We start from the raw sequence: 69,907 nt of genomic DNA on the forward strand, positions 1-69,907 counted from the left end.
AGGCACACATGAGAAAGCAATCAATGAACAACTAAGGTGTCGCAACAAAAAACTGATGATTAATGCTTCTCATCTCTCTCCGTTCCTATCTGTCTATCCCTCTCTCTGACTCTCTCTCTCTGTCCCTGTAAAGAACAAAAACAAAACAGAACAAACAAAAAGATTAAAGAGATACAACAACCAACTGCAATGTGTATAAACTCTGACTGGATACTGGACTTCTAAAAATTTTTAGTAACCTTAAAAGACAGGTGAGAACAATCAGGGGAAATTTAAATAAAGACTGTACATTAGATGAGTAAATGTTCCATTTCTTAGGTATGCTAACATATCGTGCTTATATAAGAGAATGTCCTTACAGTTGGGAGACAACTGCTGAAGTATTCAGGGTGAGTGCCATGAGATCTGTACCTTATTCCAAATTGCTCAGGAAAATGGAGACAAAACACAAATATGGCAGGGTGGTTAACAACCAAAGCAAAGGAATTATACACGTTTACTGGACTCTTCTCCCAACTTTCTGTAAATTTGTGAATTTTCCAAAAATAAAACCTTGGGGAAAACTAAAAGCTCTGATACTTCAGAACTTAACAGAAGAAATGTTTTGAAAAGTCCTCCATTGGCAAGAGTTTTGCAAATGCCTAGTTCACCATGCATGAAAGGAAGCGAGTGGCTTTGGTAGTAGGTCCAGTGTCCAGGTGCAGGGTGACTTCCAGGTCTCCAGCATGGGTAACAGGTAGTGACCGTATTGTCATATGCCGAGGTAGCAAACACAGGAGAAGGAGCCAGTGTTAGAGGGAAAAGGGAGTAAAACATTCAATTCGGGCATCCACAGACTCCCGAAGCCCACACCAGCCCTGGGTTATGAACCCCTGATGCAGAAGATAAACTAGAGAGTGTGAGACACAGCTAACACAGAGGAGCGATGGACAGAGGAAAAGAAGGCCATAAAAGAGACAGGAAAGAAACAGCTAGAGAGCGTAGGTGGAGTCATGGACACCAGTAAGAGGGGTCTAACAATGCAAATGCCACTAAGACAGCAAACATACCAAGGACACTTGCAATGGATAAGAATCATATCAAGTAATTGTATCATTCAGCAGAAGCCCCAGTGATCAACGATGATCAATGATCATGTAGACATGAAAGCAGGGCTAGGAGAAGGAAAAAAAAAAATCAAGTTGGCCATCTCAACAGGCACAATCAATTCATTGGAATGAGTGAGTCGCCTGTCACCAGTTTGAGAAACTGACCAAACTTAATCAACATTTTCAGTTTGCCATCCAATTGCCTGGAGTTGGACAGACCTGGTATGGCAGAAAATAAAATAGTTGTTCATGCGTCTTCTCCAATTACAGAGTACTGACCACTCAACTGGCAAAGCTGAGAACTTTCTCATCATCTAACACGTTTGTGAAATTCATTGGCTTTAACAAATTCTTCCCCAAACACCTGGCCTGTGCATTCTCCTCTAACCAGCATGTGCTGTGTCATATTCAGCAAGTGCTTATAAGCTCTCACTTGCCCTGAGAAATCCATCAGCTGTCAGAAAAGCTAAAGCCCATCTTGGCTCTGGTGAAACATTCATTTCAGGGAAACACACAAGCCAACATGGTCAGACTTAACAGGTTTTAACACAATCCAGGTGAAGAAATCTATCTGGAAAAAGCAGAAGACTCTTACAAGCAGCTCTGAGAAACGATTCTCTCAGGAGAAGGGGGGCAGGGGGAAGACGTGAAAGCAGTTATATCATGGCAGAAGGCAACCTGAAATTGAATTTCACAAATGGGAACTTTAGTGTAACCCTGATCTAACACAGTGGTTTCCAGATGTCCTGAGATTGTGTGGCCTTCTTGAATGTTTCCTCCATGTCTTAGAACCCTCAGGCTCTGTCCTAAAGGTAATCAAGTTTAAAACCCATCAAATCTGAGCCTTCCCCAAAGACCACAGACAACATCATAGAACCGACTTGAAACATTTCTAGTCTGTATCATTCTGATTGGGAGACATGAGGAACACTATCCCTCAAGTGTAAGAGAAATTGTTGCTTATTCTGGCAGGACCTGCTCTGTTTTATGTGCAGAGTGTACAGCCATACAGCCACATCTGCCGTTCAGAGAGCTCCGCTGAACACCTGGCAGTACTTAGGGACATGCAGCCGTGCTTCTTGGAGCCCTCGTGTTTCCACATTGGCTTTAGGTCTGAAACCCTAAGCTTCAGTATGACAAAAGAACAGGCGCTAGATATTTGCTAATAGGAACCACTTTCTTGAGGTTAGAGCTAGAGAGGGAGTGGTTTCTACTGCGCAAGTATCCAAAGAATGGAACAGGCCTGCAGCCTGATCAAACCTGCTGACCCGCTGCTTACCCATCCGGAAAGCCCTGCCACGCTCTTCCCGCTACCCTGACAGAGCTTCATCCCAACACACAACACGGCAGACACACATATGACTCTGAGAAGGCACTCGGGTGCTGCTGTTTAGAGCCTACTGCATGAGCTGAAGACACATATTAGCTCCTAAAAGGCAAATTCTAGAAGTTCAGTGCTAAAAATCCAACCTAATTGGAAAACGGTCCTCGAATAAGAGTAAGCTAATGGCTGCAGCTTTAAAGAATCTAAAGATGTTCTATTAAAAGCCTACCACCCAACAGCTGTGAAAATAACCAGCATTCCTGGATGGGTTTCCTCAGCGTGTAGGACCACCCCGTGGGGGCCCTGGGTGGACCCGCGCTTATCCCAGACTCATCAGTCAACCTCCCAGGGCAGACCCACCAGTGGGGCTCTCTGCTCCCGCTCCTCCCACCACTGAGATGAACAAATGTGACTTTTAACCTTCTGGGCAAGTGATTTAGGTACAGAAACAGGAAAGGGGGCATTTAAGTAGATCTGCATTTGGACTGAGTGCAGAATCTCTTAGTTACCAGCCTCACATCTCCCAAACAGAAATAACAAACCCCAAGAGAAGTTCGACACATCTTTTTTATGTACAAATGGTCAGTGGTACAGATGGAGTTACTTTTTATAAATATCTGCAGCAAATCCCCTAAAAAAGCTATGAATAAAAACTATCTCTCTACACAAAGGGCCTGTCCATCCTCAAAAGTGTGAACTGCAGGAGAGCCTATTCTTAGCCAAACACTTGTGGGGCCTCCCGGGAAGGACAGGAGCACTCTGGGACCAGGCAAGAGCCTTCCCACCTCCCCAGAGAGCTGAGGTGACTTGCAGGTCATCTGTTGCCCAGGACCTGGGAGTGATTAAACTCTTTCTTCCCAAGACTTCGGTCTTCTTTGTCAAGCTGCTGATTAAGCGGTCTCTGTTTCCTGGCAGTGGCCCAGTGGGAAGGAGGAAACTACAATAGTGTGAGGAAGTAAAAAACTCTGCATGTTTTGATAAAAAAAAAAAAAAACACGTGGTAATCAATGTAACCCTGTGAAACCTATGGATCAGATTTGCCAGAGGGAAAATTGCAATTTAGCATTCTGAGATCTACAGACAAGCTTTTTTTTTTTTTTTTTTAAGGAAGATAATTACTTAGCACCAATTTCTCGCGCTCTCTCTGGTAATTTTTCCTTTTCCTTCAAGCCCCTGGCTGTGATCAACGCTGTCAGAGCACAGCTCAGCGGTGCTTTAAACAGTAACACAGCCGGGTGGGACAGGAGTGCGGCCACACACCACAGAACAAACAGCGCTACACCAGAATACAACGCTCCTTGGGGCCATCTGATTCGGGAAGCACAAGCGCCCCGCAGTCTCCTCCTGGGGTTGTTACGTGGCTCTCCAGGCCCAAAGGCCTTCACTCAAAGCGACGAAGGTGGTTGTACAGCGACTGGACGTAAGTGAAGACACACATAGGGTCCGGCTTGCGGCCCATCACCATCATGTCCTCCACCTCGATGAGGCGCTCGCAGTTGGCCAGGTTCCTGAAACACAGAAGCGATAGTCCTCGCAATCAGCCAGTCCCATGGCCATCATCACCACGCCAAGAACAGAAGTTAGCCGGGAGCTGGAGGCTCCCAAGTGCCCCCCAAACAGAGAATTTGGATTACCCCAGGAGCACTTTTGGAGTCTCATAGTCTAACCCAGTGTTTCCCAAACTCCAATACCCAGGAAATACCTATGCAACTCATAGTTTGATTTAAATAGACTTACATTAATTTTTAGTCAAATTAAATTTCACTTTGAAATGTCACTAAATTAAATTCCACTATAAAGTAAATTTTATTGGTCTGGCCTGTGGTGGCATAGAGGATAAAGTGTCAATGTAGAACACTGAGGTCACTGGTTTGAAACCCTGGGCTTGCCTGCTCAAGGCACATATAGGAGTTGATGCTTCCTGCTCCTCTCTTTCCTCTCTAAAAACAAATAAATTAAGTTTTAAAACAAGAAAAAAGCAAATTTTATTAATTTAGTCTAATTTTCTTGTAGCAATATTTTTTCTGATACATCTCCTTAAGCAAGGGAAATAAAAGAAAAAATAAACAGAGGCTACTACATCAAATTAAAAAGTTTTTGCACAGCAAAGGAAACCATAAACAAAATGAAAAGACAACCCACTGAAGAGGAGAACATATCTGCCAATACATCTGATAAGCGGTTAATATCCAAAATTTATAAAGAACTTATAAAACTCAACATCATAAAAACAATCTAATTAAAAAATGGGCCAAGGTGGCCAACAGACATATGAAAAGATGCTCAACGTCACTAATCACTGGAGAAATGCAAATTACAACCACAATGAGATACCTCCTCACAATGACTATCATCAATAAATCAACAACAACTGTTGGCAAGGGTGTGGAGAAAAGAGAACCCTGTGCACTGTGGGTGGGAATGCAGATTGGTGCCGCCACCATGCAAAGCAGTATGGAGTTAACTCAAAAAATGAAAAAATGGAACTGCTTCATGACCTAGAGATTCCACTTCAGGGAATATATCCTAAGAAACCTGAAACACTAATTCAAAAGCACATATGCACCCTTATGTTCACTGCAGCATTATTTACAATAGCCAAGATTTAGAAGCAGCCCAAGTGCCCATCAGCAGATAAGTGGCTAAAAAAGCTGTGACACATTTACACAATGGAATACTACTTGGCTCTAAAAAAGGAGGAAATGTTACCATTTGCAACAGCAGGGATGGGCCCGGAGAGAATTATGCTAAGTCAAATAAGTCAGTTAGAGAAAGACAAGTACCATATGATTTCACTCATATGTGAAACATAACGAATAAAATGAAGTAACCAGCAAAATAGAGACAGACTCATAGAGAGCAGGCTGCCCAGCTGTGGGGGTGGGGGGAGCTGAGGGTGGTGTGGAGGGACTGAGCAAAAAAGAAAAAACTCATGGACACAGACAACAGTGTGGTGCTTGCCGGGTGAGGGAGGAGGGTGGAGAAAGGTATAGGGGGGTAAATGGAGATGGATGGAGACTTGACTTGGGGTGGTAAACACGCACTATAGTGTACAGATGATGTGTTGTAGAATTGTGACTTTAAACCTGCATAATTTTGTTAACCAATATGACCCTAATAAATTCAATTAAAAGGGGTGGGGGATAAAATAAATTTTAGTAATTTAGTCTAATTTTATTAAACATTTAAAAATTAAAATTTAACTAAAAAGATCCAATATACAGAAAATCAGCATAAACTATAAAAATAAATATATGGGAAGTCCTTATTTAACATCGTAAATAGGTTCTGTGACTTTAGCAAAATGATGTATAACAAAACCAGTTTTACCACAGGCTAATTGATATAAGCAAGAGTGAAGTCCCAGCCCTGGCTGGTTGGCTCAGTGGTAGAGCATTGGCCCAGCGTGTGGAAGTCCTGGGTTCAATTCCTGGTCAGGGCACACAGTAAAAGTGACCATCTCCTTCTCCACTCCTCCCCTCCTCTCTATGTCTCTCTCTCTCTCTTCTCCTCCCACAGCCATGGCTCGAATGGTTCAAGCAAAGTTGGCCCTGGGCACTGAGGATGGCTCCATGGCCTCGCCGCAGGCACTAAAATAGCTTGGTTGCCGAGCAACAGAGCAGCGGCCCAGACACGCAGAGCATCACTACATAGAGGGCTTGCCTCGTAGATCCCAGTCAGGGCACCTATGGGAGTCTGTCTCTGCCTCCCCGCCTCTCACTTAAAAAAAAGGGGGGGGGGTGAAGTCCCTACAGCATCTCATCAACATTAGAATGCAACAACATTGAATGAAACGTTATTCAAGGACCTGCTTGCTGTAAAAAGTATAAAGTAAAAATAAATTCACCCACGTGTCTCCTAAAACAGTGTTTCTAAACCTTTTTTTTACCATGACCTATGATTAGATTTTTCATCATGATTCAGCAAACACACACACACACACACACACACAGTTTCACAAAAATACCAACTGATATTTTCTCTATAATATTTCATCTTTATTTCTCTCCCCACCTCTCCTTTTTTTAAATGCTGGTTATGAGCCATTAAATTAAGTTTACTATCTATTGATGGGTTACAAGTCAATGTTTAAAACATTGCCTAAAATCAGGTCGTCCCTCCCCACTAGCCCCTGGGGCCCCCATGCAATGGGAAATACTGGTTAGCTTTGGGCCAGTGGTATGGGTGCATGTGGGAACTGGGGCCTTTCACTGGGCTGCAGAGAAAGCGGTCCCCTCTGCCATCCCAGCTCAGAGGCGACCAAGGGCCCTGGCTTCATGGAGGCAGGATGAGAGGTTTCCAGAGTTAAGGAATATCTCACTGTGCATCTCAGCACTGGTTTTGAAGTAACATCCAGCGTCCTCTGGAATACCGAGCCACGCTTCCCTGGGTACCAGATGCGACTAGCTGACGTTGCCAGGAGGAACCAAAAGGGCAAAAACAATTGCTCTTGGTCCAGTCATCAGTGTCCTTCCTTTGCCAGCTGTGTGTACTTCTGTAGTTTCAGGGGTCCCCAGGCCTTTTTACCCCACACCACCCCTGACAGTGCAGGGCTATCCGGGTTCCCATCTCCCCTCCATCCTTACTAGCTATATGACTTTGGGCAAGAGACTTAACTTCTCCGGACCCTAGTTTCCCTGTCTGGAATAAGAGCGACTTCCCAGGAGGTTGGGAGGATTAATGAGCTAATCCACGTAGACAAGCTGGAAGAGCGTCTGGCACATGGAAGGAACTCGATAAACACCAGAGACCACCACAGTTGCTGCCATTACCATGCCTCACTTGAAGAAGCAGAGGGGACCACTGGGGAAAAGAGGCCCAAATTTGAAATCGAGATAGCCGAGTTCAGATCCTGGCTCTACCTAGTTGCTTCACCTATCTGCATCATTTCCTCGGCAGATCATCAGCCTCTTGCCTCTGCTCCCCCTCTCAGCAGGCCCCCCCACCCCGTCCTGCTCCTTTCTGGAAGGTGGTGTGTCTTCGGGTGCCTGTACCCCAGAGGCTGTGAACCAGTCCACATGGTTCATGCAGTACTTTCTACCAGTCCCCTCTGACTCCTGGGCTTGTGTGCCCCAAAGACAAGGACCATGACATTAGACAGGGCCTTGCTTTGTGGTACTGGCCTAACGCCAGGCGTCCTATCAGAAACCAAATGTCAAGGCGAAATGGAGACATCTGTCCCAGATCCCATCGCCGCCTCCCCCTTGGTTTGGAGCGGGCAGCCTGTAAGAGAATCCAACCACTTTGTGGGGTGGCGAGTGGTTTGGCCCAATGAGCGGGCACCCTTGCTGCTCAGGTCGGGCCAACGCAGGGCTCGGTGTCAGAAAAGTCAGCGCTCTGACAAGCAAACAGGGAAAGGTGCTTTCTCAATGGTCAAGGTCTGAAAATCTGAGAGTCCTCTGGGGACCTGAGTTCACCTTCCTGAGCTATCACCACTTAGCATCTGGTGCCCTCCTCCTCACCTGCTGAGCAGAGAGATACCTCCCCTCCCTCCCCCCCACCGCCTCTCCCTTCCAGGGCTACTGTCAGAGACCTCAGGGGTGTGTGACCAGGCTATGCCTATGTGCTAGGGCAGTGGTCCCCAACCTTTTTTAGGCCACGGACGGGTTTAATGTCGAAAATATTTTCACGGACCGGCCTTTAGGGTGGGATGGATAAATGTATCACGTGACAGAGACAAGCATCAAGAGTGAGTCATAGACAGATGTAACAGAGGGAATCTGGTCATTTTTTAAAAATAAAACATCGTTCAGACTTAAATATAAATAAAACGGAAATAATGTAAGTTATTTATTCTTTCTCTGCAGACTGGTACCAAATGGCCCACGGACCGGTACCGGTCTGCGGCCCGGGGGTTGGGGACCACTGTGCTAGGGTATCCCCGCTGGCATCACGATCTCAGCAGTCCCCCTATTAAATGTGGGCAGCATTAGAACCTTGAACCTCAGCCTTAGAAAAGAAGTGAATACCCCCATCAGAAGCACCAACCCTCTCTGTGAAGGCCCCCCCTGGCTTGCTCACCTTCATATACTGGGGAGGGGCCCTTACTTCCTCCGAGAACAATTCAGATCCCTCTGCAGGTGGCACTGACCATGACAGTTTCCCTTAGTTTCTCATATCCTTTTCCCTCTTGATACTTTACACCTATTGGTCTTACAAGATTATTTTCAGGTTAATATCTTTCCCCACACAAGAGTCCTGCTGGGAGAGAATCTTCATATCCATTTTTTTCCCTAAATCTATATATTATTCTAGTTCCTCCACTGGCCCCAAAGGATACCTGGGACCCTGTCCACTGAGCTTGTTCTAATTCCTTTCTTGCCCCTCATGGAGAGCATCCAGAATTGCTGGCATGTCCAGGGGGCTGTCCAAGCTGCGCAGGGAGAGCGAGCTGACCCTTTCTTCACTGTAGAGGTCCATTTCCCCTCCGAGTAGTGGCCTCCCTGCCCAGGCAGCAAGTCTTTGCGATCAGCATGGCAGGCAGCACTGGTGCTAGGGCCTCACCCTGGTGTCACCCTCTACTGCCCAGATAGGAAGCAGTGGGCACGGTGCTGTCTTCCCCAGCAAACAACCAGGACACTGGCCCACATCCATCTAGTCCCCACCCAGCCAACCCACCACAACAGCAATGACAAGATCACCAGAAGCAGCAGACAGCTGTGAGACAGGATATAAGGAAAACAATGATCAGCGACTTCTGCATAGAATTCAAGTCTCAAATATTACAGGCTTCAATTGCCTCTTAAATTAAAAAAAAAAAAAAAAACCCACCTGATTTTGTATAAATAATATAAGCTTGTTTTAAATAATTCAAACAACATGGAATAGTTTAAAGGAGAAAATACAAATCACTTCAAATGTCACCGCACAGCAAGAGCCAGAGTTAACACCTGAGTACGAGCCATTTTAAATGGATGGCCTTAGCCCCACCTTGTTCGGGGTTTAAAAAGGTTTGGCGGGCTTTCCTCCTATTCCAGTCTATTGTGATCTTCAGGTACGATGGGGCCGGCCTGTAAGGGAGACGGGGGTGGGGGTGGAGGGGTTATTTTTATTTATTTAAGCCTTCTCTAAGACCAGGATGCCAGGGCCCGGACTGCCGCCTCCTATCTGGTTTTAGGCAGAGACACATGGACACTACAAATAGCCTGGAAGCCCCTTCTGCTCAGAGTAACCCGAGAGCAGGGCACATTCCCCACAGGGCAAGTGGGAGCCTCAGGCCACATGTCTGGCTCCACGGGAGAGGAGGGGAAACGGGTGCAGAGGGTCAAGTACCATAAAAGGGGCTGGACCTCCTGCTTTCCAAGTCCTGAACACCTGTCCAACAGAGGAGCTCATTTTGCTGTCAACACCACATCTGCTTACAGAGAAGGACACGGGGAATCTTTGGGACTGTAAATTATTGGGGGAAAGGGAAGCACAAACCCCTTCTTTTACTCCACGATTCCTGATGCGTCTCTGTGCTTTCAAGGCACTTGCTCACAGAAGGAGCTGGAAACTTTTCCTTCCTGATGTAACGTGGACCCAATGTTTGGAGGCTCCATCCGTGTCCTTCTTCCTTCTAAAGGTTGTGCCTTCAGCAGAGCCCAGGTTCCTCTCCCTCCCACAACGTCTGCTCCCAAATTGCCCCTCTTGGCTCCATCCTGCTGCCCGCATGGCTCTAGATGGCTTCCAACAGCCCCGGGTGTCTGCTTGGCTCTGGCTGGCAAACCTAAGGAATATCTGTTAAGACACTGGCAGACAGTATCCTCAAGCAGGTGTCCCTGTGCCTTCTTTCCAGCTTCTCTAACCAGACTACTGTCCAGGTAAACGGGGTGATTCTAAGCTGCGGACCAAGCTGCGGTCCTCCCAAGAAGCCCAAACAGGCGGGCCCACCTTCCCAGCCCTCTCCCCTAGTACCTTAGAGATAATCTCCCGGATGACTCATGAGGGGAGGCACCTTCCCAGACTCTGAGTGAGCTCCCCACACAGACTCGCTGTGGGCGCCCCTCCTGGCCCCCTCAAGGCAGCAGAAAAACAAGATTCCATTTCCAGGGCCTGGCAGACCATCCTCCCCTCCCCAGCTGGGAGCAGGCTCCGGCCACAGGGAGTCAGGGCCAAGTTTTTTACCCCCACTGTTTGCTCTGGGGAGGAGGCAGGCGAAACCTGGAGCAGCCTCCACCACCGCTCTCCCAGGCTGGGGACAGAAGAAACATCTGTTTGGCGTCTGGAGGCTCCAACGAGCTCAAAGCTCACGCTGGGAAAGCAGAGCCGAGACCCACTCTGGCTCCGGCTGCCAGGGGAAGCTGTGCTCCCCGTGAGCTGGGATGCAGGGCTGCCACCGTGGCCCAGGACCTCCCTCTCCTGGCCACAGGTCCAGGGCGGAGGGTGACCAAGGCAACCGGGGCATGAGCTAGCACCACCTGGCCCACTGGATCTGACGAAGAACTCTGTAAGCCAGGTGTGGCCGCACCCAGCTGGGCTGGGTCTTGGGGTGCCCATGTCAGAGACCTGGCCCTGCAGACTCTGACAGTCTGATTTTTGACTGTCCCCATTTCTAGGCCTCGGGCAGCTGGGCCTCATCCTGGGGAGGTGCCCCTCCCCAACATCATGCACTTGGCTCTACCTCACCATCGTCTGGATCCAGTTGCATAACACACTCAATCCAAAACTGTTTCTGCAATTAGGATGACAGCTAATCCCAAGCAGCCAAGAAAGAGAAGACTTTTAAAGTATACAAGGAGTTCTTATGACCCCAAGGGGGCCGAGAGTCCAAGCGCGTCATCCGAGACAACACAACAGGGGCAATACTCATGTTCCAACAACTCGGGCCAAGGAGCAGGGAGCCAGGTCTCCATTCTGACCCCAGAGCAAGAGTTTGCTACTCTGAGACGGGCGGCTGCCTCGGCTCAAGGCGAGCCCTCGATCTCAAGTACGGGTCTCATCACCTGCTGGCTCTGACTCCTTCCCTGGCCAGGCCAGTGGGGGCAGGGGGCTGGGAGGCTGGGCAGGGAACAGTGAGGAGGCTAGGCAAGGCTTGGGGTGAGGGCTCCTCCCCTCACAGGACAGCACCTCCTAGACATGGACCCTGGGCACAGAGACCAGAAACAAAGGTTGGCTGCAGACCTAATACAAAGGCTTAAGTCACCTGCACAAAGGCAGGTGGGTGGGCAGGAGGGAATGTTCCCCCAGGAAAGTCTGCCTTGGAGAGGCCTTCCTCCCCCTAACTCCACAAGGCTTAGCATCGGGTGACCTGAACACTGTCACCTGTGCCCCAGGATAATGCCCTGGTGCTTCAGTGGACTGCAGTGTGGGGCCCCGCCCTCTGCCAGAACTCTGCCTGTGTTCAGCCAACAAGAGGCCCTGGCCTGGAGTAGGAAGATGAGAAGAGAGTATGAATCTCCCAGGTCCTCCCCACCAGGTCACTAGGAGCTGGTTACCTCCACTGCCCAAAATCACAGCCCCAACAGCCAGACCTCTGCACACAGCTATGCTCCCAGTGCCCAGAACTTCAGGCTGATGAGCCCGAGGGTACTGCATCGCACCTGGCTCCACACCCTCACTCCTGCCAGCACCTCCGTAAGGAGTCTCAAGTTGACTCTGTGAATGCACCTCCGCCAAATACCGTGCTCCTGATGCTCAGGGGGGTGCCCCCAAACAGTAAATAAATCCCCACTGGCTTCCTAAGCACCTCCCGACCCCAGAATGGCCCATACCCGATCACCTCCCTATGAGCAGGTCTAAGAAGTTAGGCGATTTCATATGAAACACTAGCACAATGTTTAGGGAAGCAAAACCTACTTATTGGAGAAGTTTTTTTCAATGTCCCCCAGGCAGATATTACTCAATTTCCTGCTGATCAGCAGCTGTGGCTCCCCCAGGCAACTGCATCTTTCTAGCAGCCCAGGGAGGACTGACTGTGCGCTGGGGACCTTATCCCCTGCCCATCAGGCCCTGTCTGTCCCAGACCGTCCACCAGAGGCCAGCCACCCAGAAAAAAGGGTAGGTGCACCAAGAAGAAAGCCCAGCTCCACCACTAAGTGCTGGGGGCCCAGGCAGATGCCCCCCTCAAGGACTCAGCCTCCCCTCTACAGAGGAGACAGACAGACTAGATGGCCTCAAGGTCCTTGGCTCTGCAGATGGCCGCCCCATATTCCGCCCACCCCTGTGCTCCACCAGGCAGGAGTCAGGCTCGGGAACTGGGCCACAGCTAGTAGCCAGTGGGACTGCTGTATACTCACTCGGCCATGGTGAAGGCCAGCTCGAAGTTCTTCTGCCGCTGCGTGGGGCTCAGGGAGCTGTAGTCGAAGGCGTCTGGGAAGAACGAATGCACCAGGGCGCAGAAGGCCATGCCATCACTCCAGCTGGAGGAGAAGTTCTGCAGGTCCACGTGCTGCAAGCAAGGCAAGGTCCATGCAGGCAGGTGAGGGGTGTGGCCCCACCTCAGCTCCCTACCCAGTTCTAACCCACAGGCAGGTGAGGGGGTATGGCCCCACCTCAGCTCCCCTACCCAGTTCTAACCCACAGGCAGGTGAGGGGGTGTGGCCCCACCTCAGCTCCCCTACCCAGTTCTAACCCACAGGCAGATTCTCCCAGCCCTTCTCCGAGGTCCACCGTCCACCCAGCTCAGCCACAGCCGCAGTTGCCAGACCTCATTCCATAAGGAGCACTAGCCCAGCCCCCGTGGGTCTAGGCACAGGATTCCTGGCATCTGCTAGGGACTAACTGGGGAGGCACAGTATCTCTAGTCCCTGCCCTCTACCCCTGCCTAGAGTTCTTGTCCTGGCCAGGGGAACGAAAGCAGGGGGTGATGCTTAGTCAAGCCTCTGGCTGGGATCCTAGGGACCGGGTGGGACCCTCGGCTCACCTGGTAGCCGAGAGTCTTGTTGCGACACCACTCGAGCAGGATCTGCTTGATGCTGCTGGCACTGGCCACCCCAAAGCTCTGGGACCGCTTCAGCTTGGCTCTGGCCTCACCTCTGCCCCTGCGGAGAGAGTGCAGACCTGCGTGGGGGCCGCTGCTTGGCTGCCATCTCCTCTGAGAAGCAGGGGAGTCCCTAGCCATTCCAACTACGCCCCCCACCCCCGGGGCAGATGGGGCCACCAGCTCTCCACACCCAGGGGAGACACCCTGCCGGTATACAACCACCCCTCCTCCCCCACATCCACGTTCAGGTATGAGCCCCACATACCAGCTACACAGCAGCCCTTCGTGGTATCCACAGGACCATCCCCCATTCCAGCCTCCAGGTGCCCCTGGGAACCCCCTAACCCCTGTCACATCCTTCTTTCTAAACCTCCTTCTGAAGCCACCTGTACTAATGGCCTTTTCCTAGCCTAAAAGAATGGTTTCCCCTCTGGGCCCCAAGGACACTCCTTAACAACCAAGATGTGGTTGTCTGGATCACTGGGGACAGTCCCTGGGTCTGTCTCCTTCACTAGAGCTGGAGCCCCAGGAGCTAGCACTGGGGCCCTTTCCTCATCACAAGCCTGGGCTGTACCCTGTGACAGCAGTTGTCACTACCATGCACAGACAGGAGGAGGACCAGATAAATGTGCAATGTAGACCTCATCCCCAATGGGCAGGTTAGCATGACGGTGGGTCCCATGGGTCACCTTAGAGCTCCTGGTCTTTCAGTCATGACCAGAAACCAAACATGTTACAACTCACAAGGAACTTGGATATGAGGGCAGTCAGGGGGCCCTTCTAAAACCTGGGGAAAGAGGGGCGCTCTCATCAGGCCTTGCCTGGCTCCCTGTCCCCCAGCACACCCTGCTGCCCAGCCCTGACCTGTGTCTTGCTCAAGAGGTCACTTTAGGGAAGAACCCCTGGGGCATAGCACAGGGCCAGCATGCCTGTGCTGTGCCTTCTGGACCCCAGTCTGGGTCTGGGCCTGGGCCTACTCTGCAGGCCAGGGCCTGGTCTGAGGACTAGAGTCCATACTTGCCCACTGTATCCTGCTCCCACTTCTCAAACAAAGCCTTCCGGGCTTGCGCACTGGAGGTTCGGGGCAGCGTCTGCGACCTCACCAGCTCCCGACGACTCTCCCCCTGGCGATGGGCCTGAGTGGTGGCTGGCAGCTGCGGGGACAGGGGCGACTGGGGCGGGGTCGCCAGAGGTGGGCTGAGGAGAGAACCACTGAGTCAGGAACACAGGCCCGGCCATCAGGAGCCCACACCAGCCGCGGGCCCCTCCACCCCACTGAGTGGAGTGCGGCAGTGAAGGAGGCCATGGCGGCAGGCAGGAGGAAGAGAGCAGCCCTGGCTCTAGTATCTGACCGGTTAGGCAGGTTTTCTGACCGAGCTGCTGTCTGAAGCCCGCCTGGCCAGCGTGCCCAACTCAGGGAGGAGAACTGGGCCCCTCACTGGATGAGGCAGGCAGGGGGCATGCTCTCAGGCAGGAGATAGCCCCAAACCCGTCCCACCAGAACCAGTCCCACCAGAACCAGACACCCTTCCACCAGCACCACGAGATAAGACCCCCTTTGTTTTCCCCGCTGAAACCGTTTGCCAGAAAGTCACAATTCTTTTATTATTAAAGGAAAACCAAGCCAGTGTCCCGTACCCATCTCCAATCACAGACCAGCTGGCCTGGAGCACAGGGACACCCACAGGTCATGAGGGGGCCTGTACCACAGGGCAGCCCCTGCGGGCCTGTCCAGGTACCTCCCCCGTCCCTGGGCATGAAGCACCTGAGGGACACTAGCCAGGATGGACGGGTGGACGGGTGGGTAAGCAGAGTGGGAGGTCCTCCTACCCTCCCTCCGCCAGGGGGCTGAGACACCTCTCCAATCTTTTGACAGACTTGCTTTGAAGGGCCCCTAGAGAAACCAGCCTGCAGCCGTCTTTCTCCAAATAAAACTCGGCACCAAACCCCAGTGCCTCCTTCCCCCTGCTCCGCTCCTACCCAGCAACCCTGCTGCCTCAGTTCTCCAGAAGCCACGAGCCCAGGAGAGTCCTCCTCCTGGAGCCAGCACAGGCAGCCCCCTGCAGGCAGCCCGGGCACCTTTGGGACAAGGCAGAGTGCAGATGACACCGAGGGAGTGAGGACCTCACCCACCTGGAACACCGGCCCTGACTCACCTGTCATTGTTCCTGCCTGCTGTCACTGCCCCAGAGCCAGAGCCCAACAAAGACCGTGGGAGAGAAGAATTCTTCTCTGCAGGACAAAGGGAGAGAGAAATAACAAACCCCTCTCTCAGGGAGGGCCAGCCCCTGCCTGCCTCCCTCAGCTGACCCGGCCCTGCACTGTTTACCCAGCGTCACTCCGTGGACAGGCAGGACCCCTGGGCGAAGCTGGCCCCACCTTGGCCAACAGTTAAGGAGAAAGGAGGCTGGGAAAATAGAGCAATGACACAAAAGGTCTTTTAAAGTGTCCCCATCTGCTTTTGAGAGCACAGGGCCCAGGGCCTCCTGTGCTATGTATCCAGCAAACATTTTGCTCCCGAACCCTCACTTTGGAAGCCAATAAATATGACCTCACCCCAGTCCTACCACTGAGGCCTGACCAGAGGCCCAAGGCCCCTCGGGGGGGCCATGCCAAACTGTGCAGGGAAAAGGCCGCCTTCTAACCACAGCCTGAACCTGTAATAAAAGCCATGGTTGTCACCTGCAAAGGATGATGCTATGTCATGACCTCTCTGGGAAAGGAGTGTGGCAAGGCTGGGCCGGCCCACTGGAGGGTGCAGACGGACTCGAGAGAGGAGTCACAGAGACAAGGCCAGAGGCTGGGGCTCCGACTGAACACCCCCCGCCATGCCCACCCTCCCAGACCAGAGTTGTGATCTGCCCCCAAGCTCCTACTCCCCTGCTCCTACCACTGGGACTGGGAGTCCAGGGTGTGGTGGCCTCGCTCGGGCTCACGCCCCCCAGGATGGCAGCAGATACAGGTGACAGAGCCGTGGCTGAGGTCTCCCCAGAGAACCTCTCGGAGACCCGTGTGACGGCCGTGACTGGCTGATGGGGCAGCCGCAAGGAGAGGCTCGCGGGGCGGGGCTTGGAGAGCTCAGGTGCTGGGCAGGTCTGGGCGGCCGCAGGGGTCCCGTCACCCGGGCCTGGAACATAGGACAGGAGGAGGGCAGGAGGTGTCAGCCATGGCATCTGCAGTGACTTTGATGCCCCGGGAGGGCTCCAGCCTCCCTGAACCCCCTTCCTGCCTCCTCCAATAAGACTTCCCTGACCTCCCCGTATTGGGGACTTCTCACTGCTACAACCGGAGCTGACATCTGCTCCAATAACAGCCAGGTCAGTGAACACTAGCTGGCCTGTCGGTCCACTCCGCTCCGCTCAGGCTTGGACAGTTCCTCAGCCCCTGCTTACATTCCTCCAGAAACAGGAAAGCTCACCACCTCCCAAGATCTCCCATCTCCCTCTGTGTTGGAATCTCCTTCCCACTGAAAGAGGCCACTCTCCTGGCAGCCTCTCATCGTGCTGGGGTTTAGGCTCAAGTTTCCCCACTCCACCAAGGGATGGCCTGGCACAGATGCATGGCCACCAAGGCCCTGACCCCCAAAGCTACCCCATCCACCGTTCTGCTGCTGTCGGCCCTTACCTGCCCCTGGCTGGTGCCCGTTCTCAATGATGCACAGGTTTGAGGTCCTTCTCATCTCCATCTCACTGGCTTCATCATGATGATCCACACTCTATGGAGACACAAGCACCGTAAAGGCCCAGTGGGCCAAGACCAGCTTCCCACCCCCAACATCACTCCCCAAAGCCCCTCCTGGCTCTGGCAGGGCAAACGACATTCACGTGTGAGAGAGGCGGACCCCAGGGTATCCCATGATGGGTCAAAGATACACAGCAAGCTGAGGCAGCCCCAGCCCCAGCTCTTGAGCCCCAGGATCCTGCGAGGCAAATGCCTCCACCAGGTTCATCTCAGAACCCAAAACACCAGGGACCCAAGGTCAAGACGGAGGGCTCCGACTGTATAAGGTGGACCCCCCCCCCCCCCCGCCCTATCCTAGGCTAGACCAGAAGACTAAGGTCAGGAAAGCCTGGCTCCGGCCCATCCCCACTGGGAGGGCTCATGTGGTTGCCTGTGTGGGAGCAGCTGAAACTCAGAGACATATATGAGCTGCTTCTGGGCCCACGGCGGGCCCTGGGGCCCTCCCGCTGAGGCCTTCTCATTGGATGCAGAGTCACAAGATCTTCCCAGATGTCCAGAGCACAGGGCCCGACTGGCTCTACTGCAGCCCCTTCATCCACTCTGTGCTGCAGAAATGGGGGAGGGGTGCAGAGAGAGAGAGACAAGACCAACAGCCAGAGGGGGAGCGTGACATTCTGGCTGTGCCGTCAACCACCGGGTGACCTGGGAAAGGTCATGCCCCTTCTGGGTCCCAGTTTATTTTTTGAAATATGGGAGTAGGCTATGCAAGTGCCAGTTGAGCATCTACCAACTGGTGGGTCCTTTTTCTGGGCCTGCCACTTATACCAACTTGCCCCTGTCCTCCTGGTAGGGGCTACCAGCCCTATTTTACAGAGGGGACCCGAGGGCTCAGAGAGGGGATATGCACAGTACAAGATTACATAGTCAGAAACAGCCGAGATTTTTAGCCAAGAGGGACAGTCTCCTCAACTCTGGTCCTGACCTCCTCACAGTGAGCGAAGTGTGGGGGTTCAGAGCGTATGCAAGGCTGCTGGGGTCTGCTGGCAACAGGGGGACTCAGGCAGAGCCCTAGCAGGGTTCTACTAAGAATCCACAATGGATGGCTTGAAAGGTTGACTGTCTCTCTCCCTAGATGCCACCAGGCTGGGCCCCTTGCCTACAAGGTCCCCAGGTGACCAAAGCCCATCCCTGGGCTCCAGAAGGCTCAGCTATCCCTGCAACCAGTGCAAGAGGAGGCTACCCAGCCCCAGAGGAATCAGTCTGGTAGGGGAACCAGGACTGTGAGCAGGCAGTGCCAAGGCAGCATGAGGGCATGTACGTAAGGCAGACTTCTTCCATCCCAGCAGGTCAGGGAGGGCTTCCCAGAGGTAGGGGTGCCCGAGCCAGTTTCAGAGTAAGCCAGGTGGACAAGGAAGGAGAGCCCTTCCCAGCAGAGTGACTAGTGTCTACAAAAGCAGATAGATACCAGGGCACAAAGCACTCTGACCCAGTGACTGCAGAAGCACCACTCAGCCCAAGGTGCCAGCACCAAGAACTTGGACTCGACTCCTTGAACAGGAAGGAGCTAAAGGTCATCCGCTCTGGTTTTAGGAACATCCTTTGAAGCCAGAAAAAGAGTGGCATGGAAAGGGAAAACCAGATGGCCGGCCAGCCACCTCACTAGTGGGGAGGGGAGACGGGGCAGTGGGAGAATGAGGGACAAGAAGAACTCGGAGCTCTGGAGAGAGTGAGTGGATGTGGAGGGAGGAGGGGCCACCACTGCTCCTCCAAGCTGCCCTGGCTGGAAAGGGAGGGGGGGTCGGCGGAGAAACAAGAACTTCAGCTTTGGACACAGCTAAGGTACCCCGGGGCATCAGGGAGCTGAGCTCAGTGTAGGAGGAAGGATGGACAAAGGACAAAGAAGCAGAAGTCTCAAATCCAGAGCCCAGCAGAGGAGGAGCTGGCTGGCTAGGGGCTGATGGGGCCAGGGACGAGGCACCACATCTGAGGGGCAGCAGAGGCATCTGCAGATGAGAAGGAGAAGGAGCAGCAAGGCAGACAGGAGGAAAACCAGAAGGATGCTGAGAAAGGCGGCTGGAAGTGTGTCAGGAAGTCTGGCATGTCAGTCGTGCCCAAAGGTGGCCTCAGGTCAAGGGAAAAAAGGTGAAGATGAGATCTAAAAAGAGTCCATTGGGTTAAGCAAAAAAGAGGTCACTAGTCACAGTTCAGGAACTGAACCAGGGGGCGGGGAGGGGGGGCGCAGGAGATGGCCTGGGGGAGAAGCTAGGGAGAAATGGAGACCACACAGTAACTTCAGCCTTAAAGGGAGAGGGGCAAGGGGGCTTGAGGAAGGGACAGGACAACATTTACAGGTTGAGAAAAAGGCTCCAGCAGAGCGAGGGACTCTCTGTGGGTGGGCTCTCTGGGGGAGTGAGAGAGGACAGGACTCAGAGCCTAGACTTGAAAAGGAGGGGACCCCTCTACTTCTGATTCAAGAGGACAGAGGAGGGCAGGCCTTCTTCAAGGAACAATGGAGAAGGTTGGGGTAGATCTCCTGCCACCCCAGCACGGCAAGGGTACCCCTAGAGCCACTCTGCTGCTAACTTGAAGCCAACTCAGCAGGAGGCAGGGAAACAAACAGTCCACCCCATCCCTAAGGTTCCACCCATCTCTGGGGTCTCCATGTCCACCCACCCAGCCTGCTCTGGTCCAACCGGTTCCACAGGTCCAGGCAGGGACCTAGAGGGACAGGCTGACGACAAAATCATTTTCCCAGGAGTGTGGGTCTCTGTGGGGGGAAGGGTACCTCCACAGACTCCTGCCCCTTCCTATGTATTGCAGGCCCACACCCCCACATCCCCATGATGCCCCAGGGGGACCAGACACCATAGCCAGACAGGAAGGAGGGTCTGGACCAGCCAGATTCCTGCCAAGGGGAAGGGGACAGGGCCAAGTCATGCTGGGAGGACCCATGCAGCTGGGTGGGGGGTCAGCCTGGACCCCAGGTTCTCCTGCCCCTCCCACCCCCATCCCTGTGACTGGAGCCACTCCTCACCCAAGCAAAGGACTCTGCCCACACCTCAAGCCAAGGGGCTATTCAGAGACCACCCTCCCACCCATTACCACACAAACCCAGGGCGGAGAGGGCAGCCCCCACCCTCACACCGAGACTACAGGCACTAGCAGAGTCAGGGTTTGGGACTCGGCTCCGCTACCCCAAACCAGGGCTCTGCTCACAAAGTGCCCTCGTTTTCCAGAGGGCAGAGAGGACAACTCCAGACAAACTTGTCTCCCAAGACCTAGGGCAGGGTAAGCCATCTTAGTCAGATAATGGGGAAGAAAAGGCGTGGGTGGAGTAACCACCCTGGCAGGACCTGAGCCCTTAAGCCAAGGAGTCGAGCTGGGCTGGAGTGAACATTTCTACTAGTCCCCAAGTCCACCCATGGAGGCCTCTGCACATTCTCCCAATGGCCTTCCTTTGATGGGGGCAGCCTCCCTCGGCCGGAGGGAAGGGAGCCGCGGAGGGACTTCTGTGTGCTGGGCAGAAATCGCTGGGCAGCCCGGGGGACAGGAACTGGTCTGCTGGTTCTAGCACCCAGGTTCCCCATCTGGGCTTTGTTTTAAGAAGGGCTTGTTCCCTGGGAGGGGACCCAGGCCTGGGAATGTCAGGGAGATAAGCAGGGATGCGATTAAGTCTGATTTTGGAGACCGACCCTCTCACTGGGGAAATTTTTAAACACTTTTGTGAGGTCAGGAATAATATTTCAGACCCTCTCAGGGCTACCTGATCCCACGCAGGCTCATGTGTGGACATGGGAGCCCATGAATATGGCCAGCACAGACTACATACAGCCAGAAGCCCCATTCTAAGCCAGTTAACACAACTGCCCCACCCTCCTCCTTGCTTACACCCTGGTTCTAAAGACTCAATTCAAACCTCTCCCCAAAGTATTTAACTCCCTTATCACACAGTGTGTCTGGGAAAGGAAGGCAGATAAGGCGAGTCTGGTTTCTTTCATGGTCGGGCTTGACACCTCACTCCTGGCAGTGGTTCCTAAGGGACTCCAGTACCTCGACCATGGGGACTTAGTGGCTCCGGCTCAGCCGAGAGGATACTTCCAGGAAACAACTATGGCCCAGCCTCCAGAGCCTGGCCTGGCCTCAGGCTGCTGCCATCCACCACAGACCCCCAGCCATCTCCCTCCATCTACCAGCTGTGGTTCAATAGACATTTCTGTGAATAGTTTGGGCTGATGTCACTGTTGTAACTACCCACCCAGCTCAGCGCAAGAGGCCCAACTGGGCTGGGCCAATCCTCCTTGGTTGAGACACAAGGAAACTGAGGTCTAGCTGGGAGGAGATGCCTCCAAGGCCTTACAGCAAATGCCCCCAAAGCAGCTCTGTCTGCTCCGGGGACTCGGACCTCCTACAGGCAGTCCTCCTGGGTTACTCACACCCCACTGCCCTGCCCTCTCCCTCCTCTCAGAACCTCCCTGGCTGCTCTTCTGTCTCTTTACTACCTGGCTCCCATCAGACCTATCTAAGCCAGATGAGCAAGGTCCTTAGCAAGGTCAAGGTTTGTGTACTCAGAAGTGGATTACTTGATCAACCCTTTCTGCATTGAGTTCAGGGCACATTTGCATGCTGAATATGACCTACCTCCAACATCTATAGCCCCCACTTTAATGCAGCAGGATGCAAAAGGGTCTCCCAATCTCATTGCTTGTTATACAGGGTGGTGTAACACCAGCCTCCACAATGCCTAACTACAGCTACCACTGGCTAGAGTGTGCAAATGAGATTCTCACACCCAGAATCCCCCTGCAATGCAGACGGAGTAGGGGTATGAAAGGTCAGAAAAGCAGCAGCCCCTGCACCAGCCATGACCCTGTCCAGTCTTGCTCTGAAGCCCTGATTCCCTGTTCATGACCAACCACCCAATAACACACTGTTGGTCACAGCATATGAGCAGAAACATGTGGCTGGCTCCACACAGCCGCCCTCACTGCCAGAAAGCAGCTGGAGGCCTGTGTTCGGGCTTCTGAGAGGTGGGCTGCAGGAGAAGTGGGCACCAGTGCTGCTAGTCCGGTGAGGGAAGCTGCCTCAGGCCTAGGGAGCTGTGCTCAGGGGGCTGCGGAGTCTCTGACGACACTGGAGACCCTGACCATCCTCCACCCACAGTACTAAGCTATGCACACTGCCCCTTACCTCAGGCCATTCTGAAGTCCGTAACCTACTCCCCAACCATGTATCCATCCATCCTCTTCCCCCAGCTGCCGCAGCATCCCTGCTGACCCCCAACCTCTTCTTCTAGAAGGTTTCCCTCTCTTCATTTCTAAGGGTGCGCTCTCCAGAGCCTCCTAGCTCCCTGGCAGCTCCATGCACAAGGACAGGCGGGGGCTACATAGAGATTGCAGCATGAGCAGCGGCATGGCCAAGCTGCAGCACAGCAAGCAGGGTGCATGCTGCAGGCACAGCGCTCCAGCTGAAGCCTCTGCCCAGGGCTCCTGCCCACCTCTCCTTCTGCACCTCACCCACTCTAGTGCTTCAACCACCAGCGCTGCCCTGATATCTCCCTAACCTCTGTCCCTAATCACTCTCAGTACACAAGATCTGTGACTCCACCTGCTCTGGGACAACTTCACTGCAGCTATCCCACAGCCCCTCGCATTCAGCACAACCCAAACGGAACCCAGCACTTCCACCAAATCTGTGATCCAGCAGTCCCCCAGCAGGTCTCCTCCCTCTGCCCCACTGCTCACATCCAAAGGCTAGCTCACCCTGCTGATTCTCCCTCTAAGCCCCTCTCCATGGCAGCCTGGCTCTCCATTCACCTACCACAGCCCCAGCTCTGAATGGCCGCCCTGCTTGGACCATCACAATTAAGTTAGCCTGTTCTCCAAACCTCCATCCATTCTTGAGGGAGTCTCCCAGATATAAGGACCCTGTCCCTCCCCTGCCCCGTGCCCCTCCCCCACCACTCCCATATGGAGATGACTAGTTCACCTCAGGTGATCATGGTCAGCTCCCTCTGAAAAAACTACATGACTGGAGAGAGATATACATAGCCTCTCACATGTGCATGTGTATACATGCACATACACATATTCATACATATATGGTTCTTGCAGTGTTTTTGTTAAAACTTGGGCAGTTTACTTCCACAGACAAGTAGCAAATGCATGTTAAAAACAAAACCTCAGAAACAGCCGATAACACAGTTTATAGGTACCTATGCGCCCACAATGGTGACTTTTTACCACGGACATGTAATGTGTCATGTTCATATGACAGAATTAAGTGTATATATTTACAGACACTTCACATGGAGCACTGGGACACTCAGGGGCTCTGCCATCAGCACAAGTACCTCTCACGCTCCACGGACGAAGCCCAGCTCTCTCATCCAGCATCCAGGAGGCCTTCACAACTTACTCCTCCACTCCCATACCCACCAGGCTCCCATCTGGCCAGGAAGTCCTTTTAGTCATTTGGAGGATGCATGCACAGTCCCCCAAGCATCCCCATCTACACCAGCAGCAAGCCCTGGGGCTTCAGCACAAAGCCATCCTGGGAAACCCACTGTGAAGGGATGATTGTGTTTGGAGCAGAACATCTGTGCTGGCCACCTGTACTGTGGTACTGCTCTCTCTGGGGCCATCTCCCACCCAGGCTGGGCCCTCCAGGGACAAAGACTAATCTGATCCTCTTCCCCCCCCCCCCACCCCCGACCTTTGAGGTGCAGCCCCGCCCACACAGGAGACCTGAGTGCAGGGTGGATTGAACCCGGAGGGGCAGCAGGTGCAAACTACTCATATCCAGATCCCGGAAACCCAACCCCAGGGCACGTGCCTGAGCAGGGTGGAAATCTCACCTAAGGGACGCTGCACACACCATGGAAACATTCTAACCTGCCACTCCAAGAGGCCCAATGCTCAGCGTAGTGACTGGTCCACAGCGGCCTCCGCCCCACCTCCATGCGGTGTGGGGCCCTGGCCACTCACTGAGCGCAGGAATCCAGACACTGCTCAAGGCTGGTTCTCCACGGCTCCCTTCACGGTAAGGGATTTGCCCCCTGCAGTGCGAGTTCCCAAACACGGCTGCTTGGCTGCACCCGACCAGACTGTGTCTTCCCCTCCCCCCAACGGGGCTTGGGTTCTTAATCTGGGTTAATCGATAACCAGAACCGTCAGGCCTCAGTGAAGTGGCAACGCGGGGGGCGCGGGAACGGAGGCGGGGGGAGTAGGGTATGCTGACCATTCCAACACGCTGCGAGGTCCCGGGCGATGTAGAATGGTCAGGGTCCGGACCTGAGCGCCCAGGCCCTTAGTGTCACGGGACAGCGGAGGAGACAGAACTCGGGGCAAACAAGGCTCAGCTCCACAGAAGGGAGGGGGCCCCAGACAGATGCAGCAGGCCGGCTAAGATAGTGCTGCTTGGCCTTCTTCAACTCCAGAGTGGCGGCCAGATTCCCACCACTGCGTCCTCGCGGCCGGGGTAGGCACAGCCCCGAGCCCAGCTGCTGCACGCACTCGCGCGGCTGAGCGGCACCTGCGGAGCCCACTCCCCAGGCGCACGCGCACGCGCACCTCGAGGCTCACCTGGCTGCGGCCCGATAGCGAGAGGGTGGCGTGGCTGGCGAAGCGTGCGGTGCCCAGGCGGGGCGCGTGGTCCGGGACGCCAGGCGCCGGCGGAGGGCTGGGCGTGCCTGGTGTGCCAGGCGCGGGGGACAGCCCGGTCGCCAAGCCCAGTGCCTCCACCTGGCGCGTCAAGCGCTCGAGCTGCGCCTGCAGCCGCTGGTTGTCGCGCTGCAGCTCGGCTACGGTGCGCGCCAGCGGGCCGGCCAGGCGCAGCGCGTCCGCCACGCGCCGCTCCACGCCGCGCTGCAGCCCCTGCATGTCTTCGTGCAGCGCGCGCACCGCGCCCTGCAGCGCCGCCTCGTAGCGGCCCAGCGCCTCCGGGACCGCGCGCGCCTCCGCGGCGTCGGGGGCCGGCTCCATGGCCAAGCGGGATGAGAGCGAACCTAGCAGCGAATGAAGCCGAGCTCCGCAGCTGCCAGCTGCGACTGGTTGCCCGAGGCTGGGCTCGCCGGAGGAGCGGTGGGAAGGGCGGACGGAGGGCGGGGCGGGCCCCGGGAGTCCCGGGACTGGGCGCCGAGCGGGGGCGGGGCCTCGGGGGCGGGGCGGGATCCGTTCCCGTAGCCCCTCGCCCCGGGTTCCCGCGGGATGGGATGGGATGGGGGTCCCCGCTGACGCTTCAAAGGGGAAGAGATCGTTTTGCTTTTCTGCTCCCTCGGCGCGAGTCGCGGGAGAAGTGTTGAGTCCGAGCCCCCCGACCCTGGAAGAGCGGAGTGAGGCAGGGAGAGTAGCTGCCGAGTCCCCGGAAGGAGATCTTGCCCTCCCCCGACCCCAGCAATTGGACTTTACTTCTGAGACCACGGGAAGGGGCTATGCTTTCCCTGGTGTTCTCACTCTGAGGTCCCGGGTCCTACGGGGAAGAGGGGGGTTCCCCACTGCTCACAGCCCCCCCACTGCTCACAGAGACGTAAGAGCAGCAGCAGCAGTCCCCAGAACTGCCCCTGACCCTTAGCCTGGGCCCGGCCCTGCGCTATCTACTACATGAGCACGGCTCTCACGAACACATACCCACGTGTGGGACTTTTGCCTGGATTTTTTTGCACCGGTTATAAGACCTAAGAGAAAAAGAGAGATGGTGAGGTTCTCTCACTGTCTCTCCCCCCCCAGCCCCACTCTGTGTAGCAGAATCTTTGTGCCCTTCCCAGCAGTGGTAGGAAGGGTCTCAGGCTCACCAAGGGGCTCCTGGTAGGAGAGCAGGGAAGGCTATACGTAAGGTCAGAGAGGAAAGGGTGTGCTTAAGGCCTAATCTCCAATTCCTGGATGGGTGATTTTGGAACTAATCACTGCCTCCCTCCATCAGAGTTGCAGTCACTGACCTCTCTATCCACAGGCCAAGGCCCCCACCTCTATTCCTTCCCAAGGTTCCTTTTATGCCTGAACCCATTTATTCCTCACTTCCAACACCCCTGCCCCACTCCAACCATCACAACAAAGGGAGGAATAGAAACAGTTATTCCTTAGGGTGATAGGATGATGGACACAGATACTGTAAAATGCCATGCATACTGTACTATAAAACTAATTTGAAATAAAAATGGGTGCTCTGCCTGGCCTGTGGTGGCACAGTGGATAAAGCATCAACCTGGAATGCTGAGGTCGCCTGTTCAAAACCCTGGGCTTGCCGGGTCAAGGCACATATGAGAAGCAACTACTATGAGTTGATGCTTCCTGCTTCTCCTCTCTCTCCTTCTGTCTCTCCCTCTCTTTCCTCTCTCTCTCTAAAAAAAAAAAAAAAAATCAATAAATTTTCAAAACAATGAGTACCCTGCCAGTTGGCTCAGTAGTAGAGTGTCAGACTGGTGAGTGGATGTCCTGGGTTTGATTCCTGGTCAGGGCACACAGGAGAAGCGACTATCTGCTTCACCCCTCCCTCTCTCCTTTCTCTCTATCTCTCTCTTCCCCTCCCACAGTCACGGCTTGGTTGGAGCAAGTTGGCCCAGGATGCTGAGGATGGCTCCATAGCCTCACTTCAGGTGCTAAAATAGCTCAGTTGCAGAGCAATAGCCCCAGATGGGCAGAGCATTGCCCTGTAAAAGGACTGCTGGGTGGATCCTGGTCAGGGAACATGCGGAAGTCTGTCTCTCTGCCTCCCCACTTCTCACTTAAGAAAAAAAAATAAAAATGGGCATGTCCCATCCTATCTGTGCAAAACCTTTTCCTGATTAGCCTTCTCCTTCTCAGGCCTGGCCCACCTAAAGGAGGCCGGGTGGCTGGACAGGCACAACCAGATGGCCACAAAAATGAGAGATCTGAAAGGCTTGTTCTTATTGCGTTAAGTTTCCAAAGATGTTTGGAGCCACAGACCTCCCGGACTGGCCTGCATGGCCCCAAAGGAGCTGGATCAACCTAACAGATGCTGAGTGCTGATCCCCTTTCCCCTCCACTGTGGGGACAGGAAGGAACGTTGGGTTACCTAATCCAAGCAGCCTTCCAGCAATTATTTCATGAGAAAGTCAAGTGCCAAAAGGCGTGCATGTTGCATGTGTGTGTGCATGTGTGTGTGTTCCAGAAAACTGTCTGGATACGGTAAGCCAAACTGCTCCCTGTATTCTTCCTCTGGGCAGAATCTTTGATCGAGACTGTGAGAGACACTGCTGCTGCAGCTTCTGCCCCAGATAGCCCTTGTAGCTGCTACCGGTCTGAGCTCCGGAGCCTGGTCTAAGCCAGAAAAGCCCAGTCCCTTCTTTTGCAGGACTAAAGGAAGGACTGTCCAGTTTGACTCCTGGCCCCACAGCTGATGCACACCTGGGCAGGGGCCTGGGCCAGCAGCATCGGTGGGGCTGGACATGTCAGGGGTCTGGCCTTTTCTCTTATTCTCCAGGGGAAGGAAGGCTGACTGGGTCTCTGGAGTAGGAACCCTCATAGTGCAGAAGAGGTGAGAGATTGTGGAGACTGGCTGCCCAGGATCTATCCACACTTCCTGATCCACCATGAGAACATCTGGGAGGAGCTGCTTGGGGGCAGGGCAAGGCTCCATCTGCAGCTTAAGTAGGGACTCTGTCAAGGGCAGAGATGGGGCTGCCTGTGGGTTCTAGGAAGGCAGACAGTGCGCGAGTCCAGCCATCCCCCTTGGTTCCCCTCCCTCGGTAGTCAAACCATTGAGTCAGCCGGAGATGAGCCCGGGAGATAAGGAAAGATGAACCAGGAACATGAGGAAGAGGTGCAAAGGGGCAGGGAGGGGGAGAGGGGACGATTCTGGGTGGAGTTAGGGCGTGAAGACCAGTGCCACCCAAGAGCTGGCTACATGCCAGGTGGGAAGAGGCTGCTGCTCTGCCCCAGGCCCCCTCCTCCAACCCTCCTCCAGCTCAGCTTCAGCCCAGTACCCGGCTGTGAGGGAGGTGAGGGCTGATGAACCTGGGTGAACTCCCTCCACCCTCCACATTCACCAGCCCTGATGTCAGCGGGCCTGCAAGGCTGACCTCCCACTGAGTCCTGTGGGCTCTGACGCCTGCCCTTCCAGCTCCCCCTCACCTGGCTCTGACCCCCGCAGCTGCCTGCTGGTCCCTCATCTGCTCTGGTTCTAGGCTGGAAGCAGGATGTGGGACAAGCCTTCCCGAGTTCTTCCGCCAGCCCTCTCATGAAATCAACTCCTTGCCAGGCCAAAACTATGAAGTCAGGTTAGCTTAAAGTCATGGACCTGAGATGGGGAAACTGGGGCCCTGAGAGGGGCAGGGACTGGCCTTAGGCCACACAGCAAGTCATACAAAGACAGAACTGGAACCAGGCCCTGGCCCCAGATTTGAGACACTTCTTCCTGTGTGCTGGTCCCAGAGCACCTCCCATGGTAATAGTCAGATTCAGCCAAGTCTAGGCAGCTCCCCCCTGCTCTCTGATTGGTAGGAGGCTCTCCACTCCCCTGGAAGTGCTTCCCAGAGGCCTCAGGTCCCCTACCCCACGGCCCTGGGCAGTAGCCTCTCAGAACCACTCCTTTCTCCTCCTCTCTCTCCAGACTCTCCTCCTGCTCTTTCCTCCCTAGGAGCCTTCCTGAGGGACTGCTCTTTCACTCATCCTCTAACCGTGGTGGTCCCCGGGACTGACCTGAGCCTGTCCCCTTTCACCTGCAGACCCTTTCCGGGGGGTGTCACCATGTTGACTCCGACTTCTCTACCTCTCCCCTGGCCTCTCTCCCAATCCCCACTCAATCCCCAGACTCCTCGGGTCCTAAGAATGCACATAGGGCTTACAGGGTGAGGAAAGGACATAAGAAGTGAGACGGTTCAGTCCTCCGCAGTTCTCGGCCCATCTGGGTCCATGTGCATGGGCGCGGTACATACACACTCTTGCATGCATGTGTCAGACCCCATTCTTGGAGAGCAGGGACTCTCTGCCTCAGCTGTTCACCTATCCCCACACCCAGAGCAGCAATTGGCTTTAGAAAGTGCTCAGTAAACATTGGATGATTGAATACCTGGAAGAAGGAGACCATTGGAGGGCCAGTGGAACCAACAGGACCGCTGGATGGATGGACAATAAGGAGAAAGATAAAAATGGCTCCAAAATGCTGGCTTAGGTATCCAGGGGCTATGGAGGTACCACTCACTAAGACAGTCACAGAGAGGTTGCATTAGAGGACATGGGGAGCCATCAGGGGTTCACAGAACCTGTCTTCAAGGTCACATCAGCCTTTGCATCGGGTCAAAGACAGCTGCCAACCTCACTGGTCACCTCACCCCTCCAAGCCCCTCTGCCAGGAAGAGCTCAGGTTGGAACATTATAGGCCAGGTCAGACCCATTATCTATCAGGCCCTGAGTGGCCCTACCACACGCTCCACGCCCTCAGCTTGCTGAGGAAAGCAGCCATAGCTCACTCCTTGTGGTCTGCAGTGGCAGGCACCCAGACAGAGACAGCTAACAAGGACTCAGCAGAGAAGTACTCTTCAGGACTGAGCACTCTAGCAAACATACCACCTCCCACTGCTCCCCCCAAATCCTGAAATCCAACTTCTGCCTTGGAAACCGTTGCCTTGTTATGAGATCCACAGGGTGGGACGCAGGGCTGGTATTTATCTTTTCCTGCCAGGTTGCTGGGTTCAGGAGCCAAGAAGAGTGCTAATCACAGCTCCAAGGTAGGAGCTGTGGTGGAGGCCGCGCAGGAGCAGCAGTCCCAGGGTGGGCAAGTCTTAGAGCCCCTAGTCCTCATGTCCAGCCAGGACCCAGAGGCGAGGCTCATAGGGCGCTGCCTCCTGCCTCCAGCTCTAGAGGCAGAGCCACTGGGGCTGAGCCTGGCACGCGAGGCCCCTGGGCAGTGGGGAAAGGTTTCTGCTCCTGGGTCACTCCAGCTCCTCTCTACCAAAGCCTTCTTTCAACTCCTTCCTTCACCCCAGGAACACTGTGCCAAACACACATGGAAACCTTGTGACACTCATCTTTATCCCATGTACCTGAGGGGGTGTCTGTGCATGAATCATGCTTGCACATACATATGTGGGCTGTCTGTGTAGAGAAAAGATGTGGAAGTTACCGAGTTCTGAGACCTGCACACATATGGCGTGTGAGGAGTGTGCACATTTGCAAGTACCATGTTTTAGAAAGGATTTTTATGCATTTTCTAGTAGGTGGTGAATGTGTTTATAAATACACGTATGTATGTATGTCTGCAGTACACATGTCAGCTGTGTCCTATGCTGCTGACATTACATGTGTATCATGTGTCTACATAAATTTACATATGTCTAGTGCATGTGTAGGTATCATTGTGTGAGCGTGAGTTTGACCATTCATGTCACACTTCTTCCTGACTCTTTCTTCGTGTGTGTGTGTGTGTGTGTGTGTGTGTGTGTGTGTGACAGAGACAGAGAGAGGGACAGATAGGGACAGACAGACAGGAAGGGAGATGAGAAGCATCAATTCCTCAGTTGTTCATTGATTGCTTTCTCACATGTGCCTTGACCAGGGAGGGGGGCTGCAGCAGAGCAAGTGACCCCTTGCTCAAGCCAGCGACCTTGGACTTCAAGCCAGTGACCTTTGGGCTCAAGCCAGCAACCATGGGGTCATGTTCTATGATCCCACGCTCAAGCCAGTGACCCCGCGCTCAAGCCCGTGCTCAATCCTGTGTGTTGGGCAGATAAAATGTATTATGCTCACTTTTTTAAAGATAACACGAGGAGGCCGTCACTCAGGTGATATTAATGTGTGTTGGGGTGGGCTAAAGGCAGGCAGAATCCTGTAGCCTGGGGCTTGGTTTTGGGATTAAGCCTTTCCTACCCTTTTTGATGTGGGGTGGTACAATCCAATCATGCCTCAGAGAAGTGACTTTGTATTAGAGACTTCCCTATTTTGGATATTGGATTAGAGGTTGTGAAGCTACAATATAAAATGGGGACAGAGTGGGAGCTTGCTCTCTTGGTTCCTGGGATGATTAGCATGAGAAAGCAGAGAAAGGCCACGTGGCCAGGAGAAGCAGCCAAGATGGCAGAGGGTTGAGTGAGAGGCCAGTTTGCACAGAGTTTGTATCTGGGAGAAGGAAGGAGATGGGGAACTGAGGAGAATAAGGCTGGTAAATTAGAAACCTTTGATTCTAGGAAACTCGGATAAGTCAGTGGCTTTGTGAGCACTGAATGTGAGTGGGTTTTGGAGCCCAGTGTGTGTTTTTACTTGCCCGCCGGGTGCAAGCTAGAATTAAAGACTATGGCCCACCAGTTTTTGGCTCCATTGTTTCTTTACCGACTGTCCGAATCCAATGCGAACCTGCATGGGCTGGGCTGCTCTGATGGTGGCCCTGGCCGTGAATTCTGGCTTTACACTGTGCTCAATCCTGTGCTCAATCCTGTGCTCAATCCCGCGCTCAATCCAGCAACCTCGGGGTTTCGAACCTGGGTCCTCTGCGTTCCAGTCCGACACTCTATCCACTGCACCATGGCACCACTGCCTGGTCAGGCTCTTCCTGACTCTTTAACCAGAAGCAGAAGTCTGTTTCTAGAAGGTACAGCTTCTGGATGCTCTGCCAAGACTCTTGCCTATAAAATTCTAAGGGTGGGCTTGATCTGGGAGGTGGTAATGCAGAGCAGAGCTTCCTGACCTCCTGGACCAACACTGGGCCCTGGTGGCCCCAGTGAAGGAGAAATTTCCCACAGGCCTCTGCTGAAGTCCAGGCTACCCAGAGAGCAAACAGCATGCATCCCTGCGTGAAAGGGCCTGTGGTCCTCCTCCCAGAGGCGGGGGCTGCAGAGGGTGTGGAGTGGAGACAGCTGCTTCCAGCCCAGATAAGGCTGTTGGGCTCACATTTTCCATTTCCAGGATCCTCTGCCTCTGGTCACAGCCCCTAAGCCCTGGCCCATGGCGTCTAGAGATCTCCACTGACTCACCCCAGTTCCCCCACCTTCACCCTGGGAACTGAGGTGCCAAGAGGGGAGACTGAAGTCTAGGAAGAGCATGCGCCCCACCTAAGCCACTGTGAACTGGAGAAGCTGACTCTGGGGTAGGACAGGCCCAGCCTGGGACCCTTACAGCTAATATCCTGACCCTGGGGCCTCCGGAAACCCGCCCAGAGATAGGAGGAAGGAGAATGGGCCCCTCCTCTTGTAACAACAGTCCCTGCGTGTATGCTCTGCCCTGCCCAGCCCAGCCTGGCTGCCCCAGCACAGAGGACAGAGACTCAGAGGGCTAAGCCCTCGTCTGAGGCAGAACTGGGCTCACACTCTGGGCTTCTTCTCCCTTCTCCCCACCCCCTCTGCCACTGCCCACCCAAAGGCCTGGCCCCTCCAGCCCTCCCTGCCTTCCTCCCTTCCCCCTTCCTGGGCTATTTTTAGGGCCTGGCTCAGTGGCCTCCAGGACAAGGGAAGCCAGAGCTCCAGGACTCACTGGGCCTTCCCCAGGGGCCCCGCAGGCTGGGCAGTGTCTGCTTTCAATCCAGCAAAAGGCCTCGTCACTCAGAGTGATCAGTGGGGGCGGGGAGGCCAGGCTGAGGTGGGGGCTGGGCTGGGGCCTGACCCAGGGCCCACTGGAGCCTTCTGCAATCTATAAACAAGCTGTGTTGGCCCAGAAGCATTTTGAAGATTCATTGGGACTGGGACCTTGTACAGATGGTCTTGGGGCACCAGCCCCTCCTTGGGAAGGCTGGGAGGACAAAGACCAACATCAGGCTGCCACCTCCCCTGCAAGCCCCCAGAGTCACCTTTCTCTAACAAAATGGTCCCTTTGACCCGTGGATTCCCTCCACCAACTGGGGAATGTCTGCAGGTGCCATTCAAGGTCCTTCCATCAAAATACACAAAACTAACACTTGTGCAGTTATGCCTGTGCTGGCCTCTCTGCCTGAAGTGTCTCTTCCACTTGCCATTCTGTCTGACAAACTCCTGCTCATTCTCCAGCTCTTCAGAGCCCATCTTTAGTGTCACCTCCTCTGGGAAGCCATCCCTGATGAAGCCACCACCACTCCTCACCTTCACTCCCTGCCCCACCACGACCTTTGGAATATACCCCTCCTGTCCTTCGCTGGTCAACTTGGTCTCCCTCTTCCAACGCGGGGCTTGTGTGCTCTCGAGTAGTGATCTCTGTCTGGGTGTAACTGTGAGACTCCCTGTGCCCCTCAGAAATGCAGGACCCCGTCTCTTGTCCTTCTGCCCCATTGCCCAGTTCCCAACTCCCTCAGGCAATGCTGTGAATGTGTGAGTAAATGAGGGGGAGGAGTGCTGAATGAATGAGTGCGGGAACTAGTGATTGAACAGTGAATGGAGGTGCAGAGAACAAGGAAGGGAAGGAAAGCAGGAAAGAGCCCTCCTGTGTCTCCTGAGTACGGAGTAACTGCCTGGTGTCCCAGTGGGCAGGAAGGCAGCGGGGCAGCCCAGGCCAGGGCTCGGTGACATGGCTTGGCCCTGGGAAGTACCCAGATCAGTCACTCTATTCTTTCCAGATCAAAGTTCCCCCAGGGAACAGCCTGGAAACTGACACTGGTTGGAAAGAGGGGGGTAGCTGGCCCCATTCAGGAGAAGGGCATGGAGAGGTAAGGCACCTGCCCCAGCTCCAGGGACACCAGGCCTGCAGCCCAGGGAGGAGGCTGAACACTGAACACGCATGTGCACACTTACTCCAGCCCCAGCCCGGCTCCTCCCTCAGATACAGGGCCTTACAGGTAGGGAGCGAACCTCTGCCTCCAGGCCCTTCTCTCCAGACTCCCCAGGCACCCCATGCCCCCCAGGACCCCAGGGGCTCAGCCCCTTGCATTTCACCCTCCATGTCAGCTTTGACTCACTCTGGCTCCATCTCTCAGCACCTTCCATCACAGTCACCCTCCAGGTCTCTCTCTCTGTCTCCTCCTTGCTGTGTTTGTTTCTGTCTTCGCACCTTTCTGTCTCAGTTCTCTGTATTTCTTGCATTTTTTTGATTCCCTTGTATCCCTCTCTTTCTATTTCTCTGTGTTTCCCTAGACATGAAGAATAACAATGGGGTGGTGTGTAAGCCTCTAAGGAAGAGCTGTCCCACACTCCTCCCCCACCCCAGCCCTGGTCCCTACCGTTGCGGTGAAAAGATTTTTCCTGATGGTGAGACAGTGGTGGGAAAGGATGGGAGATGTGAGAGGACAGACCCATTCCCCTGCCGCAGCTGGGCCTGCTTGGTACCCTTGGTCTGCTCTGTCTGAGCCAGACCTAGGCCAGCCGCTCAGCCACTTGGGCAGGCAGAGAGGAAGTGGGCAGAGCTGGTCTGGGGCAGGCAGCGTGTCAATGGGCCAGATCTCTGGGTCTGACATTCCTTTGTCCTTCCTCATCCCGTGACGAGCTGTGGAAAATCACACCACAGCCAGAATTTGACTTCATACCCTCACCCCCATGTGCAAGCTACATACAAGTACACACACACACACACAGCATAGGGCAGTGGCTAAGTGCACAGGATTCCGAATCTCAAATCATGGTTCACTACTTTTTGTACCTCAGTTGTCTTACCTGTAAAATGGGGATTATAATATAGTATCTAGATAGATAGATACCATTATGTGTGTGTATGTGTGTGTGTGTGTGTGTGTATAAATGCATATGTGCTTCAAACTTGACTCAAAAACTACAGGTTGTTTCACCTTTATTCTGTTGCCTGAGGTTGAGCCAGACCGTGGTCCCCAGCAGGTCCAAACAGGCCTGCTATGAGTAGCTGCAATTCAAGTTAAGGAATAACACACAGCTCTGGGTGTGTATGTTTCTACAGACCTGCTTGTGAAACAACAGGTAGTTAACAGGGCCATAGCACATGTGGAGAAGTCACATTGCTTCTGGTTAAAGATGGCTGAAACCATTCCATGTCATCTCACATAGACATGAGATTTTTAAAAACTAGTCATCATACAAATGAATCAATAACACAAGAGGGACAGGCTTATGGACAAGAAATGGACACTTCTTTTAAAAAAGGCAGTCCCTGAGGGCCAGGAAGTAGGCCTTGTCGAATATGTGAGTTGTGGGCCACAGTAGAAATGCTAAGCCAGGCTGGGTCGGGACCTGTGCTGCCGGTTGATAAACATAACCCAGAGCAGCTACAGCCTCCCTTCAAGGTCATGGCAAAACCCAGAGCCACAAGCCCTCAGCAGAGCCACCGAGCCCAAAGAGGCAGCCCCAGAAACGCCTCACTCACGTGAAGTAGAGCCCACAGTGGACAGTTCTGAGAAAACCCTGGTCTGGAGCCCAGACGCATACAGAGCAGCAAATGGCCTTGGGTTTAACAGACACTCCAGCTTCCTCCCAACCAGGAATGACAGCGCTCTGAGGAGGCAAGAAAACCTCAGCAAATGGAAGAACTAATAGCTGAAAAAATAATGTTTTAGAGCAATTTGGAAAGCACTTTACAGTAGGTATCTTCAACGTCTTCAAAGAAATCAAAGGGATAGCAACTATGAAACGAGGAGGAGGACAATGACAAAGATGTCATTAGAAATATGGGAAATTTGGGCCCTGGCCGGTTGGCTCAGCGGTAGAGCGTCGGCCTGGCGTGCAGGAGTCCCGGGTTCGATTCCCGGCCAGGGCACACAGGAGAAGTGCCCATCTGCTTCTCCACCCCTCCCCCTCTCCTTCCTCTCTGTCTCTCTCTTCCCCTCCCGCAGCCAAGGCTCCATTGGAGCAAAGATGACCCGGGCGCTGGGGATGGCTCCTTGGCCTCTGCCCCAGGTGCTGGAGTGGCTCTGGTCGCAACAGAGCGATGCCCTGGAGGGGCAGAGCATCGCCCCCTGGTGGGCAGAGCGTCGCCCCCTGGTGGGCGTGCCGGGTGGATCCCGGTCAGGCGCATGCGGGAGTCTGTCTGTCTCTCCCTGTTTCCAGCTTCAGAAAAATACAAAAAAAAAAAAGAAATATGGGAAATTAAAATTACAGAAAAGCCTGACCAGCAGGTAGCACGTCGACTTGGGAGGCTGATGTTCCAGGTTCATCACCCTGAGGTTGCTGGCTGAAGTGCAGGCTCATCCGGCATGAGCTCAGGGTTGCTGGCTTGAGTATATGATCATAGACATGACCCCATGGCCGCCGGCATGAGCCCAAAGGTCACTGGCTTGAAACACAAGGTCACTGTCTTGAGCAAGGGGTCACTGGCTCAGTTGAGCCCCCCTATCATGGCACATATGAGAAGCAATCAATGAACAACGAAAGTGCCGCAACTACAAATTAATGTTTCTCATCTCTCTCCCTTCCTGTCTCTCTCCTGCAAATAAATTAATTAATTAAATTACAGAAAAAAACAATCAAAAGGTAAGCTGAATACCTGACTGACGATAGCTGGAGAGAGACAAAATGAACTAGAAGACTGAATTGAGGAAATCCCTGAGAACAGATCACTAATAGATTAGACATGGAAAATATGAAAGAAAAAAAATTAGACACAAAGAAAATATAAATAGATGTATCCAGAACAGATGGGTAGAAAGAGTAATGGAGAGAAATTGCTAAAGAGGTGATGGCTGAGGATTTCCCAGAAATTAAAAACAAAACAAAAACACATAAATTCTTATATTGGGAAAAAATTTCACCAAATGCTAAGCATGATAAACAAAGAAAAACTTCAGAACATCAAGTCTCAAAGAGGCCTGACCTGTGGTGGCGCAGTGGATAAAGCGTCAACCTGGAATGCTGAGGTCGCCGGTTTGAAACCCTGGGCTTGCCTGGTCAGGGCACATGTGGGAGTTGATGCTTCCTGCTCCTCCCTCCCCCCTTCTCTCTCCCTTTCTCTCTCTCTCTCTGCTCTCTCTCTAAAAATTAATAAATAAATAAATAAACACACACTACTTCTTTAAAAAAAAAAAAAGACTCAAAGAAAAAAAAACTCTTAGTACCAGAAAAAAAGATTACCAAGGAACAAAGCTCTAACATCAGAGTCCTCATCAGCAACACTAGAAGCCAGAAGACAATAAAATCATATTTTCAAAGGGATAAAGGAAAATAAATGTGAATCCAGAGTTGTGGACACAGCAATACTATCCTTTAAGAGCAATGGCAAATTAAACACATTTTTCAACGTCATTTAAAAGAAAAGAATGAACCTCAAAAGAAACTGTGGTTTGCCATAAGCACTAATGAGCAAATGAGTCAGCTAAGCATGTTGGCAAATCTAACTAACCATCATTCACTTTATTATGTTTAGTTGCTGGTACTAACATTTTTGGATGCCGAGAGCATGGGAGTTGGAAGGACAGAGTATGAAGAACTGTGAACAGCACCACATATCAAATCCTGCTGGTGTGCTCATCACATCCTCTCAGACACGTCTGATTTTAGCCAAAGCTGTGGCCAGCTGTTCCTGGGGGCTCAGAATGACAAGCTGTCACCTCAAGTGTGTGTCACTTTCTGCTCCAAGACTTTCGGAGTTAACACCTTCAGAGTCAGCCCTCAACCAGGGGAATGGCAGCTGATGGATAAATACTTCTCCCGTTAATTCTTCACGTGGACAATTTTGAAAAGGCTTCTATAGGCTCCTCACATGCTTGCACAGGAACTGAGCCCAAATTGCCCACAGTAGAGACCTCTGTAACACACCCACAGTGGCTTTCTCTCCATCTCTCACTCTCCCAGTCCCTCTCTCTAGCCTCCTGCCATTACCTCCCAGATCAACTTTCTAACACACAAGACCTTTCAACAGGCTTTGCTTTCAAACAAACTCTGGACTAAGATCTTGCCTTCTTCAGAGGTTCACAGAAATACAGATTACTTATTTGTTTTCTATTGAGATATTGTTCATTAAATGTGTTTTATAGATGTAAAGCCAGTGAATTTTAGTATATTCATAAGTGTGTGCAACCGTCACCACCATCTAATTCCAGGACATTTTCATCACACCAAACAGAAATTCTGTACCCATTAGTAATCATACCCCAATTCCACCACTAAGCTACTTTCTGTCTCCATAGAGTTGCCTATTCTGGACATTTCATATAAATGGGATCATACAGTGTGCTGTTAAGTGACAGGCTTCTTTCTCTCAGTATAATATCTCCAAGGTTCACACAGGCTGCGGTACATACTGCAGTCTTTCCTGCCTTTTTATGGGTGAATGACATCCCATTGCACGGCAGAGCACAACACAGATGGGTGGGATTTAGCTGCCAGACAATGATTTAATCATTAGGAAATAGCACACAAACATGTTATTTAGAAACATGGCAGTATTAATTTTCCCATTGATTTGAGAGAGAAAGAAAGGAAGGGAGAGGAGGAGAGAGAGAGAGAAAAGCATCAACTCATGTTCCACTTAGTTATTCCATTTAGTCGTGCCCTTATTGGTCACTTCTTGTGTGTGCCCTGACCGGGGATTGAACCTGTGACCTCAGAGCACCAGGACGACACACTATTCACTGAGCCACTGAGCCAGGACCACAGCAGTGTTTTCTTTTTCAATCAGCTAAAAAAGAAATAAAAACAAGATTGCCTGTGGGGAAAAGAAAATGGGAAGAAACAACATACAGATATTTTTCTAAACAAACCTTGACAGAAACTAATTCTTTAAACTATGTGCATGTATAACTGATGAAAATGAAAAATAAAAAAAAATAAAAATAAGAAAAACATGGCAAATAGAAAATAAAATGTAAGTTCAAATGTATCAATCACAATACATTTAAATGGCTTAAATTCACTTATTAAAAAAATTAAGCCTTTCAAAATGGATAAACTCCAACTATACAGTGGTCCCTCATCTATCACAGAGGGTTAGAAAATCTGCAAAGTAGCAGCTTTGTATTTATTTTATTATTTATATATATTTTAAGGCTTTATAAACCCTCCCCACACTCTTATAAACCTTTCCCACACTGTTATTAACCTTTCCCAACACTTCCTATGCTCTTAAACACTTTCTACACTCTTAAACCTACGTAATTTTAACAACATATAAAATTCTATATGGGTACTCACCAGGGAATATACTACAACTTGAATAATGAAGATGGTGATGAATTAGCTGTGCAGTACTGATGACGATGAAGGTGATGATGATGAGATGAATGTACTACACAGCCAAGAAGAGCATTATAGTTTGTTTTACTACAAAAAAATAATTAAAATAATAAATATATAAAAATAACCTATATACCGCAAAATCCCGCAATTAGTGAAAATCCCGTGATACAAAATTAGATATATACAATTTAAAAATCTTCAATACAGTGAGACTGCGAAAAGTGAACTGCGATATGCCTAAACAAGAGACATGCCTAAAAAGCTACTACAATATAAGAAGATTGAAATGTAAAGGATTGGCCCTGGCAGGTTGGTTCAGTGGTAGAGCATCAGCCCAGCATGTGGATGCCATGGGTTCATTGGAGCAAGTTGGCCCCGGGTGTGGAGGATAGCTCTATGGCCTCCACCTAGTGCTCATTTGCTAAGCAACCAAGCAACACTTCAGATGGGCAGAGCATCGCCCCCTAGTGGGCTCGCCGGGTGGATCCCAGTCAGGGCACATGCAGGAGTCTGTCTCTCAGCCTTCCCTCATCTCACTGAATAAAAAATAAATAAATGAAAAGGTCAACAAAAATATCCTTAGGCAACTACCAAAAAAAAAAAGAACAGCCATATGGCAACAGTGATGTCAGACAAAATTGAACGCAGTACAAAAGGCATAAAGGTTAAGATGGGTATTTCATGCTAATAAAATGAACAATCCACCAATAACAGCAATCATGAATGTGACAATAATGTCCTTCCTATTATAGTAAAAGACAACACAGAACATAAAATTTACCATCTTAATTATTTCTGAGTTCAGTAGTATAAAATACATTCACAGTGTTATGCAGCCATCACTACCATCATTTCCAAAACATTTTCACCTTGCAAAACTGAAATTCTATCCCCTTCAAACACCAACTCCCCATGTCCCCTCCCCCAGTCCAAAAACCACCATATTATTTTCTGACTCTGACTTTGACTACTCTAGGTACCTCATATAAGTGGAATCATTCAGTATTTGTCTTTTTCTGACTGGCTTATTTTACTTAGCATGATGTCCTCAAGGTTCATCCATGTTGTAGCAGGTGTCAGAATTTCCTTCCGTTTTAAGGCTGAATAATATCCCATTACATGGATAGACCACCTTTTGTTTACCCATTCGGCTGTCTATGGACACTTAGTTTCCACCCTTGCGCTGCTGTGAAAAAATGCTGCTATGAACATGAGTGTGAATGAATGAGTGAATCATTAGTCAACTAAAAGTCATTTATAGAACACTTACCATCTTCTAGGCACTACTCTGGGTGCAGGGAACACTGCAGTGAAGAAGGCAGCACCCAGCCCTCAGGAGCTTGTATTCTAGTGGGGGCGGTCAGTATGCACGCAAATGAGGCAATCTAGCACTGAGCATAGTGACGGCAGGTGCCGGTCAGTGCCAGGGGAAACATGATCACGGGCCTGTGGGTCACAGTGACTGGCCAAGTGGGGGTGCTTTATCTAGGGCAGGGGTCCCCAAACTTTTTACACAGGGGGCCAGTTCACTGTCCCTCAGACCGCTGGAGGGCTGCCACATACAGTGCTCCTCTCACTAACCACCAATGAAAGAGGTGCCCCTTTCGGAAGTGCGGCCGGGGCCCGGATAAATGGCCTTTGGGGGCTGCATGCGGCCCGCGGGCCGTAGTTTGGGGACGGAGAAGACCAAATTTGAGGTAAGACCCAAAGACTAAGATTGTAGCAAAGACCTGTGCAGTAAAGAACATTCCAGGCAGAAGCAAAAACCTGAGCCAGGATCTAGTTTGGAGTGTTTATGAGCAGAGAGAACAGTGAGCCTAGAGGGTCGCACAGAGGTTGGCAGAGACTTGAGGATAGAAAAGGAAGCAGGACCAGCTGAAGGGCAGGGCAGGTGAAGGATGTCCTTAAGGGCAATTGTACAGGGTATGAGAGCTTTGGAGGGTTTCAAGCAAGAGGGGGACATGATTTGCTTTAATGCCATGTGGAGGGTGGATTTTAATAGGACCAGAGTGGAGGTAGGGATTCCAGCCAGGGGAGGGGAGGGGAGGGGAGGAGAGAGGAGGGGACACATAACTCATCCCTGAAGTAGGGAAACGCCAGAACTGGTAGAACTACAACAGTTGAGAAATCGATTAATCATAGTGGGGAGTTTTACCTCTAGTAAAGGAGAACCTCTCTCAGCCCCTCCCATGTTGCCCTGTAGTTCCCACATTTTCCTCTAAGCCATCCCTCCCCTTGCCTTAGCCCCACTTCTTCCCATGACCTCCCTTTTCTTCCCAGAGCCTTCCAGATCCTCCCTGCCACTGCATGTCACTGCTAGTTCCTCAGGCGCACGCCAGACCTTAACATCCTCCCAGTGACTTCCCCGCCTTCCCAGCCTCCTCCACTCTCCTCATTCACCTTCTCTCTTCTGCATACCCCCCCTCAGATTCTCTTATTCCATCCCATTTGAAATTTCAGTTCCTCCATCTTCCTAGCTTCCTTCCCTTCCCTGTCCCCTCTAGCAATCCAAATCCCAGGATTTCACTAATTCTATTTCATCCAGCTCCCCAGTCCTTTCCTAACCCTTCCAGACACTCAGTCCTTTTATACCCCAGGACCCCTGGCCCCCAGGCCTGCCAACTTCCACCCATTTCCCACAGTTCCTCCAGCCCCCCTACCCCCACTGTGCTCCAGTCCCTCTGGTCTAGGCTGGTTAGAGACATTGTCTAGTTCCTCATGGGGGACCAGGAGCACATCATTTCCCCACTTCCCAGAGGTGTCATTACACTGAGACCCTCAGTTGGCCAGATATTAGTAAAACACAAACAAGGCGTGATGACACCTCCAGTCACCCCTAGACCCAGTAAGAAGGAAAGGAGGCATCCCGCAGGTCCCCTTTCACTTCCCATCCCAGGCTGTGAGTATACTGACCATAGGGTGGGGGCAGAACCCATCTGGCAGCCAGGGAGCTTCAGGTCCAGCATAGGGAGGATCCCAGCAGCTGCCACCACACAGACCTGGCAGGCAGAGCATAGGGCCAGCTGCAGCAGGTGATCTCGTAGAAGGGCCAGAGGATTCTGTTTTAGGAGGGGCTATGATTTATCAAGATGACCAGCCTTGTGCCACCTCCTTTCTCATCCATCATCACTCAATTACTCCAAACACCTCTCAGCTCTTCTGAGACAGAAAAGTTAGTATAGGGAACAGAGGTCCCGGGTTCTATCCCTCCCCTCCCCTTCTAGGTGAGGATGTTGCTGATGTGACTTGTGGCCAGACACCCACTCTCCTGTTGCCCACCTTCTGGGTCAGAGCACGGAGGATGTGACTTGTGGCTAACCATCTGTCCTCTCACTGATTCATCCTGATTTCCTAGGGTAAGAAATAGTTGAGACAATAAAAACCATCTCAGCCAGACTCGGCAGCCATGTTGACTTATGTTGCAGTCTTGAAGCCACTCTGTCCTCCAGATCACCATGAGAGTTTTGAGAAAGCCAAAGAAAGAGCCACCATCGCAGAGAAGGGACTGAGAGGAGTTGCACCTACAACCATCCCCTCTGGGTCAGAGATCAGGAACCACCCTGTTCCCTCCCCTCGCCCATAGTTGATAAAAACCTCCACTCGGATGCCATTGGAGCGACCTGCTCTCTGAGTTCTCCCACACTCCTTTCCTTCTTTTTTCTTTTTTTTTTTGTATTTTTCTGAAGCTGGAAACAGGGAGAGACAGTCAGACAGACTCCCGCATGCGCCCAACCGGGATCCACCCGGCACGCCCACCAGGGGCAACGCTCTGCCGCGACCAGAGCCACTCTAGCGCCTGGGGCAGAGGCCAAGAAGCCATCCCCAGCGCCCGGGCCATCTTTGCTCCAATGGAGCCTTGGCTGCGGGAGGGGAAGAGAGAGACAGAGAGGAAGGGGGGGGGAGAAGCAAATGGACACTTCTCCTATGTGCCCTGGCCGGGAATCGAACCCGGATCCCCCGCACGCCAGGCTGACGCTCTACCGCTGAGCCAACCGGCCAGGGCCTCCTTTCCTTCTTAAGTGCTCTCTTCCTTCTTCAATAAATCTGCTGTGCTTTGCTGAATCTCCCTCTCTCATCCATGAATTCTTTTTGGCACGATGACAAGAACCTGCACACAGCCACAGGGTTAAGGTCTGTCTCCGCCTCCCTGTGAGCCTCCTGCACCACCTCCAGTCCTTCCCAGGCCCCCAGGTCTTCTTAGCCCCGCCCATCCACCTAGTGCCTCCAATTCTGCACAGGGCTTCCTAGTCTCTCCTCCGCTTCCCATTTTCCAATACCACCCCCCCCACCCCGCTTCCTAGTCCATACACCCCCACAGGAAAGAAGGTGAGGGACAAGGAAATTATGGCTTAAAATTTTCTCTGAGACAAAAAGTAGAATAGATGCAGCGAGTGGCTGGCGGTAAAGGGGAGTTATTATTTAGTGGGTTTCTGTTTGGGAAGATGAGAAAGTTCAGAAGATGGGTTGGGGAGGATGGTTGCACAACACTGTGAAAGTACTTAATGCCATCAAACTGTACAATTAAAACTGCTTAAGCCGGCCTGACATGTGGTGGCGCAGTGGATAAAGCGGCGACCTGAAACACTGAGGTTGCCAGTTCGAAACCCTGGCTTTCCTGGTCAAGGCACAAATGGGAGTTGATGCTTCCTGCTTCCCCCTTCCCCTTCTTGCTCTCTCTCCTCTCTAAAATGAATAAATAAAAAAATATTTTAAATACATTACTAAAAAAAAAGAAATTAAGCCTAACCATGCAGTGGTGCAGTAAATAGAGCGTCGGACTGGGATACAGAGTACCCAGGTTCAAAACCTTGAGGTCACTGGCTTTAGTGTGGGCTCAACCCGCTTAAGAACAGGGTTGCTGGCTTAAACAAGGGGTCACTGGCTCAGCTGGAGCCCCCAGTCAAGGCAGATATGAGATAACAATCAATGAACAACTAAGGCACTGCAACTATGAGTTGATGCTTCTCATCTCTCTCTCTTCCTGTCTGTCCCTGTCCATCTGTCTGTCTCTCTCGCTAAAAAAAAAAATGCTTAAAATGGTAAATATTATGTATATTTTACCACAATAAAAATGTTTTTCTCTATATGAGAAACAGCTGCTGGTCACTCCCAACCCCACCCAGTTCTCTCCAGCTCCCCCTAGTTGCTATTTCTCTTCATCTCTCTTCCCATGTAAACCAGATGTCCCTTCCATTCTCCTGGTCCTTTCAGCTTCCTCAGCTCCTCCATCCCTCTTATTCTCCCCATTCCTTCTGTGATGTCCAGTCCCTCTGAGCCCTCTAACTCGGCCGAATCACTCCCACTACCCCCAGTGTACCTAGATCTTCCCGGTTACTCTCAGCCCCCACGGTCCTTCCAAGGGCACTCCATTTCCCTTCCCCATCATATCCATCCCTCAGTCCAGAATCTTTCTGTAGCTCCCCTACCCCAGTCCCACTCGATTTCCCAAATTGAGACAAAATTATCTATGTCTCAGGAGCTATTTTTTCTTTGAGGGCTTATATGAGTTAAGAATTATTACAGAGGCCTGACCTGTGGTGGCGCAGTGGATAAAGCATCAACCTGGAACGCTGAGGTCGCCGGTTTAAAACCCTGGGCTTGCCTGGTCAAGGCACATATGGGAGTTGATGCTTCCTGCTCCTCCCTCCCCCTTCTCTCTCTCACTCTCTCTCTCTCTCTCTCTCTCTCTCACTCACTCTCTCTCCTCTCTAAAAATTAATAAAAGAAAATTTTTTTAAAAAAAGAATTATTACAGAAATCTGCCTGCAGTGGTTTAAACAACTGTAACAGGATATAAGAACTTGCTTCAGTATTGACTAAGACCCCAGGACAATAGGTGCCAATGACTCCTACACTGCAGACTGGGGTAACACCACCAAAGCAGGGCTGGCAAAGGATGTGGTTGAAAATCAGTTTTGTGACCTTAGTTGACCACCCCATTATGCTCACAAAAGGAGTTGGAGAGGCTAAGAGAACTTTAAAAAAAATAGAGGTAGCCCTGGCCGGTTGGCTCAGTGGTAGAGCATTGGCCCAGCATGTGGAAGTCCGGGGTTTGATTCCCAGCCGGGGCACACAAAAGAAGCGCCCATCTGCTTCTCCACCCTTCCCCCTCTCCTTCCTCTCCATCTCTCTCTTCCCCTCCCGCAGCCAAGGCCCTATTGGAGCAAAGTTGGCCCAGGCGTTGAGGATGGCTCCATGGCCTCTGCCTCAGGCGCTAGAATGGCTCTGGACGCAACAGAGTGACGCCCCAGATGGGCAGAGCATCGCCCCCTGGTGGGCATGCCTGGTGGATCCCAGTCAGGTGCATGCGGGAGTCTGTCTCACTGCCTTCCTGCTTCTAACTTTGGAAAAAATACAAAAAAAAAAAAAAAAGATAGAGGTAGCATTTCTTTGGAGAGAGCTACACAGTAACTCCCCCCAGTATTCCAGGAGGAGTGGAGGTATATTTGTCCCTTACCACAGGTCTAGGAAAAGGGGCTTCAATAGGAGCACTCAGAAAGCTTGATATGCACCAGTCAAGTCAGTCACTCAATAAGATGTTGATAGTTCCAGGAACTAGGGTTCAGCTAAGAATAAAATAGGAGTCCTTGGTAACTTAGAGACATAGTAGAATGGTCTCTGATCCATGCCTCTAAATAATAGGGAGGACTTCCTCTTCTGCCTATGAAGAATTAACTGTCTCAAGAATTACCCATACCCATATAAACAAGGAGAAATCTGGAGACAGTATATAAAACATATTTTCTGACATTAAACAACAGGTAGCACAGGACTATAATTCCTGAGAGAAGAGAAACAATGTAAGCACCCTAGCTCAAAGCCTACAGGCAGTTTCTGGGCCCTAGTACAGAGAGGGAAAGCCTAAGCAGAGCCCAGCAGTCCCACTGAGTTGAGGAGGCACAGCCTGGAGTTCAGAGGTCAGGCAGCCAGAATTTGCAAGGCAAAGTACTGTAGAGGAAGAAGTTTCCTAGAGATGGAGCGCCAGATGTTTGCAGAGGGGTCTTCTGGAGGTTTGGAGTAAGAATTGATATATTCATGTGTGAGAGGAAACCACCCAAGGTAAGGGAAAAGACACCATAAAATAGTAGACCAAACAATTTCTGGAATTCACACAGAAGCAGAATAGTAGCTATTTCAACCAGTCGGAATGGAGAGAATTCATAATACACCAAGCATTGCAGCCTTATTCACAACAGCCGAGCTACAGAAACAACCTAATTGTTTATCAACAGAATAATGGATCAAGAAAACATGTATGTGGGCCCTGGCTGGTTGGCTCAGTGGTAGAGCATCGGCCCAGCGTGTGGATGTCCTGGGTTCAATTCCTGGTCAGGGCACAAAGAAGAAGCACCTATCTGCTTCCCCTCTCATTTTTCTCTCTCTTCCCCTCCTGCAGCCATTGCTCAGTTGAAGTGAGTAGGCCCCCAGTGCTGAGGATGGCTCCCTGGACTCTGCCTCAGGCACTAAGAAGAGCTCAGTTGCTGAGCAACGGAGCTAAGCCCCAAATGGGCAGAGCATTGCCCCCTAGTGGGCTTACTGGGTGGATCCCTGTCAGAGTGCATGCGGGAGTCTATATGTGCTTCCTCCCCTCCTCTTACTGAATAAAATAATAATAATAATAAATATTTTTTAAAAAGAAAATATGTATGTGTATATATAAACAGACCCAGAAATGACAGATAATAGAATTAGTAAATAAAGATTTTAAAACAACTATTTTAAATTTTATAAATATGAGGCCAATGCAACAAGGCAAGATTTAAAAAAAGAAAAAGGCAGCCCTGGCCGGTTGGCTCAGTAGTAGAGCGTCAGCCTGGCATGCAGGAGTCCCGGGTTCAATTCCCGGCCATAGCACACAGGAGAAGCGCCCATCTGCTTCTCCACCCCTCCCCCTCTCCTTCCTCTCTGTCTCTCTCTTCCCCTCCCGCAGCCAAGGCTCCACTGGAGCAAAGTTGGCCCGGGCACTGAGGATGGCTCTGTGGCCTCTGCCTCAGGCGCTAGAATGGCTCTGATTGCGGCAGGGCGACACCCCCTGGTGGGCATGCCGGGTGGATCCCGGTCGGGCGCATGCGGGAGTCTGTCTGACTGCCTCCCCATTTCCAGTTTTGGAAAAATACAAAAAAATAAAATAAAAAGAAAAAAAAGAAAAAAAGAAAAAGGCATACAGATTGAATAAGAACACTCTTTATTCATAAAACATGATTGTCCATGCAGGAAATCTTAGGCAACCTATTTTAAAAATTACTATAACTAATTAATGAGTTTAGCAAGGTCTCAGGATATAGGGATCAAAGTCAATATACAAAAGCCAATTGCATTCTTTATATTAGCAAGAGACTGTTGGACACTGAAATTTTCAAAAAGAGATTTACAATAACAGAAAACTTGATACCATTAACAGGAGAAAACTCAAAACACTCAAAGATATATTCAGCAAAATATTTAATAGACTTGTGCATGGAAAATGACAAAATGTTGCAGTTAACTATACACTTACCATATGATCCAGAAATCCCACTCTTAGATGCTCAGTTAAGAAGAATAGAAATGTGTGTCTACACAAAGACTTGTACACAAATGTTTATAGAAGCTATATTCATAATAAAAAATTGGAAACAACCCAATCTCCATCAATGGGTTTATAAATTGCAGTACAGGATGTCCTCAGTTTACGACACAGTTCCGTTCCTACAACAGATCATGTAACCCAAATTTCGGTGTAAGTCGAAACATACCCTAGCCTAAGTCACTTACCTATCCTAACAGCTGTAAAATCATAATCTAGACCAGGGGTAGTCCACTTTTTTATACCTACCGCCCACTTTTGTATCTCTGTTAGTAGTAACATTTTCTAACCGCCCACCGGTTCCACAGTAATGGTGATTTATAAAGTAGGGAAGTAACTTTACTTTATAAAATTTATAAAGCAGAGTTACAGCAAGTTAAAGCATATAATAATAATTACTTACCAAGTACTTTATGTCGGATTTTCGCTAAGTTTGGCAGAATAAATCTTCATAAAACAACTTATTATAGTTAAATCTATCTTTTTATTTATACTTTGGTTGCTCCGCTACTGCCCACCATGAAAGCTGGAACGCCCACTAGTGGGCAGTAGGGACCAGGCTGACTACCACTGATCTAGAACATAAAAACACAACTAAGCCACAGAAAAAGGAAAAGGACATAAATATACTATATTGTACACTGTACTGTAGTAACAGAAAAAAATTACAGAAAATGAATGTAAAAAATATTCCTTACCTTTATTCCTGTAGTTGGCATGCACACTGGAAGGGGCATTGCAAGGTGGGAGAGAGTGACCTACTGGGAGGAGGAAGCTGGGGAGGCAGGAGAACCTGCAGAAGGTGCTGGAGATACGGGGTCAGGTGAATCAGGATTGTCTAAGGAACATGTAGGAGATGCTGGAGATGATTCTACCTGTACTACAGGTGTTCCATCTCGAGAAGCAGCTGATATAGAGGGTACAGGATGCGTTGCGACCTCTCTACCTTCTTCAAGAATTGTTCCAGGCTAGTCTGGAAGGTTGACGACTTTTTCTCTTCCAAAATCTGCCTATAGCATTGCAAGACATCCATAACAGCTCTGTAGACCTTACTGAATCTGTCATCGCTGGGGTCCTCAGCCTGAAATTTTGCCAACCCATCCTCTACCACAGAGAAACCTTCTGCCAAACCCTTGGAAGTAAATCTCTTGGGTTCTGGGGTTTTTATCTCTTCCTATTTAATCAGCTGTTTCTCCAGCTGAATGAGGTCCTCAGCAGATAGCTTCTCTCCATGTGATGCCAGTAGCTCTGTGACATCCATCGTGATGGCTTTCCTCTTTGAAGCACTATCATCTGAAGACTCTAATTTTCAATTAGGAGCCGTGATAAGGGCAAAAAGTCACCAAAGCAACACAAACAGAACTTAGTGCACTTTTAACAGTCCAAAATGGCGTAGGTAAGCGTACTGGGACACACCAACTCCCTCACTCATACGCATTACTGCATATTCTTCCGCCGTGTGCAACCAAACTAGTTTGCCCACATAGTCCTTAAGTAACATGCTATCCGCGTAAGCCAAAACACTCACATCTCATTTTTTATGGGAGTGAGCATTGTAAACTCGAAATGTTGTATGTTGAGACTGTTGTAATCCGAAGACCCCTCTGTATATAGATATAATCAACACTATTCAGCAATAAAAAGAAAAAAACTACTAATATACGCAACAACATGCACGTTTCCCGGTAGCTTTACTTATCTAAGTGAAAGGAGCCAGATATGAAAAATTACATATTTTATTATTCCATTTATAATATGTAAATCCTCGAAACATGATTTCTTTGCTAAAGGCAAACATAGGGACAGAAATCAGATCGGTAGTTGTAAAAAGTCAGAGGTAAGGCAAAGGGACACAAGAAAACTTTTTGGGTTGATGGAAATTTTTTTTATCTTCATTGTGGCTGTATACATTAAAATTGGTGAATTTTACTTTATGAAAATTATACCTCAATAAATCTGATTTTTAAAATAGAATACGTGAGAGACTTGCTTGCCTATAGTTGTACTTGTAATAAAACAGTTTGCGCCCTGGCCGGTTGGCTCAGCGGTAGAGCGTCAGCCTGGCGTGCGGAGGACCCGGCTTCGATTCCCAGCCAGGGCACATAGGAGAAGCGCCCATTTGCTTCTCCACACCCCCCCTCCTTCCTCTCTGTCCTTCCTCTCTGTCCTTCCTCTCTGTCCTTCCTCTCTGTCCTTCCCTCTCTGTCCTTCCCTCTCTGTCTCTCTCTTCCCCTCCCGCAGCCAAGGCTCCATTGGAGCAAAGATGGCCCGGGCGCTGGGGATGGCTCCTTGGCCTCTGCCCCAGGCGCTAGAGTGGCTCTGGTCGCGGCAGAGCGACGCTCCCGGAGGGGCAGAGCATCACCCCCTGGTGAGCAGAGCATCGCCCCTGGTGGGCGTGCCGGGTGGATCCCGGTCGGGCGCATGCGGGAGTCTGACTGTCTCTCCCCGTTTCCAGCTTCAGAAAAATACAAAAACAAAACAAAACAGTTTGCTGCATTGGAAACTGGTACCTCTAAAATCTATTGGGGTGGGGGGAAGGGATGTGTGACTTTCCTCTGGTCTGGAGGTGAGCCATTCGAGAGCCAAGACCTGCATCGAGTCACATTAAAACCTGTTCAAGAGCGCCACCTGGAGGAACGATGAGACCTTAGCAGCAAGAAGCTGAAGCCTGAGCTGCCTGTAAAGGAAAAGTCGCTACCAGTCCGCACCCAGGACTCACCTACGGTGAGAGACCTGGATAATGATGTGGGCAAGAGGGTTTTGGAAGAACTTACAGAAGAGCCTCACTAGATGAGGTGTCAGCTTTATACACATCCCAAGCTTTGGGAAATTGTATGGCAGCTTGCACAGTACCAGTCAGAACAAGACCTTTCTTTGTCCCTCTCCTCTCTCTCCCACTTCAATTCTGGTGAAACAAACAGTAGCCTAGTGCCTGAGGAAGAGAAGCTCAGGGTGTATGAGCTGGGGGTGGGGGGCTGAGAAGGAGTTAATTAGATATGCACACATTCCCTCTCATACACGCATGCACTGTCTCACACACACACACACACACACACACACACTCAGGAGAAGGTGCTAGGGAGTTTTTAACCTTGAGGTAACTTACAATTTTTTTTCTTGTATATCCATCTCAAGAACATTTTCATCATCCCCAAGGAAAAATCTACCCACTAAAGAATAATTCCCCATCCCCCACCACCACCCCGCACTTGGCAACCACTATTCTACCCTCCACCTCCATGAATTTGACCACTCTATCTGGTTTGTTAAATTGCAATTACTGGAATGAGACTTTTATAACTTGAAGTGACCTGGGAAACTTTTTTTTTTAGAGACAGAGAGAGTCAAAGAGAGGGATAGATAGGGACAGACAGACAGGACCGGAGAAAGATGAGAAGCATCAATCATCAGTTTTTCGGTGTGACACCTTAGTTGTTCATTGACTGCTTTCTCATATGTGCCTTGACCACAGGCCTTCAGCAGACCAAGTGACCCCTTGCTTGAGCCAGCGACCTTGGGCTCAAGCTGGTGAGCGTGCTCAAGCTGGCGACCTTGGGGTCTCGAACCTGGGTCTTCTGCATCCCAGTTCAACTCTCTATCCACTGCGCCACCGCCTGGTGAGGCGACCTGGGAAACTTAGCAACAAAGAGTATCCAGAGAAGACCTGGGCCTGCCCTATGTTCCATGCAAAGGGTGGCAATGAACCCTCCACATTTCATACCTGCCTGCCTTGCATACCTTGCAAAACTTCACCCAAGGTTTGCTGGCCACAGAAAAGACAAACCCCAAGGCTATAAGACCTCAAGCCACTGTTGCCTATCAGAGTTCTCAGACTCAGAGACTCCCCTCTTCATCTAGACATGTACATAAATCCCCTCTCTGAGTCCCTTCTCCCTCAGGAGATCCCTCGCCCATTCCCCTTCCAGGTGGGACCTAGCACTGCTAACGCTAGAAGGTCCTCTGCCATGAGGGGCTTCCCCTCCCTGCAGCCCTGCGCAGGCGCTACCCAAACACAGCTCATTAGGTGTTACTGCCATCTTGTGGTCATGTGTTTTTTTTTTCTTGATCAGCAATGAGTGGGTGTGGGGGAAGGAAATAATGCCCAACAGACAATCTGGATGCTATTAGGAAAGAGAATAGAGAGTAGACAGCTGAAAACCCGGCCAACCTACTACCATCAGTAATGTCTAAAATAAATAAGGCTCTCAGCACGAGGCGAGGAGTGCTGCCCAACGGCAACTGGAGCCCTTCTGACAAGAGATAAAAGCAGTTAGTAAAGAGTTAGATGCTGCCAGGAAAGGGACGCCCAAGCTACCTCCCGATTCAGGTCTTCTACTTTAGAAATATTCAGAAAAGAAACTGACCAATGACCTCTCACCAGAGTTGAACTTTCCCATTCTAAGTCATGGTCTGAGACACGCTCTTCCTAGGAGCTGCAGTCAGAAGAGCCCGTAGGTTCTCCTTGCTCTCTAGCCCCTAGGGCCTTTGAGCCAGTGTCAATGTGCTTGCTTCATACGATATCTGCCGCCCTCCAGAGACTCCCAAGTGTATGTGTGTTGGGCAGATAAAATGTATTATGCTCACTTTGTTAAAGATTACGCTGCCCATGAGGAGGCCGTCGCCCAGGTGATATTAATGTGTGTTGGGGGTGGGCTAAAGGCAGGCAGAATCCTTGTAGCCTGGAGCTTGGTTTTGGGATTAAGCCTTTCCCACCCTTTTTGATGTGGGGTGGTACAATTCAATCATGCCTCAGAGAAGTGACTTTGTATTAGGGACTTCCCTACTTTGTATATTGGATTAGAGGTTGTGAAGCTACAGTATAAAATGGGGACAGAGCGGGAGCTTGGCCCTTGGTTCCTGAGATTATCGTTAGAGGAGAGAGCAGAGCAGAGAGCAGAAAGAGGCCATGGAGAAGCAGCCAAGATGGCAGAGTGCTGAGTGAGATGCCAGTTTGTGCAGTTTGACGCTGGTGAAGGAAGGAGATGGGGAACAGAGGTGAATAAGGCTGGTGAGCTAGAAACCTTTGATTCTAGGAAACTTGGATAAGTCAGTGGCTTTGAGAGCACTGAATGTGAGTGGGTTTTGGAGCCCAGTGTATATTTTTACTTGCCCGCCGGGTGCAAGCTAGAATTAAAGAAAATGGCCTATCAGTTTTTGGCTCTGTTGTTTCTTTACCGACTGTCCGAATCCAATGCGAACCTGCATGGGCCAGGTGGCTGCTGTGATGGTGGCCCTGGCCGTGGCTCCTGGCTTTGCAATGTGCATCAGTCAATGTTATTAGTTGTAAGCAAAAGCCACACTTCTGCCTGAATTAAACAGAAAATAAATGTATGAAAGGTCTGTGCGCACAGAAAGTGGATGGGGCGGTGGCCGAGAACTGGCTCAGGGAATATGCAACAAGGACCAATGCTCAGAATCCTGCTGCAGAAATGTCTGGTGAAAGCACTACTGTTTCCACTTCATCTGTGTAAAGCCAGTATCCATGGCCAGAGCCACTATCAAAGCAGCCCGGCCCATGCAGGTTCGCATTGGATTCGGACAGTCGGTAAAGAAACAATAGAGCCAAAAACTGGTGGGCCATAGTCTTTAATCCTAGCTTGCACCTGGCAGGCAAGTAAAAAACACACACTGGGCTCCAAAACCCACTCACATTCAGTGCTCACAAAGCCACTGACTTATCCGAGTTTCCTAGAATCAAAGGTTTCTAGCTCACCAGCCTCATTCTCCTCAGTTCCTCATCTCCTTCCTTATCCCAGATACAAACTCTACACAAACTGGCTTCTCACTCAGCACTCCGCCATCTTGGCTCCGTCTCCTGGCCACATGGCCTCTTTCTGCTCTCTGCTCTCTCATGCTAATCATCCCAGGAACCAAGAGCGCAAGCTCTCGTTCTGCCCCCATTTTATAGTGTAGAAATCCAAACCTTTAATCCAATATACAAAATAGGGAAGTCTCTAATACAAAGTCACTTCTCTGAGGCATGATTGGATTGTACCGCCCCACATCAAAAAGGGTAGGAAAGGCTTAATCCCAAAACCAAGCCTCAGGCTGCAATGATCCTGCCCGCCCCCAACACACATTAATATCACCTGGGCAACAGCCTCCACGTGGGCAGCGTCATCTTTAACAAAATGAGCATAATACATTTTATCTGCCCAACAATCTGGACACCAGATGCCACAGCTTGTACCCCTGACATGAACATTGGGTAACTCTGAAGCAAGATTTTGAAGGTGTACTGCTATCCCTGTCAGGTTAAAACAAATGACTTCTGCCTACTCTGCTTATTGGGCTCAAGGATAAAGCATTTGCCAGAGGCTGTGCTGACTTTCCGCAATGAAGGAACACCTAGAACAGGGGCTGCAGTTTGACTTACCTATTCTTACTACAATTGACCCTTGAACAACACGGGTTGGAACTGGGTGGGTTCATTTATACATTATTTTTAAAGTGTAGTACTTTCAACTGTATTATCTTTTTATTAAATTTTTATATATTGACTTTAGCAAAGAGAGGGGGAGGGAAAGAAAAAGAAACAAGAACATCAATCTGTTCCTGTAAGTGCCGTAACCGTGGATCAAACCGGCAACCTCTGTGCATAAGGACAATGCTCCAACCAGTCGAGCTATCCAGCCAGAGCCTTTTAAGTGTATTTTCAATTGGTGATTGGAATCCGTGTACAGGGAGGACCGACTTAAGTTATATTCGGTTTTTGACTGTGCAGGGGTGAGGGGTCACAGCCCCTAAACCCTGCATTAAGGGACAACTGTATCTCTACTCTAATTTTTCAAGGTCCATCTGTCTTCTGCATTATACAAAGACTAAATCAAGTTGAAATATGAAAGGAACCAGTACCCCTTCATCTTTCAGATCCTTAATGGGAGCATTCATCTTTGCAATTCCTCTAAGAATGCAGCTTTGACTATTGTGCTGCATATAAAGTGGGCACTTCAGAGGCTTCCACTTGGCTCAGACCACAATCAAGGCTCTTACTCTGTGAATCTGAAAGACGATGTGAAGATTATGATAGCCACAGAGTATATTTATTCCAACTGCATATTCAGAAAGTGTGGAAGTAGCCATAGGATGAGTTAAGAATTCTAGACCTACCAAATTTCCCTTTATCACCTAAACATTATAAGTCCCCACTCTAGTTAGTGGGCCACGGTGGCACTTGGAAATTATTAGCTTAGAACCAGCATTCAATAATCCCTGAAGGATATGAGGACTTCTCTTTCCCAAGAGCGCTCATTGCCCTAGCAAACGGCATACACTCATTCTAATATTGCCCCTCTGTCTGCCGAGGCTGTTCCTGACTTGCTCAGAAACCCTTTTTAGGGGTTTCTGCAACTGGATTCACCTGAAGTCATTTTTTTTAAATACTACTATTCTGCTTACATCACAGAGAGAGGGAGTCACCTTGCAAGGAAAAACCAATTCTTCTACCCCCCACAACACTTCATTGTCTTCAAATTTATACATCAGTCAGATCTCAGCATTCCCAAGGGGCCAATTATAATGTAAACAAACACAGCAGGTCTGAGCCAGAGAAATAATAGGCAGGAATGTCAGCTTGCAGAGCCTGGGAAAAGCTGACTGCTGGCCTCTGGGAGCCCTTCTGGTTGGCAGGAACAGCCAGGGCTGCTGGAAAACAGGCTCTGTGGACAAGGGGACACCCAACCTGTGGCTGTTCCCAAGCTCTTCACTGCCCTCCAGCTGTGCTCCACCAGCACACAGACTCAGCGAATGCCTGAGAAACACACCAGGGAGGGTATTAGTGTAAGCAGTAATTCTCAAACGTGGCTACACATTAGAATCACCTGGGAACTTCAAACACCATCATGATGACCCAGTCTCACTCCCAAGGGTATTGATGCCATTGGCGTGGGTCTGGGGCAAGTGGAAGGACCAGCATATTGTTATTTTCTTTAAATCACTGGTAGTGACTCCAGCTGCAGGAGTCACTGGACTAGGGGCCCGAGATAAGGCAGTGGTTTGCAATCTCGGCTGTGCAATGAAAACACTTGGGAAGATCAATGAATCTCCAACCTAAGAATTCCAATTTAATTACTTAATTGGTCTGCCTGGGTATTAGGATTTTACCAGGTGATTCTAATGTGCAGAACCATTAGGATAAGGTTGAAAACTATCAGGATGAATGAGTAATGAGAAAAATTAGGATAAGAGAATGAATAAAAGATACAATGAGAAAATGAATGAAAGCATGAATGAAACCATGGTTCGTACTTCAGACTCAGAGCCACCTTGTAAGCAGGGTGTGTGTGTGTGTGTGTGTGTGTGTGTGTGTGTGTGTGTGTGTGTGTGTGTGTGTGTTTGCAGGGGTGGGGATTACCCAGATAGTGTCTGCATTGTGATCCCAAGACCCACAGAACAGAGAGCAAGGAAGTCATGTGTTTTGGAGGGTCCACTTCGTCCCAGACAGTGGCCTAAATACTTTAAATGTATTTTCTTGTTGAATCCTCACCATATGTCTGGGAGAATGTCATTCGACCCTTTTTTTACAGAATTGGAGTAAAGACTCTGTTGGGAAAATGGTTAAAGTTAGGCTTGCTCACTTATTTTCAGGCTGTGTAGCCATAATGCCTGATGTAACCAAGGACACAGGATCTTGAGCACTTCCTTAATGTAAGCACCTTATGTAATCAAGGACCCAGTTGTTGGCTAAGTGCCACTATCATCTGATTCGCCATAAAAGCCCAAGTGCAGAGTCAGTGGCCTGCGGCCTGAGGTCTGTTGCCTGCTGCTGCTATGCTTGCCGCTGTTGTTGCTGCTGCCACCCAGTAAAGCATGTCCTATCTGCCTACATCATCTATGGCTCCACGTGTCTTCTTCAGCTCCCGGCACCTTGCAGCCTTATGTCCCTTGCCTCCGAACCTGGATCCAATATTTGGCGTAGTTGGCAGAATGGTCTAAGAGTCCCAACCACGCTACCAAAGGACATGTGTGGCCTCAGACTGGGTTGTGGTACCCTGCGGCTGTGGTCCTAACATCTTGGACCCCTCCTGAGGAGTGGAGGGAGGTAACTGGGAGCCCACAGGCTTTGGAGAGGCCCTGTGAGTCCTTGAAGATGCAATTCCTGAGAAATCTCAGACTGCAGCTGGCTGAGTTGGCTGGCTGTTTCTTACACCTTGAAGCAGCAGCATGAAAGCACTCCGGCTTATGAAGCCCAAGTGAAACGTTTGTGGCTTGAGGAGAAATGGTTGGAAGCCCATGCACAAGCTCTCAAGCAAAAGCTGGCAGCATCCGGGGGAGGATCCAAACCCTGTGGACACTGGTGAGCCCGGGAACAGGGGAGAAAGATTATATGCCCAACCTAGAACATCATGCATACCCAGTGGTGAAACGGATGCTGGAGCATCAACAGCCTCTAGCCCAGGGTCGTGGTCCACAGGGCCCCCCAGTGGTGAAAGAATTTACCACATACTCCACTTATACTCCCATTGAGCTGCAGGAGCTCAGGAAGCAGAGCAGGCAGCATCCGGGGGAGCCCGTCCCAGCCTGGCTCCTTGGCTTATGGGGCAAAGGAACAGACAGCTTGCAGTTATCACTTGCTGAGATGGAGAAGCTGGTCTCCATCACCACACATCCGTCCTTGAGACAGTGACTGCAGATCAGCTGGTGCTTGCGAGGCACCCAGGATGATCACTCACCGATGGACTGGCCTGATACGGATGGGACACGTGTCAGCTTGGAAAAGGTTCTCCACACTGTGGGTGAGGGCTTTGAGGAAAAAAAGCGCTCGCACAGTGGCAGGGGCCATGGGGTAGACATTTATTACAGCTCTGCGGGCAGGAACCAAAAGCACTCTGGAGGAGGAGATGCAAGCCCGAAAGCTCCAGTAGGACCTGAAAGCTGAATGCCAGCAGAAGCAGCAGATGCTGGATGACACAAAACAGTTGCTGGAGGAGCAGCTGCGTTTGTGCCAATGGTAGAAATTGCCTCTGGCTCCTCCAAGGAGGATGAGGGGGCTGAGATGAGCCTTATTAGGCTCAAAGCTTGGCCAGTAGTCACCCAGAAGGTGAAATCCCAGAAGTGGAGCGTACCTCAGGGTCAGGTGCAACCTGTAGAGCACCCTGTGGTCCAGCCATATCCCCATACAGAGTTAGAGTTAGGGATGAAATTCAGGCAGAAACCCACCGAGTGCCTTGCAGCCCAGTTGCTGCAGTTGTGGGACACAGGGATGGATGATGTCATGTTCTCTGGAGTGGAGATTCTCCAGCGTTCCCTGTGTGCTCTTTCCAGGTCCCTGGTGGCCATTTTGGGGCCGCAGCCCGCCAACGGGGTCATGCAGATGGTGGCAGGTTTGAGGGAAGCAGAGGCAATGCGGCTCCACAAGAACATATGGGCTGCCCCCGCCGTAGCCCCGCTAATAAAAGAAAAGGGCTGGTGACAGTAACCAGGACAGAAGTTTCCGCTGCTAGAGGAGCAGGGAAAACAAGCAGCAGCATCCGCAGCACCATGGGAGGAAGCAGCTGAGGGTAGGGGAACCCCAAGCCTTGTTGTTCCAGTCTGAATAGGGGGAGGCCAAAGGATCCACCTCCTAGGGGCGGGTAGGGACTGGAGGCCCCATATAGAATTGACAATCCACTGGTCCCCTTCTAATGTGGAGTAAGTGTGAGTTTGAATGGACACCAGAGCTAACGGCTCCCTCCCTACAGGAGCCTGGAATGGTTCCCTGGGACCCCAGTCGCCACTGGTGGTTGCCAGGCTGCGCTGTTCAAGTGCAGCCAGTCATTGCCCCCTCGGAGATGGGAGGACTGCCTCCTAAGCCATGCAGCGGACTGTGTCCTCTCCCTGACCGCATCTTAGGGGGAGATGCCTCACAAGGGCTATAGTTGGGAACTACATACAGCGGGGGAGTTTCGCCTTCGGGTTTAGGTTCTGATGGTGGTGTTGCTGAGGCATGCAGCACATCCCCCCCTTGCAACTGCCTGCCCACGCCCTGCGGGGGCCTGGCCCTCAGCGTGTCAGGATGAGGAGGAGCTCCCTCGGCTCTCCTGGAGCTGCTGAGTTGGCAGTGCACTTGCGCAGGGAAGGCCAGGAGAATAGAAAAGCACAGGAGCGCCTCTAGAGTTAGAAAAGGGGGAGCTGTTCAGCTGGTACAGAGCCCTTGCAACTCCCCGGTGTGGCCTGTGTGCCAGCCAAACAGTTCCAGTCTCTTGGGGTACTGGCATGTGTTCATTCCCCACCGAGCCCAGACCACTCGCCCTTTATACCGACTGTGTCAGAAGGGGGCAGTCTGGGACTGGACTTCAGAGGCTGAGAGGGCCTTTAAGGATGCCAGACAGACAGTGGCCCAAGCAGAGGCCCTACAAGTGGTTGATCCCACTAAGCCTTTCCAGGTAAATGTTACTGTAACCCCTGACGGGTTTGGATGGTGCCTATGGCAGAAGTTTGGGCAAAGACACACCCCAGTAGGCTTTCGGTCCCAACTATGGAAAGGAGCTGAGACCCATTACTCCTTGGTGGAGAAACAGCTAGTAGCTGTCTATGCAGCCTTGTAGCCTGCGAGTCTATTACCCTGAGAGGAAGGTGCGAGTTCGCCCTGCCTACCCCATAGCCCGATGGGTGCACTCATGGGTGTCCACGCCCAAGTCAGGCATAGCACACACCCCTACTCTGGCTAAATGGGGTGCCTATCTAAAGCAATGGGCTGTACTAAGCACTAGACCTCTGACCCAAGAGCTGCAACAAGTATCGGGCCCCATCACCTCTGCAGAGTTGCAGGTGCTGTGCAGAGGCAGTAGTGTGTGTGGGGGGGGTCTATCATGGCCTGGGCGCCACTCTCAGAGGGGCGCCAAATGGTCTCCAAGACAAACAAGAAAGCGTAGTAGAAGGGGAGGGGGCGCCAATAAAGTGTCGTGCCCCGGGCGCCAGTTATGTTCACTACGCCACTGGGCAGAGGGTTGATGTCACCCCCAGTTCATCCCGTGAAGGGATGCCAGATGAGCAACATAATGTCAGCCAGACCTGGCATGCCCTGGCAAAGAAACCCAGGAGGTAGAACGTCTTACTGGAGACCCCCTCCAGGAAGGGTGGGCATTCCTAGCATCAGGATAGCACACCACCTTGCTTGTTATCGTTGGTACAGCTTGCTCTCTGTCCGTTTTTTTGCCGCAGTCTCTATTACTGTTGTGGCATATGGACACAGTGTACCTCACTCTTCTCGCATATGGACCCTTGCGGGAGACGCCTATCGCGTACATTGTGAGGCAAGCAACCCTAAGGTGATGGAGCGTTGGGGAAATGGTTAAAGTTGGGCTTGCTTACTTATTTTTCGGCTGTGTAGCTATAACGGCTGATGTAACCCAGGACACAGGACCTTGAGCACTGCCTTAATGTAAGCACCTTATGTAATCAAGGACATGGTTGTTGGCTAAATGGCACTATTGTCTGATTAGCCTAAGAACCCAAGTGCAGAGTCAGCAGCCCGCCTGCTGCCTGAGGTCTGCTGCTGCTGCTGGTGTTGTCGTTGTTGCTGCTGCTGCCCAGTAAAGCATGTCCTATCTGCCTACATCATCTATGGCTCCACGCGTCTCCTTCAGCTCCCAGCACCTTGCAGCCTTATGTTCCTTTCCTCCGAACTCAGACCCAACAGACTCCCAGAGGCTGAATGACTTTTCTGCAGTCACGTAGCGAGTCAATGGCAGAAACTGGACGAGACCCAGGAGTCCTGAAGCTAGTGTCATTCCTAACTGCCACTGGAGCGACTGGCTCCATCTGTGCCTAGGGCTGTCTTGGCCTGACCACCATTCATCCCAGACCCTTCCTGGTGTCTAGCTGAAGCTTAGCTAATAGTCACCTCTTGGAATGCTGTCCAGGCCCAGAGCTGCTGGAGCAAGAAAGAACTCACAGGGAAAGATCCCCATGACCCAATCAGTGGAGTCGTTGGTCCCAAAGATCTTGTCAGGACATAGCTCTAAGAATGGAGGAATACTGGCTTTACAGGGGCCAAAGAATCACGTCTGCTGGATCAAGGGAGCCAACGCTAGGAGCCCAGAGGCCGGACTGAAGCTGGGGCAGGAGATACTAGGTTCCCACCCACTTTGTTTTAGGAAGGCTGACCCTCATTCTGAGATTCTAACCTTCCCACATTATGTTAACAGAAAGTGAAATCAAATTATTTTATTAAATAAGGAGCAGATTGCTATCAGGAATCAGGCGATTCCCCCATCCTGCCCTTGACAAAAGGAAAACATGACAACCTAAGCTGACATCTCCATTTGGTTTGTTTCTTATTGATAAAAAAATAAATAAATCAGAAAACCTGGAAACCAAAAGTTTCTTTGGAGTTTGGAGATAGAAAGCAGCTAGTGGTGGCCTGTGTGTGTGTGTGTGGGGGGGGGGGGGGGGGGGGGATTGGGAAGAAGGAACGGGAGACAGCAGGTATGAACAATTTTCTGTAGATCAGTGCTCCTCAAAGTATGTTTCCAGGGCTGAAGGTAGCAGCATCACCTGGGAGTTAAGAAAACAAATTCCTGCTCCTTACCTCAAATTCACAAAGTCAGACGCTCTGGGAATGAAGCCCTGGCCAGGTGGCTCAGTGGTAGAGCATTGGCCGTCACTGGGATGGTTCCATAGCCTACGCTTCAAGTGCTGAGAATAGCTTGGTTGCTGAAATGGAGCAACACCCCCAGGTGGGCAGAGCCTCGCCCCATAGGGAGCTTGCTAGGTGGATCCCTCCTCTCAATAAAGAAATTAAAAAAAAAAAAAAACAAGCTCCCTTGTCACCAAAAGTCAGAGAACCAATTCTACCTGCTTGTGAAGAGGCTGAGAGAAAGGGACATGGCTGGAGAGCCAAATGGAATTAAAGAATGATTTTGGTGGTTGTTTTAATGTAGAAAATACAAGCTTTTTAATTTAAGTACAATACACCTCCAAAAAAAGTGCACTGTCATAAAGGTACAGCTGTATTCATTTTCACATCAGAATATTCATGTAAACAACATCAGATTAAGAAACACCATCCCCAGCATTCCGTCAGCCTCTCATGCCTTCTCCCGTCACCGTCTGACTTCTAATGGCAGAAAGTAGCTTCACCTGTGCTTTTTTTTTTTTTTAATTCAGTGAGAGGAGTGAAGGCAGAAAGACTCCGGCATGTGCCCCCACTGGGATTCACCCCGCAAGCCCACTAGGGGGCAATGCTCTGCCCATCTGGGGTGGTGCTCCTTTGCTCAGCAACCAAGCTCTTCTTAGCGGAGGAGAGCGAGGCCATGGATCCATCCTCAGCCCCAGAGGCCAACTCACTCCAATTGAGCCATGACTGCAGGAGGGAAAAAGAGATAGAGGAGTAAGGGGGGGGCGGTGGAGAGCAGATGGGCACTTCTCCTATGTGCCCTAACTGGAAATCAAACCTGGGACATCCACACGCAGGTGGACACTCTACTACTGAGCCAACCAGTCAGAGCTGTTTACCTGTTCTTGTACTTTACATAAATGGAAGCAAAATAATAATAATGTGCCCTTTGGTATCTGACCTTTTTCACTCATCGGTATGTTGGCAAGATAATCTATATTATGGCATACAATTGTAGATCCCTCGGTCTCTCTGCTGCAGAGTATTCCACTGTGTGCCTACACCACTTGCTCTACTTTCCACTTTGGGACTGTTCCAATTAGTGCTGCCATGAACATCCTAGGACATGTCTGTTGGGTACATACCTAGGAGAGGAATTTCTAAGAACTCAAGTCTGTTTAAATATTGAGAAGGAACTAGTAGAGAGATAATGACGCTATAGGAGAGAAGGGGTCAAAGTGAGTGTGAGGTCCCTGAGGAAGCAGGAAGCAAGAGGTGGGAGGGGTTGGGCCAGAACAGGCAGGGAGAGGCAACAGGCGAGAAGGAGAGAGCAGTATGGAAGGTGGGTTTGTAGTTGGGGGTAGATATCGGGGGTTCCTTGCAGCAGCCTTGATTTGACCATGCGAAGTAGGAAGCAAGATGGTGGATTGAAGTGCGGAGTCGGAGGGTTCAGGGTTTTGAGGCAGGTGAGAGGGAGAAGGTTTGAGGAGGTCATAGCAGAATTGTCAGCTAGCTGATTAGAGAATGAATGAGACTGAAGTCCATAGCAAATCCTGAGACACTCTGGGATTCTATGGTTTTGAACAGAACAGTTCTTTGATTTAATTCCCAGAGTGAAGGAATTTGGAAACATGATTTTCAGGCTGTGGCTCCCTAAAAGGTCTGTAGCGCCACCTGCTGGTCAAGAGCCACATGACTATGCCTTCACCTCTTGTTGCTCCCCAGATAAACCCAGACCCCTAGAGGGGCCTCAGGCTGAGCCTTGACCTCAACCAGAGACCAGACACCTCCACATAAAACCTAGTCACATGCTGAGCCCCGACCCAAGCAACAATGTAACTGTAGTCCCAATTCAAGCTCCACTGAGCCTAGATATAGTGTTCTGAACAGGCCGGGGGGAGGGGGGGGCCTGGAACTGCATCCCCTAAAGAGGCAGCCAGCAAGCATCTTGGTCTCAGGACCTATAGCTGTGACCTGAGAGCTGGGCTCTTCCAACTTTCCTAAACTGCATCCCCTGACAGAGTCCCCTACCATGACAGTCCCTAGGGACCTAGAGCCCTGTGCCCTAATGGGACAGGCTTATGCGCAGGCTCCCCGGTCCCGTGACCTGCCCAGACCTGTTGTAGATTCCATACCACCCTTCCCCAAGGCTGCCTCCACCTCCCACTTGCCTGGCTCGGGCAGGGCCTCCTGAGACTCAGCTGGGAAGGCAGGCAGGCAGGCAGGCAGGCTGAGGCGGGCACGGTGGGGCGATGGAAGCCACAGCAGAACCCGTGCTCTACCAGAAGCTGCTGCTTTGGGAGCAGAGCTTGGAGTCTGAGGAAGAAGAGGAGGAAGTATCAGAGCCGCTTGTTTCTGACCCCTGGAAGCCCCAGGACTCCTCTGGGTAAGTCAGGGAGGGACCTGGGCACCCAGAAACTCAGGACTGAGGCTGTTAAGTCCCTCCCTCTGGGGCCCCTAGCAGGGCCAGACAACCCTGTGCTTGGTTCAGCTCCAGGAACTTTCTAGTTGAATAGAAGGAACCCAGACTGCAGCCTCAGACCTGGCCTGATCCAATCAATTCACGGTCTGTATGTCTGAAGGGACCTTTGTGCCAAGCCAGCCCTGCCAGCTGCTCTGTCAAAGGTTCCCAACCCCCATCGCCTGGTGCAGCAGGCACCTGCTGAGCAGGTTGGGGCCTGGCCACACCTGGCTGAGCCCTGCTCCTCAAGCTTGCCAAACCCTTATCAGGCTTCCCTCCCAACTGGCTCGATCCTGCCTCTCCAATCTCTCTCCAGAGACTCCCTCCCTAGCTGTCCTCAGTTTCCCCAATCTTCATGTTTCTAACCACGCTGCGCCATCTGCCAGGAAGACTTTCTCCTTGGCAAACTTATACTCCTCTTGCAAGCAGGACCAACCTTCTGGGAAATATTCCCTGGGTTTTCTTGGGGCTCACGGGTGTCCCCCGCCTCGGCCCTGGCTCAGGATACCCCTCTCTGCAGGAAAGAAATTGGTGCTCGGCCTGGGCGCTGGGCCAAACTGGTCGCTGCCCTGCTGCTGCTGGCTGTTGGCTTCTCCCTGGCCGTGTGGCAACTCCGCACCAGGGGCAGCTCTACAGAAACCCTGAGCTCTGCGGCCCCTCCATCCAGCGGGCACTCCCACCACCCCGGCATATACCACCATGGTGCCATCGTCAGTCCTGCAGGTCAGTGATGAGCACAGCTCAGGGGAGGGGAAGGACCAGGGTCAGTGGTCCCAGGCCCCTCCCCACAACAGTGTCTTCTTTGTGCAGCCACATGCTCCCGCCTGGGCCAAGAGCTGTTTCTTGCCGGGGGCAATGTTGTGGACGCTGGAGTTGCAGCAGCTTTGTGTCTGGCAGTGGTGCATCCTCATGCCACAGGGCTAGGTCAGTGACCCCAACCCTGGGCCCAATTGGTGACCTGGAACCCAGGCAATCAGTGGTCCTCACCTCAAGGCTAGTTAGTGAACAGGACTTAGGATTTGGTTAGTAACCCAACCCTAGGCTGTGACCCTTGATTCTAGGTCCATGTGATCTTGACCCCAGGTGTGTCTCCAGACCCAGTTAGTATCTCCTGACTCCACAGAGGCTAAGTTCGTAGCCCTTCACCTCGAGCCACTGAGTGACCCCGATCCCATGTAACCCCTTTGTCTCCCCCAGGTGCCACATTTTGGGGCCTCTTCTACAATAGCTCCTCAGGCAATTCAACTGCCCTGACACCAGGCCCAGTCCAGACCCTGGTCCCAGGCCTGGGGCTGCCTTTGGCTCTGCCTGCCCTGCACTTGCTGCACACACACTTTGGCCGCCTGCCCTGGCCACGACTGCTGGTGGGCCCCATCACACTGGCTCAAGAGGGTTTCCTTGTGGACACACACTTGGCCAGGGCTCTGGCAGCCCAGGGCACAAAAGGCCTCTGTCCATTACTTTGCCACACTGATGGGAACCCCCTGAACTATGGAGACCGCGGCATCAACCAAAAACTGGCAGCCGTCCTACGCAGGTCAAAACATATCCCCACCCCAGACTTTGCTGGGGATGTCCTACTAAGTCTGCTGGCCAGAGACCTGGGGCTGGAGGGTCCCTCAGCTAAGCCCATGCCCACTTTGGAGCCAGCACTGCAGCTTCCTTCGGCCGAGGGTATCCTGTTCACCACCCCCAGCCCCTCAGCTGGCCCAGAACTGCTGGCACTGCTGGAGGCAGCCCTACAGTCTAAAGGACGCAGCCTTGACCCCTGCCCACCACCCCTACAAGCTCCTGAGACCCCTACGACCAGTGTCCTGGCCACCGTGGACAGCAGCGGCTCTGTGCTCCTTCTTATCTCTTCACTCAACAGCTCCTTCGGCTCTCGACACCTGTCCCCAAGCACCGGGGTTCTACTCAGCAACCTAGTGTCCAAGTCTGCAGTTAGTACCTGGGCCTGCCCCCTTATCCTTCGTGGCCCAGATGACACAGAAGTTGATGTGTTGGGGCTAATGGTTTCAGGGACCCCTGCAGTAGCCAGAGTCACAACTCACGCCCTGCTAAGCCACCTGGCTGGGCCCCAAACCCAGGCCCAGCCTCAGCACCAGCACCAGCACCAGGCCCAGCACCAGCACCAGGGCCAGCAAGGATCAACAGAGAGCCCTAGTGTTTGTGGCCAAGGGACCATGGTTCAGGTGGCAGCCCATGCAGAGCACGCCCATGTCTCCAGTGTACCCAATGGCTGCTGCCCCTTCCAGGGGTTCTAAGGGGGCAGAGACATAGCAGGCCCAGCAGCAATGGAGTACACAAAGAGTGTGTAGGAGCTATATGCTCACGGCTAGCTCAGGCTCTCAAACTCTGGCCTGACAGTTACTTGGACTGGCTCTTTTCAGCTAAGATAACTGAGGATAACAGGCCCCATCAGGGCCTGAGGCCAATCCTGAGTTCAGATCCAGCTCTGGGAAGGAAAGATGGAAGACTGCCAAGTCCCTGCCTCGGCTCTGGGCCCCATGGGCAGGGCAGGCAGAGCCTGGGTTACCGCTGGCATCTCCATCCTCCCCTTCAGGCCACCCTCTGCTGATCTCCCTCAATAAAGCTGGAAACAAAATAAAAGTCAAGTCCCACAAATGCCGTGTGCCATTCCTGCATCTTGGTTAATTTCCCATAAGTCTTTGAGGCACCTGGTATCGGGGCTTCCCAGATGGGCAGTACAGGTAATCCCCAGCCAGAGAAGCAGAGCCTGGGCTAATGTCTTTCAGCTCACCCCTGCTCTGCTCACCTCCTGCCTCCTAGGACACCATATATACAGGGTAAACTTTTTTTTATTTTAGCACATGTATGCAAGAAAAAAACAGACAGGAAGGCAGAGAGATGAGAAGCATCAATTCTTCATTGTGGCACCTTACTTATTCATTGACTGCTTCCTCATATGTGCCTTTACAGGGGGTAGGGGGAGGTTCCACTCAAGCCAGTAACCCCTTGCTAAAGCCAGAGACCTTGGGCTTCAAGCCAGAGAGCATGGTGTCATGTCTATGATCCACACGCAAGCCAGTGACACCACACTTAAGCTGGTGAGCCTGCACTCAAGCCGGTGACCTCGGGGATTCAAACCTGGGTCTTTTGCATCCCAGGCCAACTCTCTATTCACTGCACCACTGCCTGGTCAGGTGGATAAACCTCTTAATCTCACTTTCTAAAACAGACAGCAGAGCAAGGAAGATGTTGAGAGGGTGAGTAGGAGGTTCCCCAGAGGCTTGAGTACAACAGAGCTGGGTGTATGATATTTAAAGACCAGGTTTGGCCCTTAACACCCCACCTTCCTGAGGGCTGGGGTCTCTCTGGGACTACATCCTCCAGAGACAACTCCACACCAGGGGTAGTCTACAGAAACCCTGGGCTCTGTAGCCCCTCCACCCATGGGCACTCCCAACGCCTTGGCATACACCACCACGGTGCCACCACCAGCCCTGCAGGTCAGTGATGAGAACAGCTCAGGGGAGGGGAAGGGCCATCTAGAGTCACTGGTCCCACACCCCTCCCCACGACAATGTCTTCCTTGCTGCAGCCACATGCTCCTACCTGGGCCAAGAGCTGCTTGCTGCCAGAGACAGCTTCTCAAGTCAATAAGCAGGGGGACCAGTAGCACCTCCACATGTAAAAGGTATCTTTTCTTTTAATAGAACTCTTGATTCTACCACCTCTATCCCCCTCCTCAGCAAAGAAAATTCTTCCCCTGCTCAGTAAATGGTAGCACAATTTACCTACTTATTTTAGCCCCAAACCTGGCATCCCTCTCTTTTTATTCTCGCCCCCCATCTATCACTCCCTACCAGCTCCAAATTAGCTGGAATCTGACCCGTTCTCCTATCATCACCTTGGTCCAACCCACCACTGTCTCTGTTCTTTCTGCTTCTGCCTCTGCATCTTAAAATCCATCCCCCCAACAGAGCTGCAAAATAATATTTTAAACATGTAAACAGAATCAAGACTTGCCCTTCCATAAAACCCTCCAACGACCCCATCACACTCATAACAAAATTCAAACTGATTCCCTTAAGTGACAGCAAAAGGGCGGCACCGTCCGGATCCTCTTCGCCGCCCCCGCCCAGCCCCTAAGGCTCTCCGCACCGCCCGGCTCCGCCCTACGCCGGCCCCACTTTACCCAGCCGACCCTATCCAGCGCGCATGCGCCACGACCTGACCCGGAAGAGGCAGTCTTCGGAGCCCACGTGTTCAGGAGCGTGGCGGAGATGGAGGGTGAGAACGTTGCTGAGGCTATGTCTCCGGGAGAAGCGACGAACAGCGGCCCTCGGCCTGTCGACCGCCAGGGCCTGCTGAAGCACAGCCGCGAGTTCTTGGATTTTTTCTGGGACATTGCGAAGCCAGAACAGGAGACGCGGCTTGAGGCCACGGAGAAGCTGCTGGAGTATCTGCGCACTAGACGAGAAGTATGATGGCGGGGCCTGGGGCAAGGGACTGCGTAGGTCTCAGCAAAGATGTGGCGGCGGGCCACAGGAATTGGGTATTAGGGGTAGTCGGTTGCGAACCTGGGTGCCCAGGTGAGCGCGGGCAGAGGGGCGGGCATGGTGCGATTCTTGTCACTGGTCGACTCGGGGATCTTCTTGGTTCCGCAGGGACCCGATATGAAGTACGCCCTGAAGCGCCTAATAACTGGACTCGGGATGGGGCGAGAAACCGCCCGGCCCTGCTACAGTCTGGCTTTGGCCCAGGTAAGATAGTGACTTCTGGAAGGAACCAGCCATGCTGGTCAGAATAGTGGGGAGTGAGGAGGGCAGATGTCTCAGCTGCAGGGGAGGGGAGTCAGTGGTCCTCAGAGGAAGAAGTTGGGGAGGGGTGACATCTGAGTTGATGGGAGGCGTCCCCACATGGAGGTAGGGAAAGTGTATGAGCCAGGTTTGTCTACAGAGAAGCCCCCGCAGGTGGAGTGGGAGGTTGAGCATTTTTTTTGGTTCTTGGTTGACTGATCTCTGAGGTACATTTAACTGGGGCTAGTAAGCTTTGGAGTGGGTTCCCTTATTTTTGCAATGTTCAGCATCCTCTCCTCCCAAAGCCACTCAGCCAATGAGAGGTCACTGTGAGGAACTTGGACACCTGGATGGAAGGGCAGTAAAGATCACTCCTTTAGGGTCAGTCTGAGGGAGCTCAGAGCAGGCTGTGGGGATAGCGTCTGGGAATCTTAAGGACCAGAAAAGGTATTTTGTGCAACCCAGGTAGGCATGGGGCAGGGAGGCAAGATTCAACTTCCCTCGAGCAGCAGGTTTCATCATTAGTGCTGCTCAGATGGGCGTGAGCAGCTTCAGAGGCATCCTTGGGGTGGGAGCAGGGGCCCAAGGCCTCTGGGCAGAAACTGAAGGAAGTGGGAGGAGGTTGAGGTCTTTGGGATGTGGCTGGACCACTCCCCTGAGCATCTTCCTCTTGCCACAACTCCTGGCAGCTGTTACAGACTTTTGAAGATATCCCTTTGTGCAGCGTCCTGGAGCAGATACAAGAGAAACATGACCTGCAGAAGGTTAAGAAGGTGAGAGTTAGTGTCTATGAGGAGGATTGCAGCCATGGGATCGGGAATACTTGGGCCCTTCTCACCTGTACCTGGAATCTATTTCTAGGCAATGATGAGACCTACTCTTTTTGCAAACCTGTTTGGGGTGCTAGCCCTCTTTCAGTCAGGCAGGCTGGTGAAGGTAAGAGCTTTGGGGGGACTGGGTATGTAGACTAGCTTGGGAGTGGTGGGGGGCAGTGGCATGTCCTGCTCATGCTCTCTACCCCTTTTTGGGTACCAGGACTCAGAGGCACTGATGAAGTCCGTGAAGCTACTGCAAGCCCTGGCCCAGCACTACAACCACTTGCAGGAGCAGCCCCAGAAGGCCCTGGTGGACATTCTCTCTGAGGTATAGGCTTACCGGTTATGGGAGCTCAGGTAGCGCTACTCATTACAGAAACACGGAGAAGACGTGAGTTAACGCTTGGGAACGCTTTAGAACAGCACTGTCCCGTTGAAATACAAAAGTGTGTGAGTGACATTTTTTTAGTGCCTGTATGAAAAAGGTAAAAAGAAACAAGTATAGCTTAGTAGCGTTATTAATTATTTTTATACATTTATTAGGTAATCTAAATAATAACCTAAAATATTGTTTCAATGTGCAATCGCTATGAAAGGTTATAGAAATAGTTTATATTATTTCTGGCAATATTAAGTGTTAGAAAACCAGTTTGTGTTTTATACTTACAGCAAATCTCCAGATTTAGCAGGTCTTCAGTACTCAGTAGCCACTTGTGGCTAGTGGCTGCCATATTGGACAGTGTAGTTCTAGAACAGCACCTGGTGTGTGGCAAGTATATGAAACATATTT

General features: G+C 51.4%; 3 protein-coding genes across 4 annotated transcripts in view; 2 read left to right on the forward strand and 1 right to left on the reverse strand.

The window, feature by feature from the left end:
* Positions 1-1,763: 1,763 nt before the first annotated feature.
* On the reverse strand, positions 1,764-25,054 carry SMTNL2 (smoothelin like 2). The gene is made up of 8 exons (XM_066363396.1): positions 24,577-25,054; positions 16,940-17,030; positions 16,206-16,442; positions 15,472-15,547; positions 14,333-14,512; positions 13,256-13,373; positions 12,630-12,781; positions 1,764-3,920 (listed from the first exon to the last, which is right to left on the reverse strand). Exons 1-8 carry the CDS (start codon positions 24,973-24,975, stop codon positions 3,794-3,796), a joined length of 1,380 nt encoding a protein of 459 aa, XP_066219493.1. The 5' UTR covers positions 24,976-25,054; the 3' UTR covers positions 1,764-3,793.
* Positions 25,055-63,207: 38,153 nt separating this feature from the next.
* Positions 63,208-66,381, forward strand: GGT6 (gamma-glutamyltransferase 6). 2 transcript variants are annotated; one of them, XM_066363397.1, is made up of 4 exons: positions 63,208-63,464; positions 64,060-64,262; positions 64,350-64,463; positions 64,737-66,381. In XM_066363397.1, the coding sequence occupies exons 1-4, from the start codon at positions 63,331-63,333 to the stop codon at positions 65,801-65,803; spliced, it is 1,518 nt and encodes a 505-aa protein (XP_066219494.1). In that variant the 5' UTR covers positions 63,208-63,330; the 3' UTR covers positions 65,804-66,381. The 2 variants fall into 2 exon arrangements, with proteins under 2 accessions (XP_066219494.1, XP_066219495.1); XM_066363398.1 differs by having other exon boundaries at positions 63,212-63,464; positions 65,336-65,612.
* A 1,366-nt stretch (positions 66,382-67,747) lies between these two features.
* The window catches only part of MYBBP1A (MYB binding protein 1a), an 18,486-nt gene continuing 16,326 nt past the window's right edge, over positions 67,748-69,907 (forward strand). Inside the window, exons 1-5 of the mRNA XM_066363399.1 lie at positions 67,748-67,984; positions 68,171-68,266; positions 68,992-69,075; positions 69,164-69,238; positions 69,338-69,445. Coding sequence (XP_066219496.1) covers positions 67,787-67,984; positions 68,171-68,266; positions 68,992-69,075; positions 69,164-69,238; positions 69,338-69,445 — 561 coding nt within the window. The 5' untranslated portion in view covers positions 67,748-67,786. The remainder of the gene's footprint in view (positions 67,985-68,170; positions 68,267-68,991; positions 69,076-69,163; positions 69,239-69,337; positions 69,446-69,907) is intronic.

The sequence above is a fragment of the Saccopteryx leptura genome, chromosome 2 (assembly GCF_036850995.1).
Source record: "Saccopteryx leptura isolate mSacLep1 chromosome 2, mSacLep1_pri_phased_curated, whole genome shotgun sequence".
In the NCBI taxonomy this organism is placed as follows: Eukaryota; Metazoa; Chordata; class Mammalia; order Chiroptera; family Emballonuridae; genus Saccopteryx; species Saccopteryx leptura.

Coding starts and splice junctions, on each gene's coding strand:
- SMTNL2 (XM_066363396.1), bottom strand. CDS start 24,975: ATGGAGCCGGCCCCCGACGCCGCGGAGGCGCGCGCGGTCCCGGAGGCG. Junction 16,443..16,939: donor CGGGCACCAGCCAGGGGCAG/GTAAGGGCCGAC, acceptor CCTATGTTCCAG/GCCCGGGTGACGGGACCCCT. Junction 14,513..15,471: donor GCAGGCAGGAACAATGACAG/GTGAGTCAGGGC, acceptor TTCTCTCCTCAG/CCCACCTCTGGCGACCCCGC.
- GGT6 (XM_066363397.1), top strand. CDS start 63,331: ATGGAAGCCACAGCAGAACCCGTGCTCTACCAGAAGCTGCTGCTTTGG. Junction 63,465..64,059: donor AAGCCCCAGGACTCCTCTGG/GTAAGTCAGGGA, acceptor CCCTCTCTGCAG/GAAAGAAATTGGTGCTCGGC. Junction 64,263..64,349: donor TGCCATCGTCAGTCCTGCAG/GTCAGTGATGAG, acceptor TTCTTTGTGCAG/CCACATGCTCCCGCCTGGGC.